The sequence below is a fragment of the Mustela nigripes genome, chromosome 7, assembly GCF_022355385.1.
Source record: "Mustela nigripes isolate SB6536 chromosome 7, MUSNIG.SB6536, whole genome shotgun sequence".
Lineage (NCBI taxonomy): Eukaryota > Metazoa > Chordata > Mammalia > Carnivora > Mustelidae > Mustela > Mustela nigripes.
Window position 1 is genome coordinate 15,359,158 of NC_081563.1, and position 71,295 is coordinate 15,430,452.

General features: G+C 43.6%; 1 protein-coding gene and 2 long non-coding RNA genes across 4 annotated transcripts; 2 read left to right on the forward strand and 1 right to left on the reverse strand.

Moving 5' to 3' along the window:
• Nucleotides 1-10,148: 10,148 nt before the first annotated feature.
• LOC132021166 (uncharacterized) lies at nt 10,149-11,432 on the forward strand. The gene is made up of 2 exons (XR_009405257.1): nt 10,149-10,588; nt 10,860-11,432. It is a non-coding gene; the product is annotated as an uncharacterized LOC132021166 (long non-coding RNA).
• Nucleotides 11,235-48,672, reverse strand: APOB (apolipoprotein B). The gene is made up of 29 exons (XM_059405208.1): nt 48,582-48,672; nt 48,287-48,325; nt 47,226-47,341; nt 46,091-46,236; nt 43,890-44,043; nt 42,885-43,040; nt 41,253-41,377; nt 40,479-40,564; nt 39,096-39,315; nt 38,100-38,327; nt 37,761-37,878; nt 37,508-37,654; nt 36,611-36,822; nt 36,099-36,336; nt 35,354-35,530; nt 33,816-34,007; nt 32,576-32,743; nt 31,689-31,900; nt 28,735-28,917; nt 27,771-27,892; nt 25,783-25,993; nt 24,817-24,992; nt 24,508-24,695; nt 23,915-24,060; nt 22,595-22,968; nt 14,887-22,068; nt 14,385-14,499; nt 14,093-14,276; nt 11,235-13,149 (listed from the first exon to the last, which is right to left on the reverse strand). The coding sequence occupies exons 1-29, from the start codon at nt 48,655-48,657 to the stop codon at nt 11,524-11,526; spliced, it is 13,317 nt and encodes a 4,438-aa protein (XP_059261191.1). The 5' UTR covers nt 48,658-48,672; the 3' UTR covers nt 11,235-11,523.
• Nucleotides 48,673-49,231: 559 nt separating this feature from the next.
• LOC132022239 (uncharacterized) lies at nt 49,232-52,897 on the forward strand. Of its 2 annotated transcripts, none has more exons than XR_009405559.1 (3): nt 49,232-49,317; nt 49,618-49,797; nt 52,519-52,897. It is a non-coding gene; the product is annotated as an uncharacterized LOC132022239 (long non-coding RNA). The 2 variants fall into 2 exon arrangements; XR_009405558.1 differs by having other exon boundaries at nt 49,252-49,317; nt 49,587-49,797.
• Nucleotides 52,898-71,295: the final 18,398 nt, after the last annotated feature.

Consider the following 71,295-nt stretch of genomic DNA (forward strand, 5'->3'; position numbering starts at 1 on the left):
ATTCATTGTGCGGCTTTCCTTAATTTGGTGTCCCACTGGGCGCCAGCGGGAGGCCACTCAAACATTATGTCAGTGATCTCAAAATTGAACCCCAGGGCTTTCTTCTGCCAGCGGCCTGAGCAGATGTGTGGCACACTTTATTAACTCAAGTACCCACGAGTTGAAAATTTCATTAGTTTGAGGGGAGGGCTAAGTCCCATCCAGAGACCTGGTCTGGACAGATTCTTTGTGTCAACCTGACCCCTAGCAAAACGGATTATTGTTCTAAGTGAGACAAGTGACCTAATGTTCTGCCTGTTACGCACACATGGTCTGTAACCTTTTAAAATATGAGTGTGGGAAAACAGCGCATTCTGCCACATCCCTGACCGCGAATTCCTGACAGGTGGCAGCCAGGCTCTTAGCAACCCACAAGGAGCCTGGAATTATCCAGGGGCCACAGTGGTTCCCTTAGGCCAGGTATGGGCCAGGTCAGGAGGCTGCCGGCTGGGGGAAAAGAGCCCTCGGAGGCAGAGCCTCGGCCTCCAGTGCCACCCTGTGACAGGCCAGAGCACAGCCTTAGCCCCCGGGGGTGAGCTGGGAAGGGCGTAGAAGCAGCCCACCTCCCTGGTTCCCAAAGCATGGGTTCTAGGCTTTGCAGCAGCACTGGGGCGGTGAGGAGTGCGGGGAAGCTTTACCATGGAATCCTGGAGACTCATGCAGAAACGCTGGTTGGTTTGTTATAAAAAGAGAGTTGGCCGAGGCTCCATGAAGAGCCGTGGGTGCAGCCACGCCCCTGCTGAGAACAGTCTGTACAAACCTGCCTGCTCACCCGGGCCCCCTCCTCTCCTGCCGTTCTTGTGACCGCATGTTTCACCTGTTAGGCACACGTGGTCTGCAGCCTTTCAAAACATGGGTGCGGGAGAACAGCATCTTCTGCCACGTCCCTAACTACACATCCCTGTCCTGTGGCAGCTGGGCTCTGTGGGGACAGGGAAGGACACGCTCAGCCAGGTTCCGTGACCTCCTGTGGCCTCCCCAGCATGGCCCCAAGCTGGAGCTTGGGAAGGAGAGAAAGGTGCTCTGACCGTACGTAGCCTTGCGGTGCATTACGGCAGGGGACAAGAGTATGGCTGAATCACCAGGTTGACCAGGGAGGTACCATCTCCATCCAGTGAGCGACTGGAAGAGAAAAGCAGGTATAACCGAGGGACTCAGTAAGACCTGCAGGAGAGAAGAACCTGAGTAAGGCTTTAACAGACCAGAAGAATGGGTAAGGAGGGTCCTGAGTAGTAAGGGGACGAGCAGTGGGTCTTGACTAGAGTTTTGGGGGTGCTAAGAGGTAGCTAAGATTATTCATAACATATTTGTTCTGAACTACGCCTGAACAGTTAGTTCTTGGGCTGAGAGAGATTTCCACTTAGGTCTCCAGCGGGGCCTGTCATGGAGATGAGCCTGTGGAGGATCCCAGCCCCTGTAGCTGCATAGGAACGCCTGGAGACCTAGGGACATGGCCCCCGGGCCTGGCCTTGGCTCTCTCCAGAGTCTCCGTGACATGGCCTCCCAGGGAGCTGAGGAGAGGGCTGTCCTGGCCCCTACCTTCTGACAGACACAAAGCAGAGCTGGTTGTAAAAACTTAATTAAATGAAATATTTTAACAAGAAATTCCAAGAACAGAATGCCCTGCTCGTAAGCAAGCCCTCACAGAAATAAAAGCTGACAGGAAGCGTGTGTTCTGTCTGACAAGAGAAAGTTTCTGCAAGAATCAAGATGGTGCAGATAGTTGCCTGAGCTGGACTAACAGGGGAGCCAGGCTGGTTCCTGAGGTCAGAGCCCAGAAGGAAAAGGGTCACTGTTCTGGGACAGCGTGGATCCCTGACCATCCTTTTTCCAGTCAGCGCACCTTCATCGAGCATCTATCTTGTGGCCAGCGGTGTGCAAACCTGAGTGTCAGCACCCACCAGATGTTTCTGTTTTCCTGTGAGAGAGATATCACAAGATGAAGAACAGGAGTCTTGGGGAGGTGACGTGACTTCCTTGCCATAGGTCAGAGCTGGGACTAGAACTTGGTCCTTCTGATTCCCAGGTCCGGGCTTTTCTTGACCTGACTTGCCCTTTCCACCACAGTGGACTTGCTGGCTGGCCGGAAGCAGGGCCACATCTGGGGCAGGGGGATGCCACTCTTGGGGGAGCACGACCAAATTCTGACCTCGAGGGGGGCTAGGGGTGTTCAGGGAACGTCATCGTACTCTGAGGAGAGGGCCTGCAGACGAGACTGATGCGGGCAGGTGCTGCTGAGGTGCTGTGGCATGCCTAGGCTGGGTCAGGCACAGAGGAAACCTTGAACCTGACAGGGAACAGTGGGCTTCCATTGTCGGCAGACAGATGATCAAAGCAAGGGCTACCGGTCTTGGAAGACTTCCGGGAGGAAGTGGGACTTGAGGAGACCTTGACTATTTCCACAGATGGTCAAGGAGGGGGTTTCAGGCACAGGGAAGGGACTGAAAAAAGCCTAGGGGTGGATGGCAAAGCATGATGGGTAGCCAAGGGGGCATGAGGAGACTTCCCCGGAGGTGAGAGTGGATCAGCTGACTGACTCTCCCAGGAAACCTCACTCTTGTGTATGTGTCAGTGATGACAAGGTGACAGGAAGTATCTCCTGTTCCTGTCAGTCTAGGGCCTCTGTGAAGACAATGCATAAGTAGCTTGCTTGATTTTCCTTGATTGATTATTCCCTGGACTAGAAGTGTTTCAGTAACACTAGAACAAATCCTTCTTGCTATGCAGGTGGACACTGTGTACAGTGTCCCAGTGGCCTCAGTAGGACCTGGCCCGGCGCCAAACTGACTGAAGCACACTCGGTAAAAAACCCAAAATCTGCAGTGAAGATTCATTTTAGGTACAATGGTTCACAGGCTAAGGGGAAACTGCGTTATAAGACCATTTCCCACTTGGTTCTCGTATGTTGTAAATTTCGAATATTCTTTGATTTAGCAAAGAGAATGCCCCAATTTTATTAAACCTAGTAAATGTGTATGGAACCTGAGGCAAGGCTGTGACTGCCTCAGCCACCAGTTTACAACCCAAGTAACTCTTAGATTAGAAAATTGCCTGCCTAACTGAACGTAATAATGGAAGAAAAAAGAAAGACAATTGCCTGCAAATTCTATCCCCTACCCTATCCTACCTATTTCCTTCCTTTAGGCCCAGAAAGGGCACAGGCAAAGAATGTGCTATCAGGAACCTGAATCATTCCCTTCTTTGAAGTCCTGTCAAGCAACTCACTCAACACTGCCAAGTGCTGTTTGTTGACTGACTCACCATCTCACTGAAGTGGTACTTCAAGGCTTTCCTCTCACAAAAACATTTGAATGGTTGGAGGAAAAGCTGAGAATCCAGAGGACCCATCTCCTAGAACAAAACCGAAGACTTCAGTAATTTGCCCTGAGCAAGGCTCTCATCTTGTCCTCTTAGGAGAAGGTAAGTATATGGGGATGTCTCTTTGCCAATCTACCTTGTTCCAGGAAAGTTGTGTGCAGAGTTTTAGATCAATAGATTCTTTCAAACACATGGTAAGATGAGTCATTGCTCTGTTTTATTTGTAAAAGATTAAAAAGTATTTTAAAGTTGGCTGCATGCAGTTGGGAGTCTGAGGCCTAAAAGGAAGGCAACATGATTCCTACTAAGAAGACTGCTTGCTTTTTCTTAAATGAAAATAGGTCAATGGGCCTGTTGGTTATAAAACATGAGAACCCACCCCCTCCCTAGCTATGATCACGGAAGAGACAAATTGCTCCTCGTGCCACAGGGGCACGAGTCTTCCTCTGTTGGGTGGGGCAGACAGGGTTTGGGGACCTGGGGAAAGTTAAATGGGAGACACACAGAGAGACAGACCTAGACAGACAGGAGTGGAGAGCTCACAGGACATTCATGCATTAGGGAGCCTCGGGAAGGCATGTGGGATGGCGCTCAACTGCTGTATTCAGATGTCAAAAAGGGAAGATCTTGAAGGCTGGATTTTGTGGGCATATCCAGGCAGCCAACACTTGGTTGCAGAGTGAGTTTTAGGCTTGCATTCTGGATAGGTAGGTTTTGCTTAAGGTAGGACACACTGTGGTCGTATTCAGCCCACAGGCTGTCAGTATTGGGAAGAACAGAAGGATAGAGACTCTGAGAGGACCCTAAGGACAGGTCTCTAATTCACAGAAGCAGTCAGGCCAGGGACAGAGATGGAGCAGGAGCCAGGCCTCCTGACAGCCATGAAGGAGATTCTGAGGAGAGACAACAGCAGATTCTGCCAAGTGCTCCACTGACTGGATGGAGGACCAGGAGGTCTTAGGGGGATGGGGGCAGTTCCTGGGATGGGAGCAGTTGTAGAGGAAACAACAGGGGAGTTTTGCCTCCCTGCCATGCTGAGGAGTTCCTGGCCACTCATCTCCTGGGAGGATGTGGACAGTCTTCTTTCAAAGGACAGAAGTCAGCCTCACGGCTCCTCAGCTTCTTCCTCCGACCATTCAAATGTCTTTGTGAGAGGAAAGCCTTGAAGTACCACTTCAGTGAAATGGTGAGTCAGTCAACAAACAGCACGTGCCAGTGTTGAGTGAGTTGTTTGACAGGACTTCATAGAAGGGAATGATTGTTTTAGCAAAATCAATGAATCCCCAAGAAGGGCTGGACCCCTCATCTCCCCAGCCCTAAGATGAAACATAGAGGAAAACTGACAAGGCCCTAGGGGAAGCCCATGGCACATGGCCTGGTTGACTTCAGGGTTAGGTCTGGGGCAGCAACATGAGTCGGTAAGGAATAGCAGACCAATGCAAGCACAAGTCCTGGGTATGCTCCGGAGATGATCGGAGAAGACTTTGAAGACTAAGAGACATTGTTTCCTGGGCCTTGAAGAATCTCCCTAGTGAGGATAAAAGAGAGCCAGTCGTGGAGACTCTCCACATGCTGGAGGACCCAGACTAACTGAGTGCACCTGGAGTGCATTACTGTAGAGCTCCCATTTTGCAGATGAAGAAACTGAAGGTCAGAGAGGTAAAGTGACTCTCCCAGGCCCCTATAACTAGTCTACCTTTCTCCCTCCCTGTCCCCATGGTTCCCCAGGGCTCCAGGATCCCTGTTAGTCATCTTCATCTGGGCCCCTCCCACACTGAGGGCCTCCCCCAGCACTACCCTGAATGCCTAGGAGAGTGACTGGCCCAGAGAAGGAGCTTAATAAGTAGCTACTAGGAGCACCGGGGTGGCTCAGTGGGCTTAAAGCCTCTGCCTTCAGCTCAGGTCATGATCCCGGGGTCCTGGGATCGAGCCCCACATTGGGCTCTCTGCTCAGCAGGGAGCCTGCTTCCTCCTCTCTCTCTGCCTGCCTCTCTGCCTACTTGTGATCTCTGTCTGTCAAATAAATAAATAAAATCTTTTTTTTTTCAGTTTTTAAAAAAATTTTCAATTTATTTATTTTCAGAAAAACAGTATTCATTATTTAAAAAAAAATAAGTAGCTACTAAAGACATGAGATGATTTCCTCTTGAAAAGAGGGCTTGTCCACCCAAAAATCCCAGGGTGATGCCCTGAAGGGGAAAAGGAAACACAAAATAAATTAAGTGCTTCATATGTGCTGGACACTTAAAGGCTTGTCTTTTCGGTCTTCTGTTTTACATAAATAATCAACAACATAGTTAAAGTAATTAGTAACATATTAAACACTCCCAAACTCATCAGTCCCCACAAGAATAAGAACATGGCGTAATTCACATCTACTGCACCGTCCTTGGGATGGCTAATTGCAGGTGTCAGCTTGACTGGGCCCAGGGACGCCCAGATATCTGGTGAAGCCTTCATTTTGGTTTTGTCTATGAGGGTGTTTCCAGAAAAGATCAGCACTGGAAGCAGCAGACTAAGTAAAGTAGATGGCCCTCCCCAGGAAAAACGTTCACCTTCCAATCTGTTGAGGTCTGAATAAAACAAGGAAGGGTAAATTTGCTCCTTTTGCTTGAGCTGGGACATCTGTCTTCTCCCTTCTGCCCCTTGGACATCAGTGTTCCTGGTTCTCAGGCTTTGGGCTTGGACCCCGCTGGACAAAGCCAGCTTTCCTGGTTTTCCAGCTCGCAGAGAGCAGATTCTGGATAGTCTTATCCTCTTTTTCTTAGCCAATTCCTATACTAAATCTCTCATATCTTACTGGTTCCATTTTCCTGGAATACTCTGACTAATATACCCATCCTTACCCCTGCCCGTCTCCACCAGATATAACCTATCCTGACTCTTGAGTTTATCATTCCCTGTCTTTAAAACTATAATTCTAAAACGAGAAAACAAATTGTTTGGTTTTAGTTGATTTTAACTTTATAAAAAGGGTATTATGCTGCACTTCATCTTACGTTTTCACTGCATCCTTTATTTGTGAAATCCCTTGACATAGTTGTGTATAATCGTAACTGTGTATCATTCATTTTTACTTCTGTGAATATGACAATTTATCCACTCTTCATATGCCAAGCACTTGATATATATTCTATCTTTTAATTTAATTTATTTATTTGAGAGCGAGAGAGCAAGGGGAGGAAGGGCAGAGGCAGAGGGAGAAGCAGACTCCCCGCTGAACAGGGAATCTTATGTGGGGCTCCATCCCAGGAGATCATGACCTGAATACAGTCATAACTGAATGAGCCACCCAGGCGCCCCTACATTCTCTCATTTAATCTTCATTACAACCCTATGAATAAGAGGCAACCACTTTCTACTACTGCTCGGAGTGGCTCAACCTATTCTTTCACAACTCCCATTTTAAAGATGAAACTGGAAAAACCAAGTCACTTTCCTGACGTTACAGAACCCACCCACAGTGAAGCCTGAACTTTCCTGACATTACAGAACCCACCCACAGTGAAGCCTGAACTTTCCTGATGTTACAGAACCCACCCACAGTTAAGCCTTCATCTTCTTACTGTGAATGAGTTTCCATGATCTTCTAGTACCTCCTGCAATTCCAGAAGTGCTCTAATGACCACGGGCCCCACCAAGCTAGCTCAGACCCGCTCTAAGGCTCCTGGAGCTTTTCTGGTGCCCCCTGATCTATAGGGACCCACATGACATCCTGAGCCTGACCTTCCCTGCCTGCAGAGAAGGGGCGGCATGCACTTGGGGAACCAGGTGGAGTTGATGGAGCTGGATTGTTCACCGATTACCCTTCCCTCAGGCCACTTTCTAGAGTCAACTCCAAACCCTTCCACTCAGTGTAGCTTAGAACTCACACTGCATAGCCACAGCCCTATACATGGCTTAAACACGAGGGTGAGGACACCAATCTACTGCTCATGGACCAGGCCACCTCCCAGGCCTGAGTTTCACCTGAAACTGAATGGTGCCATTTGAGGTGTAAAATTGACACAGAGGTCAGGGCTTAGCACATGGTGTCCCAGGCATCACTGACCCACATCACTGACCGCTCAGACCTGAACAGGGCATGAGGCAGTCTGTGCGGGAGGAGAAGGCAGGGCCCTTTCCTCACAGAAACATGTGCACCGACCCCACTAACTTTTATGAGGAACTGGAATGTTATTTGCTGGTGACCACCCAACCATCGCACCAACAAATGGAGTGCTCCGAAGGGAGTTGCAGCTGACCTCTTAATGTGAAACAGCAAGACAGGGAGATGAGCTAAGAGGTAGGGGCTGTTTCTGCACATTTATCTCTGGTTATTAGACACTTTTAGAGGGAACATCTGCTTGGCCATTCCAGCTCCCATACTGCAGGCCCTGTTCGAGGGCCAGCTTGGCCTCTTCTTTGACTGAATGGGGACTAAGTCATAAATTAGAGCCAGAACGGGGACCTAGAATAAGAAGTCGGGTGGGGGGTGCTTTGCTCATCTCATGGGTGAAAGGTCACTGGGCTCCTCACCTAACCAGCCTTGCTCTAAATGCACCTGGGGGTGCCCACTCCCAGTGAACTTATTAATTATAAGGTTTATTGTGGGGACAACACCCCTACTCTAGGCAAGAGCCAGAAGTAAAACTAAAGCACACAGCTTGATCATGCTTCCTTCCAAGGTTCCAAGGACCTGGCCTGGGTTCCATTATTTCACTTCTTCTTTGGTTTGAAACATTGGCCATTTGTTTTACAGAAAGAAGATCTGTGATTATAGTAGGATTTTCCATGTCACCTCACGATATGTTTTTAAAAGATGTATATGTTGGCTCACTCTCAAGATCATACCTAATTAATTGTACAAGAAAAAAAAAAACCTCTTTGTTTTCTTGTTAAGTTTCTAAGGATACTTATAAGTCATAAAATTAATGCAGTATTAGTTAAAATTCTCCTTTGTCTCTATTCCTTTGAATATTGTCTCTCTAGCACATATCTCCAGCTTGATAGCTTGCTTGTAATTTCTGCTTAGGCATACCGCTACAACTTGAAACCTACCATAGTCCCTTTCCAGCTGTGATAGTCTGTGAGTCCATGCCTTACACTAATAATCTGCCCCCAGCACATTCCTTCTGTTTCCATGATGCCCCATAGGTCTTCAAGCTATTCAGGTTCAAAATTTTATAACTGTCCTGTTTCACTCATTGTTCTGCTTTGCTCTTCTGGTGTCTCCTGCACCCTCTGCAATTCTTGGTGCTGGTGATTTATCAAGGCAACTTCCTTTCCAACAGCTTCTGCACTATCCCTCTGTTCTAAATAATCAGCCCCTTAGTTCTGTCAAAAATGCCTTCACGAAGCTTCTTATGTCCTATCCCTCCTCAACATTCCTAGCAATCATGACTTGGCTAAGGCACTTAGCATCTTTTATTTGGATGCTGACGCAGCTTTGTATCCATATTCATCCAATTACAATTTATTCTTCGTGAGTTGCCATAGCAGTTTTCTTAGATCACAACTTCTATCACCCTTCCTGTTCCAAAACTTTCATTGGGTGCTCTTCTCCAGCAACGAAGGTACCACCTTACACCCTGGTTTTTGAGATCTCTGCAAACCTGCCAAACCTGCCTTTGCAATCCTGTCTCCCTTTGCGTTTCCTGTGCTCTGGCGACTAGAAGAGCCAGTGTCTCTCACACACACACCCATCTTCTTTTCTGCATGTTTTCCTTCATCTAGAATGCAGTTTCCTCCTTATCACTTGTCATTGCATCTTCAAGATTCATTCCAATTTCTTCAGGAAAATTTCTTGATTCTCATTCTTTCCTGTTATAAGCCCTCATAGTACTTTCTTTATGCCCATCACAAGATAACACATTCTACCTTTGATAGGCAAATGGGAAGGTACCTATGAACTGCATCGTATGGACCTTGGTTTCCTCTACAGAGCCTTTGTGCTTAGCATATGGAAACATTTTAATGAATGCTCATTGAACTGGATAGGTCTCCCTGCTTCTATTTCCTATCCTTGCATTAAAGTCATTTAAATTATCATCTAAAAATCATGGCACTTAAAAAAAAAACGTTAATGATTGTAAAAGTTCTTTCACATGTATTATTCCAATGGATTTTTTTTTTTTTAATGAACAACCCTTCAAAGACAGGCAGGATAGATATTAGCCTCACTTGGTAGTTTAGGAAACAGGCTCACTGAGGGGAAATAAGTAATCCAAATCAATAAGCAAGTAAGGAATGCAGCCAGTAATCGACCCCAGGGAAGTGTCCTGATTGATGGTAGAAGACCAAAGAAGAAATCAAAGTCGAAGTCCTCCCAAGTATCCCTTATCCCAACTTGATTGAGCATACTGAAGGTTTTCTAAGTCATCCAGGAGCACCATGTGAAGGGACAGGTGGGCACTGTGGGATTACGCGATCATTTCGGATTTGGTTCTATTTCTTCTTCTTGTTATGCCCGAGATGTAGGTATCATTACATGAACATCAGAAAACTTGGACTCCCCCTCCCCCTCTAAATCAAGCTGCAATTCCAGGCCTCCTTTCAATTTGGCACTTAGTACGCTTTTGCTACTCAGAGCTCATCAGGGGAACTCTTCTAGGGTGATGCCTAGAAGCACTCATGTGATGCCCTGGGACCTGGGGCTAATTTTCCTCCATCTATCACATTTGGAATTAACCCCTCATTTACCCACTCTTTCACTCAGCTCTCTGTCCATTCATCCATCCATCTGTCTGTCCATCCATCTATTAATTCATTATCCAATTCATTATCTGGTATCTTCAGGACCAAATCCATACACGACCATGTAATCCACTTCCCTAGGACTATTTTTGGCTCTTTAGTTCTAAAGAATCCTGCTAAGATACCAATAGGCTAATATGTTTTTCTTTTCCAGGTAATGCTTGTGTATTTTAACAGGGATTTAACAGAGATTCACCAAGGGAATGTGAAAGCTTTAGGAAATAATGAAGTTTGAAGGAATTTTGGGATAAAAAGAGTCATTTCCAAACAGACCTCATTTAGGAATCAGAAGGGGTGGTAATCTCCAATTTCTTTTTCTCCAGAGGCCTCATCCAGCTTTTGTTGTTCAATGCCATTGAAAGGAAAGACAGAGCTCACCTTCCCCAAGATACTGGTGATGGTTGTGCTGCACAGGTTCTCTGCAGCCTTCCCTTGCTAGAGCTCAGCTTGGATGCTCTGACCGGAGGTTGCCAAGGTTTAAAACTAAGAGTTTGAGGTGAGTGGATGTGGCAGGAGACATTCTTAAGTTTTGATTATACTTGGGTTTGTTAGATACTAAATTTGGGGGAATAAGGAAACTCAAGAACATAAATGTATGCTTGGTCTCAGAAATGTTAGAAATTTATGTCTCCTTGCTTCCTCTTCCACCCTTATTTTCTGTGCCTTGAGTGGATGCTGCTAAGCTGCAGAGAGACATCTGAGGTCCCTATTATCATAAAGCCCTTTGGGCTAGGATTTCCTTACTATCCTTTCTCCATCCCTGGCAGGCTGGTGAAATAAAGAGCCTGTTGTTTGATCTCAGAGCCCAATAGAGTGCCTTGCCTGGTGAGGGCAGACTGGTGGACAAAGAAGACTGTGGCCCATGAAGACAAGTAAGTTGCTCCTTGGAATCATATTACATGAAAGCCTTTAGAAATAGTTCTTCCTTTTCACTTGGCAAATACAATCCTTGATATCAGTTACCTCTTTTTTCTTTTAGGTGACAAAATATTTCCCTCCTCAAATTCTCCCTTTCCTCTTTTATTCTATTACTCTAAACTCTGCATGTATTCTTCTAGAAGTTTTGAAATACCAGATATTAGAACCAATACCCTCATTTTGTTATTTTTCAAGATGAATGAGTCAAATTGCGTGCTAGTATATGCAATAAAGAATTCATTTATTTGTTCTCCCTCCCCCACGTTTCACAAAATAACTCAGATCCTGATTTTTTTTTTAACTGGCAAAAGAAATGTTATTTCCCAGACTTGAGAGACCTTCAGAGATCTGATACCAGCTTCCGTGCAGATCCAGTTCATATGGGCTTCTGTTTATAGTGAGCTGCTTGCCATAAGGTTGGCTCAGTGTGTGGTTATATCAATAAGTACAGTTTGAATTTCCCCCTACTATATGAAAGTTTAATTGAAACAATTAATTAATTGCTATAAACAATTAGAAGGTAATAGTAAATTCTCCTGGAGAAACCGTGATGTAGGGGATCATGTTATTGACTGTGGTCAATTGTATCTCTTTCAGTAATTCAGTGATATATGTTAGAAACATGTGGTATTTTTGAATGAACAGGTCAATCAATCTTTTGGACTCAGTAATGAATTTTTCATTATATTCAGAGAGTTGTTCTGAAAAATCTTGTAGTTTATATCTGAACTGCTGATGGTAATCAGAAATGATTTCCTTCATTGCAGTGGCCCAGCTTTTAATTTTTTCCTGAGCCCTGGTAGAAAGCTCTGCAATCTTCTCTTTCCCTTTTCCATCTGCATCGGTAAGGATGCTAAGGTATTCCTGGATATCTTTCTGCCACTGCTCAACATGATTTGAGATTTCGGAAGACAACATAGCAGTGCTGACAATGTAAGTGGAGTGCAAGTCCTTAAGGACACCCACTAGGTTCTCGAGGAAGCAGATGATCTTTTCTTCAAGTTCATAAAACCTCGTTGTCCAGCTGAACACACTTCCATCAACAGATTCTTTGTAAAGATCCTTTATGTACTGACGGTACTGCTGTAACTGTTCAGAAGCTTCCTGAAGCCTGTATTCAAGTTCATTAAACTTGCCAAGGTAAAGGGACAGGAGTTCAGAAACATATGTGATAGACTCATTGAAAATTATGTTGATCTTGTCTTGAATAAAATCAATGAGATAAGCAAATTCTGTACCCTTTAAGTATGGAATAACTTCTTCTATGTCTTTGAAAGTGTCTTGTAACTGGTTTTGAAGATCACTTAGCATCTCTGTAGTCTTGAGAGACTGAAGTTTATTAAATATATCCTGTAGCTTATCTGATAAATATTCCAATAGACTCCCAAACTCTGAGATTAAATTTTTTAGTTTAACATTCTTTGACTCAAAAGGAATTTTAATTTCTAGGTCCTTGATTAATTCAGATTTCTCCATCAGGTCTTGGAAATAAGAAAACAGTATTTCTGACCCACTGTGGATTTTTGAATATATCTTGGACAGCACCTGCCCTACTTTCTTCATGACCACAGTGCAGACTTCATCTATAGTATATGTCCCAGCTTTTCCTGGGAGCTGGAATTTGGTGGACTTCAGGAAATCAACCAACAAGTCAATCTGATGACTGACTAAGACTTTGTATTTCTGAGTAACTACTATTAATCTGTCAAACATGTCATTCTGGAGTCCCTGGAGATCAGCTTGGTCTCCCTGAGCCAATGACAGTTTCTGGTACAAATCCTGGGCCTTGTCCTTCCACTGCTGGTAGGTTCTAGTGGTGTCTCTGGCTATCCTCTGGAGCTCTATTTCTGCCTCATCAATCTGCCTCATGGCACCTTGATAGGCCCACTCAGCGCTATTCTGCAGACTTCTTCTCAGTTTTAAAGAAGCATCTCCCAGATCGAGTCCTGTGTGCTCCTGGTGGTACTTGTTAGCATAGTTATAAAGAGCCCTCGTGGCCTTGGGCACATTGTCTTTGAGAGAGCTTAGTAGTTCAGATGCTGCTTCTTCTTCCCAGCGGACCTTGATCTGACGGTTCTCACCAGATTCCTGGTACCTCCATTCAGTTTTGAATATGTCAAGTTTTTTATCTAGAGAGGACTAAAATTAAGAAAAAAAAAAAAGAAGATGAAAAGAACATGTTTTCCATTATCCTGATACATAATATACTACACTAAAACTTCATTAGCAGTTAAAAGTAAAGATCAGAGGATCTTTCATACTCTGAAGGGGATTTATCTTTCATATGTCAGTTCATGTGTTTGTGTTATGGTTAAACAAATTCACTGTTGTTAATTCCTCTTTATCATGTAACCCAGGAAAGATAAAATTATGCATGGCATTTACACAGTAACGCTTAACATTAAGGCCTTCTTAAGGACTGAAGATTAGAAGAGGGGGAGAGCGTTGGGGAGGGGGAGGAGGAGGAGGAGAAAGTGGAAAAAGACACAGGAGAAGACTACTTCAGAGAAAGGAGAAGTAGCAAAAAGGAAAAAGTCCAGAGCCCATCTAGCAGAGTTCTAGGATACTAGTATGAGGAGCCATTCATTCTCCAAACCTATGACAAACTCTTGCACTAGAACTTTATGGCTTCTTCGTTTCTACTAATGGCAACTTTGATTTGGCCCCAGTAGAACGTGTAAAGTACATGAGAGAAATTTGGCATATCTCAGCTAACGCTTCTATTGTGGGAAAAATTTCTGAAGCCTCAGATACTCTGGAAACCACTATGGAAAAACTGTACTCAGGAGAGTTTGCTCATGATTTAGATGATGAGGCATAACCCTTGTCACTCTAAATTTGCCACAAAGTAATAAAATAATAGTGGAAATAGGATGTCATATGTGCCCATCATAACTAAAATCAACAAAATCATAGTAGTACATTCTGGAGAGTAGTTTCTCAGAGAAAAAGTTCAGCCTGCTCATTGCTTGTTTTCCCGTACTTTGGAAAAGCCTTGAGAGAATACTTGTAATGAATTGAATTGATCTTCCCAAATTCTCTACCCATTCTCAGGGTATGTAACCCATTAGATGGGACTCACCCGAGGGCGATAGTACAAGTTCCATTTTAAGGTACTGTTATTTTCTTCCAAGTCCAAGGCTACAGTGCCTATGGCTGGGGAGGTCACAGAGGAGGAGAGGCTGTTCTTGCTTAGCTGGTGGTGCAGATGGACATCAGTGAATGCTGGGCTGGTGATGTCAAGGTGAATCTCTTTTTTCCAGTCCCTGAAAGTAGAAAAGCAGATGAGCCATCATGAAAGGGGCACGGATTTGGGAAGAAAAAAATATCACAGTGATTTGAAAAGAGGTGAGATTTCCATAAAAGTTCCATACTGAAGTCCTTGATATTTGCTATCTTCTTTATATTCTGCACTGATGTCACGATGTGCAAATGTTCCTTTCGTCCTACAGATGAACGTGCCATCTTCAAATTTGTGTGTTCCCACAACTGTAGAGGAGAAAAGCTATATTTCATTAGACTAAGAATTTCAAGACATAAGCATTTTCATTGTGAAAACCAGGAGAATTCCATCTCAACTACATGCTTTACATGTTTGAAACATGCAGTCCATATTTAACAACGATAAACAGAAGCAGACATTTTTAGTCCTAAGGTCATCACAGAAAAAAAAAATACACTTTCTTGGAATCTATTTCTCTTGAATATCATAGGTTTTCTATTGAATGGTTTTTACATGTGGGGTATATACCCTTCTCCTTCTCTCTTTTTAAAATTTTGCTGTGGAAGTAATTTTGCTTCCAGTCTTACAAAAATATCTAATTATTCATTCACAACTCTCATTGCAAATATAGAGCATATAGGAGAGGATCTTACCATTTAGATCATATTCCAGGAATTGAATGGTTGAACTGCATGTAGCATTCAGGAATGTTTCAACATATTCTCCTTTGTTTTTCAAACCAGCACTCCAATTACCACTATACATGGGAGAGGCCACTCCAAAATGTGCAGTCAGTCCTCCAAAGAAGGGAATGAAAATTCCAGCAGGTACAGAGAACGTAAGGGTAGGTATCTCAATAGTCTGCTCAGGTATGGTAATGGCTGGCAACTCAACGTCTGCAATTTTTCTGGCCACCTCATTTAGATACCCAACAGCACTGTGAGCTGAAAAACTTTTTGGAAAGGTGAATTGGGACACAGTTAACTGAGATGCAGGCATAGTTATCTCAAAAAAGGGAACTGAAGAGTCTTCTGGTTCAGAATACTTTGTTAACACATCAACTTGGGGGAATTTTACTTTGGGTAGTGTTGGTATATAGAGGGAAAATGGCAAAGTGCTTAGCTTCTTATAGATTTTTATTTCACTGAAATCAAACGTGTAGGATGGAACCTGAAGATCTGTAAATGGGACTTGGAATGTAGGTATGACAAAACTTGAATTTAGATCACTTATTTTCAGTCTGGGGATAATATATTTATCAGCTAATTCTTGCAAAGGGAAAGAGAAATGATAGCCATTGGGGTTTTTGGTATACACAAGGGCAGCTGAAGCATGAAGATCCTGTTTCGTATCAATGCTGGTGGTGACATCCAACTTTAGGAGGTCCCATAAGCTCTTATCATAAACTGGAAGGACAATATCTTTGAGGAACCATGGGGACACTTTTAAGGAACTTGCAATATCAAGGCGTGCCTCTTCTTGGCCATTGGAAATTTGTATGTTGTTCTGGAAGAACTGAGAATGAACCTGGACCTCACTTTTCCAGCTGATCTTCTGGTTCTCAGTGTTAGCATGCAGGGACACCTCCTGGCCAAGGTAATTGATTTCAAGGAGGGAATGGGGCTGACTTTCATGGACCTGAATGAAGGCTGATATTTTCCATGGGGAGAGTACCAGGGTGGCTTTGCTTGTATGCTCTCCAGATGATAAAATGAAGCCTCCTAGCTGTAAATAGTTTTTTGTGTTGTGTTCCCAGATGGCATAGATGCGTTGCAGAGTGGCTTCTCCAGCAAAATTTTCTTTTACTTCAAGGTTCCAGATACCATCAACTTTGGAAGCCCCTTGCAGCTTCACTGAAGACCGAGTACTCTTGGAATTCAAGTAAGTACTGGCTTCGCTGTCAATAGTTCCTGAATATTCTAATGAAAGTACTGAGCCCTTGATATCTCCTTTGGTAGATGATTCAATGTAAAAATAAGAGGTGAGGCTCTCTAAGTTGAGTTTGTGGTTGATTGTTCCTGTAGCAGTAGAATTGAGATCATACATTAATTCAATGGATGAAGAGACAGTAGGCTTCGACTTGGTATTTCCATTAAGTTCTTGCTTGAATTTCATTCTCAAAATAGGAATTTGGACTTCTGCAGATGTTGTCACTGATGCCTCCATGTTTTTCTTGGTCAAACTAAAAGTACTGTCATGATTTCCTTCCATAAATTTATTACTCAGAGACAAAGCTGTGGCTAGCTTCAAGCCTCTTTTCCTCGTCAAACTTGAGGTGCCCTCTAATTTGTACTGCAGAGCATCAGTGACAGAAGAAGAGGAAGTTAGGAAATAAGCAACAATATCTGACTGGTTATACAGTCCAACATTGGTATTCAGCGTGATGAGGACTGACTTAAAGGAAAAGTCATAGGTAATATTGCCCATGGCTGGAATGAAAATATCATTTGGGGTACTCAGTACCTGGAAATCTTTTGCATAAAAAGGAATTGGGATGATGTGCTCATCTTTGTTTTTCTTATACTGAGCCTTTACATTTAAATCAAATGATTGCTTTGTTGTCTTCAAGAAATCCTTCAAGCCCGTTTTTTCCCAAAGGGAGAAATCTTTCACCTGGGGAGTTGTGAGTGTTGTGTAAGGTAGAGTCATTTCAGGAATCGTCAAAGGAATGTTGAGGAAATCCAGGTTGGCTTCTCCATTTATTCCTATGTGGGCCTCAATGCTGTTCTCATTGTTTCCAGCAGAGAAATTCTGATGGTACTTATACTGATTGAACCTGGCACTTGCTTGCCAACTTGCTTGTTGGGTGCTGGGACTCAAAAACAATGCGTAATTATTCAAGAAGTCTACCTTCCCTATCAATTTTAATGGAAAACTAACTTTCAAATTCCCTTCATTGTTCGTGGATGCAGTAATCTCAAATGGCTGTGCTGCAAAGAAAAGAGAATTTTTCAAATTTCCAATAACTTTTCCATTTAAATGAGCATCATGGTTGCCAGTTATCTCTGCCTTCCTTTCTCCAAGCAGTGCTGTGCCTTTAGCAGCCAGAACACTGCGCCCCACATGCTGGGATTCAACCTGTGACTGGATTTCAAATTTAGCAAAGTCGAAGAAGCCAGATTCAAAAACCAAGTTTTGGCTTAATCTTAGGTGTTTGCTATTGATCTTATTAGATAATCCAAAGGAAGCACTGGGTCCTTCCATAGTAAAGCCAGCTTGTGATTCATGGGACCCTTCATCTGAGAATGTGTGGCATGCCCATTTCCATGACCCTAGGCCAGAAGAATTCCATGCTACTTGTCCAGCTCCCAACAGGGTCTTGATTTCATTACGCAGCTCAGCCTGGCTAGAAAAGTCCAGCTTGGGGACGTTCAATTTGTGAAAGTATTTTGTGTTGCTGTCCAAAGTAAGCTGATTGTTTATCCCGACAAGCACACCATGACTAAGCTCCAGCGTATTTTTTTCTGTGTGTAAGCCTGCCACCGTATTTGATTTTCCCTCAATCCTATTCCCAAAAAACAGCACTTCACTCTCATGCTCTGTTTTCAGGTACTTGCTGGAGAACCTCATGGATTGCTTCATAATCAGTGGATTAATCTCAGGGTCTGAAAGCTGTGCGTTGGCTTGAAAATCGAAATTGAGGACTTCTAATTTGGACTCTCCTTTGGCAGTGACAGAAGCTGCGATCTCTGCCCTGTTCCCTGAAATCGTTACATTCTGAACATCAGCATTTGCATCTAATGTGAAAAGGGGAGACTGGATTTTCAAAAGGCCATGAAGCTTGCCAAAAGTAGGGACTTCAACTGTGGGTGAGATGCTGGGAAGCTGGAATTCTGGTATGTGAAGGTCAGGAACTTGATAATCTTTAAAATCGAGATTTGGGATTATGAGTTCTGGAATTGTGATTTCTGGCAGATGGAAGTCTGGCAGAGTGATACTAGCAAGAATAGTGTCCACCCCTATCAGGTCCCTCAGGTCCACTTCTGGAACTGGCCACTGCAGCTCCCCATGCAGCATTTGGTCAATCGTTCTGATGATTTTTGCTTTTATTTCTACCAAGTCAATTGTAAAGGAAGGCACATGAAAGGTATTAAGGACAGTAAATTCTGGCGTGGCAAACTTGGATGGCACCTCTATATCTTTCAACCTTTTGAAGTTGATCTGAATTGATGGAACCTTCAGATCTGTCAGGGGGACTATGAAGTCCGGAGTCTGAAACGTAGCTTCCTGAAGAGCACGGAGACTGACTTCAAAGGCAGGCATGGTTCCGAAAGTGGTCTGGATTTCTGGAATAGTGAATCCTCGTTCTACCAAGGCTTTCAGGTTCTCAGCCCAGTCTTGGATAGAGTACTGTTCTGCAAAGTCAGTGAGGTTCTTAGCGGCGAGACTCCACCAGTCAGAAATAAAAGTGACAAGCGTGCTGTAAGCCTGGCTGATCAGGGACAGGTACCGTTGAACTTCCTGCTGAATGTCCATTTGATACAACCGGTCTCGTGTATCTTCTAGGGTTTCTCGGAATTTTTCTTTCATGTAGATTAAAGATGTTGAACTTAAAGCTTCCTGCAACTGATCAAAGAATATGTTTATTTGGGTGCCCTTGAGGTGTTCCAGATGGACTGAAACCTTGGCCTTGATGTCTTCTACAAACAGTGTCAGTGCTTTAGCTTTCTGTGGAAGTTCCAGGGCCTGGATTTCACCATTGAGTCTCTGGGTCACCTCATGGATTTTGTTATTGGTTTCATTTACAAACTGGTGGTAATCAAATGACCTTAATCTCTTTACCAACAAGTCAAGGGATCTGTTTACTTGTTCAATGATTTTTTTAAAAGACAATGCTTTAAGTTGTTTGATAGCATTATCAATAAATGTAACCAATTTCTCAAAGTGATCTTTTATCTTAACTTGTTGTAGGACACTGCTTAGCTTCTGAACAGTCTCTGTCAACTTATATTGGTGGGCCAACTGTACCGATTTATCCATTAAAATCTGGATGTGTTTGTCTACTTCATACATCTTAATTAACTCATGGGACATGGTTCCAAGTGCACTGATTTTCTCAGCTACTTCAAAATCTTTCATAAGATTTATAATATAGTATTTCACATGCTCAATAATTTCCTGTATTCTTTGAAATGGAATTATAGTTCTCAACCAATGTAAAAGAACTCTGACATCAGTAGCCTGAACCTGCTGTTTTAACTGTTCAGCAAGGTGCTGGAGGTCTAGATTCTCAATCTGTGTCTTGATCTGTTTTAATTTCTCTTGTATCTGGATTTTGATTTTGTACTTTGCATCCACATTTTGAATCCAAAATGCAGTACTACTTCCAATTCTGCTAAAGTCAGTCTTTTCAATAAACAAACACACATCATGGATTGTTTTTACTAAATTTACATGGATATGATAATGTTCATCAAGAATTTTCAGATTTTCAATGATTTGATCAATAATCTTAGCAATAGCGGTTTTAAAATCATCTAAATCATAATTATCATTAATATACTGATCAAATTGTATCACATATGTTTTTAGTTGAGACAGTTTGTCATTAAGGCTGATTTTGGTATTGTCTAATGTGATTTGTAGATCATTTTCTGTAATTTTATAATTCTCCACGAGAGCAGTTAGTTTCTCCTTGGCACTCGAAATTTGTCTCTCCCAATTGAGTGCATTCAAATAACCATTGACTTGTTGTGGGAGCTCATCCAAGGCTGTTCTGTATTTCCTCACAAACTGATCAACATCAATGAGTTTCAGTTCTCTCTGTATGGTTTCCAGTGCGGTTATAATCACCATTCGTTTCTCCTCGAAATATTCTGGCAGGGTTTCAAAGAATGGGAGGTTGATAGTGTGGACATCTTGATTCTTATCATATTTTACGGAAGCAACAACACGGAATTCTTGGGGCTGGTCAACAGCATCCCTCAACCCTAAAGTGTCAATTATGTTGGTGTGCTCACTGAACAAAAATGGCACTTTAATGGGGTAGTCTAGCAGGGTGAGGTCAGCCAGGGCTTGTCCTTGAAGCTCCACACCAACTTTGTCTTTATTATTGTAAGCATCGAAGTCCTGGCTGTATCCATTTTCATTCAGCCGGGTCTTGAGCTTCCAGGTGCCGGTCTGCTCAGCCGGAGTAAGCAGGGCGCTGACTTTGTGATCAAGAGCAGTAGTGATGCTGCTCTTCAACGGGAGATGGTGGCTTGTGGATCCTTTGTAATCATGAGAGAAAGTCAGGGACAGAGGTTCTGCTTTCAGCAGGAATTTGCTATACAGCTGCCCACTGTGCTCTCCCCAGAGACTCAGTTTCCCATTGCCATTTGTGTGTGCATCAATGGTCATTGTAAATGGGGCCATGGCAGAGTGAACAGCGTTGCTGAAGTGGAGTGAATCTGAGTTGTAGTTTGTACTGATGTCGATGGTCGAAGCCAGCCCAGCCATGTTTGTGTTGACCCGATGGCTGAACTCCGTACCCTGCACTTTAGCTACGGTGTCTGTTTTATAACTTGCTGATAAGTCACCGTAAGAAATGGTGTAGATGTGTTTTATTTCGTTGTTTTGGTAGAGTCCTTTTATGTTCCCACCCACGTTCAGCTTCAGGGGTTCTAGCCGTAACTTCCCACTGTTGGTCAGATCCAGGGCATTGAATTTCAGGTCATTGTTTAAAGTAGTTACGAGAGAATAGGGCTGTAGCTGTACATTAACATTTTGCTTATAAAACTTGTCAGAGCTGTAAATGTTGTCAAGTTTTGAAGAGAAGTCCAGCGATAACCCTGCAATATTCAGGCTGTTTGTGTAGTCAAGCTTCATCTCCGCGTAAGATCCCATCATGTCATTTGAAAGCTTCAGGCCCTCCCGGCTAATTTTGAAATTGAAGACATTTTTGCTGTCGACGCCCAAGATCATGGCCTGATAAGCACTTCCCAGCGACACCTCTGTGAGGGCAGCTTTTCCATCCAGACTGAATTTTGCATTGTGTTCCCTGAAGCGGCCGTTCGCTGTTAATTTCATAGATGCCCCGGAGAGGCCAAGCGCGGCATTCAGCTCATTCTGCAGCACCAGCGGGCTATACTTCAAGTTGGTAGTTGCACTGGTGGACAGTCCATCCTGGGCAATCCTTAGCGTTGCTTTGTGAGCACCACTGTTAATTTTGTCCGTGCCCAAAATATCAGCATTTAATTCAAGGCCATGGGAATTTAGTGATCCAGAAAGCAGGGTGAAGAACCTCAATGACTTGTAATCGGCCTGATACTCAGAACGTAGCAATGCATTTTGCCTGGAGAAGGTCATGTCCACTTTGTTAGAAGTGGCAAAGTCCTCGTGCTTCCCATTGGTGTCTGATTTCAGAGTCAGCTCATAGTTCTCATATCTTAGGAAAGCAGTATTTTTAATGACGCCATCTTGCAGATCCGAGGTGGAGGTTAACGAGACAACACCATCCTCATAACTTCCTGTCATCTGGTTGGTACCCTGGAGGTAGGAGGAGTTAAACCTCAGGTTGGACTCTCCACTTAACTGGCCAGTGTTAGAATCCCTCTGGTAAGTCAAGCCATATGTGCCTTTAGCATAGAACGAAGAGACTCTCAACTGCCCATCAATCTTGGCTTCCCTGACATACAAATGATGTTTCTTTTTTGAGTCCAAATGTACTGAAGCAGACATCTGAGGTCCCCAGGCACTAGAAGCTTCAAATGTTAGCAAACTTTTTGAGGCTGGATTATTTCTAATTTTTTCCACGTGACTGAATTTCATCGTTGAATCCAATAATCTGTGGCGTAGATACCCATCACATGATAATGTGAATGAATTCCTGCGGTCGTAGGTTGTTTCTCCAGACCCTGACATAAAAATTAAAGTTCGTTAAATCAAATAATAAATTTCCATAGCAATTTCTATGTTGAAAGTCTTTCAGTAATAAAGTACCTCCCCTTCAAAAAAAAATAAAGTCCCCTTAATCTGAGTTAGTCATGCAAGTCTCCTCCATCCATAACACAAGCATAAAATCTGACAGCCAAAGGCTTCCCTAACCACCACAGATCTTGTTGGGTTCCCTTATCAAGTGCTTCTCTGTGCCTTGTACTTTTCCACTATATTTTTCATAGTATCTCCTATGCTAAATTTTCATTATCAGTTTAGCTGCCTTCTTACTCTGTTGATGCCCCAGTAGAATGCTTGGTACATATTATACGTTTAATTAATATTTCTATTAGTTGAGTGAATGAATGAATGAATGAATGAATAGGATTCTAAATAGAAGGGAAATATCTGTAAGAAAGCCCAAGTCTTTTCCTTCCCAGAGGAGACTATCCTGTCAGAGCGTGCAATGAATTCACCCTGTGTATCCTCTACCCGACCATGGCTCACCTTGCACACTGTAGGACAGCAAGTCAATCACAGAGTCAGCCTTCATGTGGTACCGAGCCTGAAGGCTCAAGTGGTTGGTGCTGGTGTTGCCACCAGTGTAGGAGGCAGACCAGTTGTACAAATTGCTGTAGATATTTGTAGAGAGGTCTAGAACACCCAGAAGAGGCACTCGCAGTTGATACAACTTGGGAATGGTAAAAGTGGGCACTTGGAATTCCCGAGATGGCAGGTGGAATCCTACGGACTTGAAGTTGAGGTCTGGTGTCCGAATAGTCTCTAACATCTTTAGATCTTTCGAGGATTTTCCACCAAAAGGCAAAGGAATCTCAATTATCATACTGTTCTTGTTCAATGTGTATTTGACACGGCCATCACTAAAATGAAAGAAAGACAACATCCCCACAGTCAGACATCAACAACTCAGAGTTCCCTGCTCTCTGACAGAGGCAGTGGCACATGTGCCCTATACCCCAACCCACACTGCCTTTTCCTCATGTTGCTCCCTGTGTCCAGAACCCTGCTTTTTACCTCCAACCATCAAAGACTCAAATCAATTAAAAAACCTTCCAAGAGCCAGTCCCTTAAATCTATCTCAAAGAACATGTTGCAATTCTGCTTACATAATTAACCTGTTCAGTTGTCAAGGTTTACATGTTCTTCCCGGGAGGAAGGATGATACTTTATCTGGTTTCTAGCTCCTCACTGCACTTAGTGTAGCATCTTACACACACGTGACATTTGATACTTCCTATTTGCCAAACTGAAATGAGACAACTGGGTGTGTGAAAAGAGTGTGGTGTAGGGGCAGTAATCTTGGGCTATAGTTTTAGCTTCCATGGAGTGGTGATGCTATGTGTCTATGCCTCTCTGAATCTCAGTGATGTTATCTGTATAGAGAGGATAATAGTACCCATCTCACAGAGCTGGCCTCACATACCTAAAAGCCCTTTGAAATTTTTTCAATACTATGCACATACAGTGGACTATTATAATAGTTCATTTATAACAGAGGAAAACTAGATGGCTTTCAAATTCAGTCTGCGGTGCATAAAACCTCTTTGTGGGAATGTTCCAGAATCCCCCAATCACTTTCTTAGGTTCTTTCTGACTGGATTGGTGTTCACATTCAGATCCCATGACCCATAAAGCAAAAATGCCATCATGCTTATGTGAGAGTTATTAATCTCCTTAAGATGCTTCAATTATTTCTCTTAAAAAGGTAAATTTAAAAAGAGTCTAAGTTATGCTAAGTAAAACCTTCCATTTACTTTCCATGGTTCAAGAAATTTTTCATTTTTCTTTTTCTTTTTTTTTTTTTACCTTTTCAAGAAGAGGTTTTCTGGGATGTGGAACTCAGGCAATCCCATTTTCTGGAGGTACAATTCTTTTAGTCCACTGAGTTGATCTTGCCAGTTCTGGACATAAGGAAGATGATTAGATGCCTTCTGAATCCATGTGTTTGTTGCCTACAAAATAAAAGAAGCCTTTAGAGCAAAGGGTATGGAGGGACCTCAAAGTATAATTAACATCAGGTGATAATCTATATTTGACAGATCAATCATTAAGCAGAATAATGCATTGAAAGTTATAAAGAAATCACAGAAAATTATGAATTTGGGGTGTTCATCATCGATCGTTTCCTGGATTTTATAAAAAGAATATATAACATAGGCAAACTCCTAGCCAAGGTCTTGAAGCTTCCTTTGAAGGTTAGTAATATTCATTAGGTATTTATCACATATGGCCTGTGTAACTGGGTAACTAACCATGCATTCATATTTGTTTGCTCCCCAGGAATTCCCTGGGGTAGGAAGCATATCCATCTTTGGATACTCTTCTTCACCTAACTCAGAGTTAAGTATGTAATTAGTTCTTTTAACCATGTATTTATCAGCTGACTGATTTGTACTTACAACTATTAATTTGGAACCCATGTGCCGGAAAGTCATGTCTGTTTGAGGAACTCTGTGATCCAAGAGACTATTGGCATACATATGCAAGCTTTTAGGATAATCAGAGACATCCACAGGGAAATTAGAAGCTGCTTTTTTGGTATCCACGTTGGTGCCTGTGTTCCATTCAAATTCAATCTTCTCTTCGTCTGAAAGTGCACATGTGAGACATCATTTGTAGTACCAGGTCAGTCCTAACCCATGCTTCTCAGAAATACTCTCCCGTCCACGGTGCTCTCGGAAGTACTCACGGAAAGAGGAGGTACATACCATAACGCCAGACCAGCTTCTTGGAAATTGTTGAGCCGTAAGCTGTGGCGGACGAGTCCATGAGGAGGAGTAGTTTTGTGGGAGACCACTGGGTAAGGATTTCACTTCTGACTTCGGCTTGCAGACGGGGCACGGAAATAACACCTTTGATTTTGCCTTCTTCCTTTTTGTTGTAGCTATTGAAAAGAAAATGATTTGATATCAATGACTATCCATTCCAAGGGGATACATAGGATTAAACAAAAGTGTCGTTTGTGGCCACAAAAATGAGATACATGAACGGCTCCGAAAATGAGCTCATTAACGTCTGAAGCTGACTTTGGCACAAATGCGGGACTTTTCCAAGGAGGTGTGGGAGAAAGGAATGATTTTCAGAAATTGTCTGAATCCCACTGTACGATTTACTAGCTCTCTGGCTTTGGCCAAATTATTTAGCCCCTCTGAGTTCCCATTTTCTTATCTATAAAACATGGAGACTCATATGTAGGTTGTAGTTTATTATAAGAACTGAGATGATTCCTTCAGAGAACCCAGCACAGTGCCTGATGAGTAGTAAGTGCCCAGTGAATAGTAGGAAGGTCCAACTAGACATGTGCAGACGGTCGGAGTATTGAGGGCTCTCTATCTGCCCCTCGGACCACAGACTGGGGATGCCCCTGGTTTGGTCATCACTTTTTAAAAAAAGGTTTAAAAAGACTTATTTATTTATTTGAGAGAGAGAGAGAGAGAGAGCGAGCATAAGCAGGGGGAGCAGCAGACAGAGGTAGAGGGAGAAGCCGGCTCCCTGCTGATCAGGGTGCCCGACGTGGGGCTTGATCCCAGGACCCTGGGACCATGACCTGAGTTGAAGGCAGATGCTTAACCAACTGAGCCACCCATGTGCCCCTGGTTTGGTCAGTCTTACAGCTAAAAAGGAAGAGCTACAAGGGCCTGCTGTTCAGGTCAGATCATCCAAGCCTTCCATACCTCATGCGGCCAGTGAGAGTAACCTCAGTAATTTTCTTGTTCTGAAGGTCCAAAGTGAGCTTGTAAGATTTTTTTTCCACAGTAGATTCATCACTAACTCTGAGGACTGTACCAAGGTCAACGTCAAAATCGGGAATTTGGATCTCACTGGACAACGTCATCCTTTGCCGGTTATATTTGAACGTCATAGTAGCCTCGGTCAGCTTTGCACCTAGCAAGGGTATATGAGAGAATCAAGACATGTGTATTCAGAAGCTATGTTTAGGAAGGAAGGAGAGGAAAAGGCAGAGAAATTCTAAGTAATCATTCAATGTGCTCAAATGAGGACACAGTTTAGGAGTTTACCTTCAATTCCTAACTATACATTTGTTCAGTCTGCAAATATTTATTGATTGCCTGTCGTATGCTTGGCCCTGCTCTTGGTATTGGGGAGCATAGAGCTCACCTTGTCCTCATAGAGCTCACATTCTAGTGGGGGGTGCACAGGCAATAATCATCTTACTTATGTCAGATGATACTAGATTTCATGAAGAAAAGTAAAAATTAGGAAGACAATAAAGAGAGGGATAGAGAGGTGCTATTTCCTATGTGGTGGTGAGAGTTCTCTCTGATGCAGCAAGGTGTGGGCAGAGACCCGAATGAAGAATAGGTCTGAGCCATACCATGTTCAGGAGGGAGAGCATTCCAGGCAATGGGACCTGGAATGAAAAGATCTGACATGGGGCACACCTGGCAAAGTCAGGGAACAACAAAGCCTCGAGGTCCTTCTATGTCAGACAGAGAGGACATCTCTATGTGACTCTCTACCTGTGACACCCTTCTTGGTTCCTAGCCATGCCAGTCCTGGCTTCCCCTCTCCCCAAATTCTCCTTCCTTTGTCACAAGATTCCTAGGTTTTCAATTCACAGGATTGCCCATTTTATACCTTTGGAAAGTTGTTACGTGACCATTTTTTTCCCCAGCATGTACCTCATTTCTTGTGGGTTTTGTTTTTCTCATTTAATTTTGCGACATACTATCCCTACATTAAAAAAACCTTCCAAGGTGAGCATCTAAGTTTGCCATGTCCCCTAAAAGCTACTTCTCCACCAGTCATTTTGTATCTAGGTACACAGCAACTCCACTCTTAGTTCCTTGGGCCAAAAAACTTCATCATGATTCCATCTTCTCTCTTACTTTCAACACCCACCTTGTCAGCAAATCCCAAGAAACCCCAACTTCAAAATATGTCCAGAATCCAACTATTAGAACTCTTCTGCTTCTGCTCTAATCCTAAGTGCCCATATCTCTGGCCTGGATCACCGCAACAGCCCACTGCAATGTCCCTGTCCCCCGTAACGTCTTTCCCCACTATGAACATAGATCAAATCATGGAAACTCTCCAGTGACTTCCTATTTCACTCACAGTAAAAGCCAATATCCTTGCCACGACCTACAAACACGTCCTTCCTGTACTGCCCCCTATCTCTGTGACCTCACTTTCTACCATTTTCCTCCCTGATCTCTCCTCTTCAGTCATACCAGCTTCCCTCCTTCTCCTCAAACTTGGCAGCCATACACCTGCCTCAGGGCCTTTGCACCTATGAGCCCCTCAGACTGTAACACTTTCTACATGGCTCATACCCTTATCTCCTTCAAGTCCCTTTTTAACATTCTTTTACCAGTGACCCTTTCCCTTATCATGTCAAATGGCACTGTCTTCCCCCACGCCCTCCTCTTCCCTGTCACTCTAGACATTCCCTAGATCCCTTTAACTATTTTTCTCCCCAGCACCAATCTGGCATTCTGAAGAGTTACGTGTTTGGCTGTCGGCTGTAAATGGTATGCGGACAGAGACTTGATCACCACTTTCATTGCTCTAGCCTCTGCTCTTACAAGGGCCTGACCACAGTAAATATTTGTTAAATTCAGTAAATTAATCAGTGCTCCTTGTGAGTCCTGGATCTGAGACCGAGGCAGAGCTCGAGGAGCCCTTTCCAGATACTTGCCTTCTGTCTGAGTTACAAAGGTCAGTGTGTCCACCGGGGCGCCAGCCTCTCTCTGCAGTTCGTAGGTTACGCTGGCCAAATACTGCTCAACTTCTCCCGTGGGCTTCAGTTCCAGTTCAAATCTAAAGACATCCCAGGGCATGTGCACAATGTTAGAGCTTTCGGTGATGATGTTAACCGCCCCCAAATAACTCCTCCTCCATGGCAATCCACGTATGGCCCTTATTTTAATGTCATCTCTTGTCCCTCACTCAGGAGGACCTTTCTGATCACTTTCCATCCCTCCAAGAACCCAAGGCAGGGGGAGATTCCAGGGGGTTTGGACACACAGAGCAGGAGCTGACTTGTTGTGTCAGCAAAGCTGACAAGAAGCAGTGGGAGCAGAGAGAGTTGAAGACAAGGAGCCCTCAAGCACGGCTGGCGCTTCAAACACTTCAGTGGGCTCCCAGGGGAAATCCAGCTAATGGGTGTGGAGGCTCAGAAACCTGGACACTGAATTAGGAGCAAAGTGGAATCTGTGTTCTGATTCCACTCCCTAATGCATAAGGGAGAAAAGGGAGACACCATCTATAAAGAGATGATTTCAAAGGAGTACACTGGTACAATTGTACATGTACAAGGGCTTTAGCTCCCTGGAGGGAGTGAGCCAGAATCATCTTGGTTGTTTATTTTCTGAGCTAGGACCTCTTTTAGGCTCATGATTTACCTTCCAGCTGCCTCTACCCCCACCCGCCCCACCTCATCTATGAAGAAACTCAGTCCTACTCAAAGTTTAGGGAGGAATAGGAGTGCCTTTCAGGTGTGCTGGACAGAGGACCGCTATTTTAAGTAATTAAAGGATGGTGCAGCCCCCCAAGACTGGTGGCACAGGCCTCTTACAACACACAGATTTCCCTTCACCCCACCAAGTGGCCATAATGTGGAAGGGGAGCAGATGCAGGGTGGGACACTGAGCGACTCTGACCTGGTGTCCCTGGTCAGCGGATGGTAGGAGGCCAGTTCTAGGGAGGTGACGGTGGAGTAAGTGCCTGAGGTACAGTAGTCCAGGCCAAGAAAGAGAGGCTTGCAAGCTGACCAGGACCGCCTGTTCTCGTTGAGAGGTGGAACCACTTCTGTCTTGTCAGTAGAGACGAAATACAATGTGTTACTGGGGAAGAAAGAAGAAACCTGTGTTACCTTCACGTTACCAGTGGACGTGAACACCACTGATGGCCGTACGTAGGTCGCAGTGCCAACATGTGCCCCCTTAACGTGCTCTCCGTCTCCCCTCTGTCGGCACCCACCTCAGGTTATCTCATTCACTCAGAAACAACGAACAGCACAAACATCAACAAGGCAACAAACACAGGGACTCTTGGGTTTCAGGCATTGCCCTGAGGTGTTCGCTTTTGTTAGCTGGGATCCCCACAATGGCAGGCATTAGGAGGCTCTTTATTTTACAGAGCAAACAGAGACTCAGATGTTGAATAAGGATCCCTGGGCCCTGAACTCAGGTGTGCCCCTTCCTTCCGTTAGTGAAGGGAAGCCCAAGGGTAACTCTTACTGTATTGGCTTATTTCTACTTCTTTCCCACACGGAACAAGTCTAAGTCACCTCTCCCTTTGCAAGTCTCCCCCACCGCACACCTCCCCCACTGCACACCTCCCCCACCGCACACCTCCCCCACCGCACACCTCCTTCACCCCGCCCCCCCATTGCACACCTCTCCCCGCGCACATCTCTCCCATCACGCACACCTCTCCATTGCACACCTTCCCCATGACACGTTTGCACATGTGAACGCATGCACACGCACCCTTTTCTTTCCCTGCTTCCCCCTCGTCTCCCTCACAGTCAAGAAACGGGTCGGCCTCATGGTCTTCACTCTTTCAACACGCCTCTCACGAACTGTGATTTGACACCACACCATCACGCCCCTGCCTCTGTCAGCATCTCCAATCACCTTCTTGCTCCTAACTCCAGAGGACCTTCTTAGGCTTTATCTTCCTTGATTTCCCAGGAGCATTAGGGAGACCTGCTCACTTATGGCCAGATTAAGACTTTAGAGTCCCTGACCTCTGAACAGATGATAGAATTCTCCTCTCAAGAATGGACTTAAAAAGATTAGTAAGTCCAACAAAGTTCAACAATGTGCTGATTTCATCCAAGGATGCTTTTTTTTTTTTTTTTTTTTTGGAAATATCATGTTCTTCTTTCAGTATTATTTCCTCATTTTAAGGGTACCCAAAAAGCTAGCCTTGCTGGTGGGCTGGAACTCTGTCAGCGTTAGCTGCCTATGGGGTAATCCTGGCGGTCTCTCCTGGGTCTCTCTTGGGCTGCTGAGACCCTTTACAACTTCGGCCCTTCTTCCACCTCCCTGAACACTACTCCTCACGCTTTCCTGCTTCTCCTCTGCTGCTTCACACATTCACATTTTCTACACGTCTGTCCTAGTCCATCGCGTCTGACCCTACACCAGTTGCTGTTTGACCTCAACAACCTCCTTCTGCAGGTGATGCCCAAATTGGTATTTGTAGCTCCAGCCTGTTTACCGAGCTCAGACCCATTGGTCCCACTCCCAGCTGGATATTAGAACTGGTGGTCTCACAGGACTTCAAATGAGGCACATCCCAAACTGAGTTTGTTAACTTCCTCCAAACCTCTCCCTGTCTCAGCGAGAGGCACCCCCACTGCTCTTCCTCTTCTTCCTCATCTTGCAACTGGTCAATCACCAAGTGCTCATGTTTCCACCACGGAAGAGTTTCTGGAGTAGGTTTGCTCCTTCCGACACCATCCCTGGCCCTAGTCTGGTTCAGGTCACGAGCATCTCTCAACCACATTTGGATGTGACAGACTCCAACCAGTCTCCCCATCCCCACCCATGTTTCTTATCCATCCATGCCCCACTTTGGAGTCAGAGCGTGTCCTCTAAAACATCAGCCTTTCTTTATCTATGCTCCCACCTTTAAAGTCCTCTGCCTTCAGAAGAGTCCACCATCCTTCAGGTGGCTCAGAAGGTGGACCCTGGCCAGCCTCTGCCACTTCCCTCCATGACCCCTGTGAGCTTTGCCACACTGAGTTTTGACTTTCTTGCAGCTCCTGAACTGTTCTTTTTCCTTCAAGCCATTCTCTTGGCCTGGGAACACTCATTTCTTTCTGCTTAGTCTGCAGAACTCTGACAGCCTTCAGGTAGCAGTTCAAGCATGGCCTTCTTCAGAAAGCTTTCCCCGAGTGCCACAGACTAGGTCTTACAGAACTTCATGTCCTCCAGTGTTTCCTCTCAGCGTGCATTTGATACTTCTATGTCCTTCCCATGAACTAAGTGCCAGAGGTCAGGTATATCTCATTCCATGTGTAAGCACTAGAAGGTCAGGTGTATTTCATTCCACATGCTTCATGCATTAGGCACTTAAATACTATTTTTACTCTTCTGGAATCAACAAATTAATGAGTCCAAGATATAGAAACTAAGATAAATCAGTGTTTAAGGATATCATTGAAATGGAGCTCTCCATATATGCTGCTTCCCATAATCATGAGATTAGGACTCTCATGCTTTATCCACTGAGCTAGCTACCACAGATTAGTATGTTCCCTGGTATTTTTCCTGTGAAAAAAAGGTTCATTTCCCAAGGATGATTTCTCTAGAGTTTATGTTTCTTCATTCTCAAAACAAACACAAAAACAACAAAAAAACATAATCTATTAAGTGATGAATCAGTGAGTCCTAAATGTCAATTTGGCGAAACCTGGACAGTCGAGGAAATTGGTATTATTTGGTGAGTCTAACCTACGTTAAAACTAGGTAAGTCACTACCTTCTCTCCCCCAACACCCCCAAGATCACGGGGCCCTGAATTATCTCAGGCAGTCAAGTCCTACCGACCCAGTTTCCACTCTCCCTCTCACACTGGCTAGTCCCCTCTGGCGGATGGATTACCTGCCACTGAGCAGCTTGACTGGCCTCGTTGGAGAAGGAACGATGAACTTCAGCTGCCCAGCTTTCAAGGCAACTTGCATCTCCAGGCCTGTCTCATGGAAGAAGTTGGTGTTCATTTGGATCCCGGTCCTTGAAAAGTCTGGGATGACGATGCCCATGTTTGTCACAAACTCCACAGACACAGAGGGCTTTGTCACCAGCCCCATCTGCAACTGTAAATCAGAAAATGACCTGTTCAGCTTCATTAAATACCCATGTCCCTGTGCAGTCAGATCAACCACCCTTCCCCATCCCTGGGCACACATGTCTGGACCACTCACGCCTCAGGAAACATTACTGTGATTTCTTTGGAGGAAGAAAAGCCATGTTGTCAGTTCCCCAGAGCCACACTACACTGATACCAGCACCAGGAAGTGCCTGAGCTGCTTAAAGTTAACGGAATAGGATGAAAAGAGGACAGGAATCAGATTTTCTTGAGAATAGCTTGTTCCTTACTGCTAGGAGCTAGCCAGGTGGAGCCTCCTAGTGGAATGCTAAAGTTTTTTTTATAAAAATGAGGAAGGGGGAGATGAGTCATGAGAAACTGTGGACTCTGAGAAACAATCTGAGGGTTTTGAAGGGGCAGGGGGGTGGGAGGTCGGGGTACCAGGTGGTGGGTATTATGGAGGGCACGTATTGCATGGAGCACCAGGTGTGGTGCATAGACAATGAATTCTGGAACACTGAAAAGAAGTTTAAAAAATAAATAAAAATTTTTGAAAAATGAATAAGGTGATGACAGGGATGATGTACTTCAACTTGAACTACACACATTTTAAAATCATACAAGAAACCCGCCGTGGAGGAAATGAACAACCTGAGGAATGAAAAAGTGAACAGGGTCTTACATTGGCTATTTCTAGCTTCATTCCGGCCTTGATTCCAGGAGTGATGACCCCAGAGGAGGAGACTTGCAGTTGTAATCCAAGTCCAGTGGGCAGTTCAAAGGCGTTGTCCATGAAGAGGTAGTGAAGAAACAAGTCATTCACTGAGCCCTTCCTGATGGCCTCTCTAATCTGTAGATCCAAGATGGCAACGACAAGTAAGCCTCATCCAAGTGGGATTTGTGAAAGGCAGTCTCCCACATCTCAGACAGTAACTGTTCTTCTTTATCCAGAAAGGAACAGACTAGCATATTTTGATTAGCTGAGGATTTGATCAAATGCATGATTACTGGTTTCAACAGAATGGGATGTAAGAAATTGCCCTTCCCAGATACCATGTCATTTTGAACTAGTGGTTCAGAGTCACTTAAGAATAGGGCTGGGCCTCAGAGCTTTCTGAGCTTTAAGTAGCCTTGGATGGCAAGGATTAATTCTGGTTATTTGGAGTCTACATGGAAATGAGGGCTTACTGAAGTATAATCTATTATGATAAAACAACTCTTTTAAAAGAATGATTTATTTTAGAGTGGGGGAGGGACAGAGAGAGAGAGACAAGCACACACACTGCTGAACACAGAGCCTGACTCAGGGCTTCATCCTAGGACCCTGAGATCTTGACCCGAAGTGAAACCGAGAGTGGGCTGCTTAACCAACTGAGCCATCCACATACCCCAAAACCATTTTTTTTAAATTGACAAGCTACTGAGATGATGAACATATTAGTATGATTTTTTTTTAAAAAACATTTTTAGAAAATAACTTGAAATCTGGTTTCTTAAAGCCAACATTATTATTTATCAAATACCAGGAGATATATTTACACATTTTTCTCCCTTATGCATAAATTAATAATGATGGAAACTATAACTCATATTTAGATAGTGGATAACAGTTTTTCAAATACTATACAAATGATTTCATAATCATTTGATATAGAGAACTTGTAGCATAGATATAGAGAAACACATATGAACAAATGGATGCCCTCAAAAGATACACCTAATATTATCAAAGGCCTAATTTCTAAATGTTACCAATTCTTTGCAATCCAAGAATCTTCCTTTCTGAAATTCAAAGCAAACTGCTTCCCTGAAGGAAGTATAAGCACCTTCTCTGGTTTGTGGGACAGGATCTTAGGGGTCTGGGAGATCTACAAAGGGCATGGGCTAATCTCATTGCTTGTGATGGCGCCTGGCCTACTTACCATCTGGGGGATACCAGGAAGAGTGTGAACACCATCTAGCAGCAGCTTTCCCAGGAGCTGGATATCATGGAGCCTGACAAAGCCAAGCTCCTCTCCCAAGATGCGGAGGTAGGCTCTGGCTTCTGGGAATTCTTTGGATTTCAAATCTTTGATCAGTTTCTTGACATTGAGCATAATTCCATTGACCATGTCCTGGGATTTTAACAATAAAATGTCTAATGAGATGTCAGCATCGTCACACACCTTTAGAGTCCTCCTGTGGGGCCATCTACTGCAGCCGTGGTGGGTTAGACATAAATACACAGGTGGGGATATAGGGAAGCCACCGAAATCACTCCTGCCTTTTATTGAAAGATAGATAGCTTTACCAAATTGAGATGAAAAAAAAAAAAAGAAACTGAGGTCTTATCAGGGATAGGAGGTGTCTCCATGCTGTTGGAAACTTGAATGCAGACATAATAAGAGGGACCTCTGTTCTCCAGGATCCCAGGATTGCTAGGGCTCACCAAGAATAGAAGATATCTCCTGATTACCCCTTTTTCCTCTGATGAGAGATGAATACCAGGGGTTTCTTGAGAAAATATAGCTGCTATATAAATTGGCCAAAACCTTGAAAAACACCTTATCCTAGATAAGTTCTTCTTAGAGATTAGAAGAACACCATAGACTGATGCTTATACATGAGGGAAAAAAAATAAAAAGAACGACTGACAGACTCCAACAGAGCAAAGGGCCCCAGCCTCACGGGGACATGAGTAAATTAGAAAGTGGAGGTTTGGGCCATCTGTTGGCATCTAGGAGTAAATTATTGCCCTGCTTTTCAAACTGAAATGTACATACAGGTCACCTAGGGAGTGTCATTAAGATGCAGGTTCTGATGCAGTAGATCTCAATGGGGTCTCAGAACCTGCGTTTCTAACAAACCGTGATGTGAGCCAATGACTGAATCAGACTTGGAGTAGCAAAAAACTAAAGAATGAGAAACTCCAGATTATACTATCTATTTTCTACTCCTTAAGTGGGGGCTTATGTTAGCTTCAAAGTAGATTTTGCTCTCGCTATACGAGTAAGAGCCGAAGAAAGCGGTTAATAAGGAAAATAAGAATTCAAAAATTAAAATAATATCTGCTTATTGAACAATCAGTACCAGTCATGCACTCTGCTTAGCATTTTACATACTTTATTTCATTTAGTCTTTAAATAACCCAGTGAGGTATGAATTATTAGCACTCTGGGGATGTAGAAACAGACAGAGTATCAAGCAGTTTTCTCAGGTGTGCACAGTTTGAAAACAGTAAGGTCAGAATTCAAATCCATGCCCCAGAATTTCCACAGGTAATCATCTAATAAGTCTGGCTCCTGGGCACATTGAATCTCTAGGAGGCTTATAACTGCAGAGGACCCTAGTCTTTACTTCCACGGGACTGGTTAATAATAGCCACAATTGTCATTTCAGTTAGATAGCTCCTTGACGACTTCTAGGCTAGGAGGAAAATGTTTTGCATTGAGATCCAAAGCTTTTCTTAATGAAAACATACCTGCTCACGTTTATCATCTTTGGTATAGCCGAAGTGGTCAACTAAGACCTTGGAGACATGATCAGGAACTTGGTTATCAACCCAGTACAAAGCCTTGTTGACACTGTCTGGGAAAAATCCTTGCTTTCCAAAAAGAGCTTCCAATGTTGGCTCAAAACCTTTCCCTTCCAAACCAATCTGAGAAAGAAAATCAGGCAAGAAAATGCCATCAGGTTGCTTTGTTCCATGTCAGCCTCCAATCCCTCTTTAATGTCCATTTAATTAAACAAGTATTTAATGGATACTATGCAGTAGGAGCTGAACTCGGCAACCACAGGAGTTGTCTTCTTTAAATCTTACAAGAATCTTGAAAGGCAGAACTTGTTACTTGTCCTTTTTCCAGAAAAGGCTAAGGTCAGAGAGGATAAGCAATTAAACAAGAGATTCAGATTGGGAATGAATTTGGGGTTTGAACCAGATCAGTCTGATTGCACAGCCCATGTGTTTTGTTGGCTTTGGATCTAAGGGCTTCCCTAAGACATCAACATTTCCCTTAATACTACAGCATCATGCTTCAGGTGACCTTTAGCTAGAAGGCAGGAGGGCGAGGGAGGAGGGAAAGAAGGTGGCCTCAAACTGATGGTAGGAATGAGCTGCTTGATCTTAGCTCCTCCCAGGCTGGCTCATGCCCCACCTTGACTTTCTATTTATGGAGTTGTACCGAACTAGAGAAAGAATGGGAGCTTCTTCTAAGTCTCACACATACCTCAAAGAGATCTCCTGGAGCAAATCCAAAGACAGTGAGGGTTGTTTTCAGCATGCTTTCTTTAGGAAGGTAATTATTTGGATCAAATATGAGATTTCCCTCAATTTTGGCTGAGACAGGGTCAAGTGATGGCAAGGAAACAGACTTGGAAAGCTGATAGTTCCGGGAAAATTTTGAGAAGTCCATGATGGTTGGGAGTTGAGATCCTTTCAGAGCTTCTTCCACTGACTTTTTCAAGCTAGATGGAAACAGGGAGCATATTTTTAGCTTACTCACCATGTTACAAATCCATGTCTCTCTCACCCCAAGGAAATATGGATTGCCGAATGCTACCAAACGATCTGGATTTCATTTGCCCAAGAGCTTGGCTCAGGACTGCTGCATTTTTGTGTGCATGTTGTCCAGAAGAAAGAACACTCCATAAAGGGCAGGCAGTGGGCTTTAGGAATGAGGGGGATGGGAAATTACTCTTTGCCCTTTGTGGCAGATGTGGGAAAGTTACTGTTACTTACTTTTTGATATACAGTTCTTCTGAGTTTAGGATGTTGGCAATGTGGGAAGCCACAAAGTTCTTCACTTGCTCATTCTGTTCCCGTGGAAGAAGCTGGATGATTTGGTTAATATCTGACTGGGAAGGGCCCCTCATCAGCATGAGATAGGCAGCTAGTCGCTTATCCCCTGGAGAGGCATCATTGAGGAAAACTTGAAGAAGGACTTCCCGGACCTGTATCCAAAAAAGGAGACTGTTACCACTGTCCTTTGGTCAGAACACAGAACATGCCTGGCAAACACCAGTGTGGTCTGCTGGTGGTTTACTACATAGAAGTCAAATTTCTTTCTGATAGCTTTTCAAATGCTGGTATGGTATCTTCTCACCAGTGTCCCTCAGAACAACCAGCTCAAGGAAGGGTCTCAGATTAAATGCACGTTACATCCAACTGCATTAACATACTCAAGTTGGGACTTGAGGAAGATCTGCTACTATAAGTGAAAACAAATCTGTTTAACTGTAAGTTATTTCAATGCAGGAATGTAGGTGGGAAGGGAAAGTGAGAGTTTGGAGTGAATAAATAAGGCGTTTTCCAAAGCTCTTATTTATTTCCAAATAAATAAGCGTTTTGCACCCAATTTGGGAAGATGGTGGAAATTAAGCATGTTCATGTTTTCCTAAGGTGAGAGTGATGGTTGATCTGGAAGGGGGACAGCATGTAACTAAAATCTCATATTCTGAGGCTAGAGTAGGACTGTGGTCTCTTATTTCTGTCTTGTCCACATACTGCTAGGCAGTCAAGAGGCTTGTTGAAATTGGCAATTAGAAAGCAGTAGAATGATGAGATTTAGAATCTCTTTCCAAGTCCTTGTTAATCTGACTAAAGTTTTTACACTCGGACTTCCTCTGTGGACTTCACCTCATCATTAAGCTCCATTTTCCGCAAGGCCTGGATGGCAGCCTTCTGAATCAGCAGGGATGGCTCGGTACTTTTGATACACTTCAGGACTGAAGACCTGAGTCTTGGGGTTACTGTCTCCATGGTTCTGCCAATATTTCCAATGACCTGTATTGAAAAGAAACAAGGGAAAGTCAGGTGCAGAAGGAGAAGTAGGGGGTGTTCATGAAATTGCTTCTGAAACAATGCATGTCCTACAAAAGGCTGAAAGTACCCTCAGAATCAAGTAGGTGTGATCTTGGTTCCCAGTGCAGTCATCACGAATCTGTTCCAACAGGTAATCAGCAACATCAAGTAGGTCCTGAGTCACCAAGGGGTTAGCCTTATGATAGCTGCAGAATGAGAGTTAGGACTTAGCAAGCACAGCCAAGTTTATTTAAGATACAAACTTGTGTGTGAATATTTCTTATTTCAAGTCTTTGCTCTCAACATAGCTAGTGGAAAAAACAAGAGTACGCAAGAGAGTCTGAAAGTGGAAGGTGGGGTATAATCTTAGTACAGAGATGTGGGGGTCTTCCTCAGCTCCCACTAGGAGAAGCAGTGTGAAACTCACTTGTTGACTGTGTGACTCAGAGCATATAGAGTGGCCCGGCTCTGCTGCTCCTTTGCTGTGCTGAAGATCTCCTGCAGTCTCTCTGCTGAGGGCTCTGGCATCAGGGCTATCAGGTAAGTCACTGCATCTATCAGGAGGGGGTTGGCCTTTTCACTTCTCAGCCACTGGAGGATGTGAGTATAACACTGGGGCTGTCCACACTGAATCAAGGCTTGTAAGGTGATGGGGCTGAGAAGGAAAGAACAGAGAAGGTTACAGAGATCACCTTCAGGCAGCTCCAATATCCTTGGCCCATGATTTCTGAGATTCGCTCTCCAAATCTGACCATCTCCCAAAATCCAACACAGATCCCAGGAAGCAGGAAGCCTTCTCTACAAGCACTGTCCACTGGAGAAGCACCACGGAGGAAAGGCTCAAGAAGGACCCCAGAGGGACCCCAGAGCCCAAAGAGGATGGTTATCACTGCCTTTCATTCAGAACATAGACCGTGCCAGACAAGCACTGGCATGGCCTCATTTCGGTCCTTAGTCCTTCCTCTGGTCTTCCCAACAGTTAGAACCAGTGCCTTAAAGTATGGAGAAATCACAGTATCACTTTGTTTGCCTAGTTCTCTCTCCACTAGTGTAGGCTTCCGGAGGGCACAGACTTCTTTTCCTCCCCAACTTTCCAAGGTACTCACAATAGAATGAGGAACTAGAAGTTACCCATCAAAAGGTGGGAAACATTGCTCTCCCATTTTGACACAGAAATGCCTATCTGCCTTGAATGCAGCATGGGAGTGTGTGTGTGTGTGTGTGTGTGTGTCCGTCCCATAGAACTCTAAGCACATTAGCTGATATTTCTCTATCCAGCAAACATTAATTGATTAATTAATAGTGGAATTATTGGATTGATATTTCAGTGGCCTCTGAGATTTTCTGCTTGGCCAAGGTTTGAAAGTTTAGCCCCCTACCACAGGTCATACAAAATATATGGCTACCACCATTAAAGAAATACCTGGACACCTCGATCAGCTTTGGCAAGACGGATGTGAAGGCCTCCTTGTTGAGACTTCTCAGTTCAGTAATGAGTTTCCTGAAGAGGTTAGCTCTCTGGGCATTCTGCTCGGAGACATGCAATGTCTGCAGCTCCTGGATAGTCTTCACAATGGCCTCAGCCTGCTGTGGGGGTGGTGTGGACTTGGTGCGCTCAAAGGCAAGACCCACCACTTCAGTGCCTGGAAAGGGGGGGGGGTGTCAAAGGGGTTCTTGCTTACCTCTACATTTCAACTGATTCCTGGTCTACTGAAAATTGGAAATTAGGGAGGTACAGCAAAGAGGAAAAGAAAACTATCCTATACTCAATACTTGTTATGTATCTGGCTCTGTGCTTGGTGTTCGACTTCAGTGTTTTTACTGACTCATCACACTGTCCTATGGGTTCATTATTATTCTTCAATTTAAAGATAAGGGAACTGAGACCCAGAGATGAGCAACTCTCCTTGCCTAAGACCTCTCTGAGTATAAGGGGCAGAGCTGCAACTGAATCCAGGCTTATCTGAATTTGATCAGATTACCTCTCTGCTGGAAGGAACTAGACAAGACTGTAGCAGCCACTGACATGACTATGGCTGAGGCTAGACCCATTGATGCTTACCTGCCCTTTTTTCCAATGGGATCTATAAGAAGCTGATGGGGGAAAACGCTTCTGTGTCTCTTTCATCACCCTGCCCTGACCTATGCCAGGATGGGAGTTAATGTGGAAAATGTGGGGTTCATGGGGGAAATGTGATGCAATGGAAAGAGCCCTGGCTTCAATTAGACCCGAGGGCTGATTCTGCACTACCAATATTTGGAGACCTTGGATATATCACAAGCCTCTCCAAGTTTCATTTCACCCTCTGTAGAATGGGTATAAAAACACACACGGCTACCACCTGACATCACAGGTTGCATATGAGGGAACAATGAGGGAATGCACAAGACTGATTTAAATATAAGACAAATGCAGGGTTAGGGTTAGACTAGAGATTGCTACGGTTTTTTTCCTGCTCTAAAGACTAATTCCTGACTCCGAAGGGCCTCTCCCACTTGCCCCACCTCATCCAGGTCCCAGGCTTATTTCAGAGTGTAGGAGGTTGTCAGACCTACCAAAGGTAGACTTAGGAGGCCAATTTCCTTTTTATGAAAACCGAGGTAGCTTTGGGATACTTCTCCTTTTCGTTTATTGCGTTGGCACTTAACATTTTGAAGGGGATATGCTTTCTCACTAGAGGAGCCCATACCCAGAACGTCAAACCCCACTGGACTCACCGGTCAGCAGGCATCTCCTAGCCATAATACATGCTATGTTTTGGGCAGATTTCCAGGTCCTGGCAACAATATACATATAAAATCTTACCTTCCTCAAAGAAGCGGCTGTTGATCTTAGGTGTATCTTCAAGTTTCAAAGTTTGTGTAACTTGTGCATTCATCCCATACTGACTCCTGGTAACAAAGGAAGCACATCATGTCATGGATAGCCAGTTCCCTAGAGAGTACTATTCTTTTCATGTTGAATGTTTCCCTCTCTACTTCTACCCAAATCCTGCCTACCTTTCAAACCATTGAATCCAGCCTCTTGACCTCCTTCCCTGCCAATGAACACCCTCCACCTCCTCCTGGTCATGCTACCTGCCCTTCCATTAGAGGGACATCTGTAACTTACCCCTTTCACTACTCTGGAGTCCCCAGAGGGTAGGGACTAACACTGTGCCTTGAAACTCCTGTGTCTCTCCCTCAGAACAATGCCAAGAATAGAGCAATTAATCAGTAAACACTAGTTGATGTCTCAGGTTTCAAAATGGATTGGGATATACCAGTCTCTGGTCCCAATCCCAAATCTTTGATAAAGCCTTTTTAACCAGGGCAGCCTGCAATGATCCTTGGTTTTTCCTGATCCATAACCCTTAGAGTCTGGGTCTAAGATATCTTTTGTTGGTCTCAAACTGTTTTGTATACCTAAGATTTTCTTGCTTAATTATCTGTTAGCTTGAAAAGAGAGATGGGGTTGGGCTCTGCTTTGTACCTCCTCACAGTCTCCTCCAAACACAGCCTTGCTCGGAACAGGGTACTGAGAAGCACTCGTCTCCCGTCAACCCATAAATAATGAATCAGGGTGCAGAAGGTGACCTACTTGGAGGATAAAGGCAGGAACAGGTGTTGCTCCCTGCAGATGGCTTCCGACACATGCTTCTTCTTGGGGTCCAAAGTGTACTGGCAGGACTGGTTACTGCTAATCAGAGTTGAGAAGGGGTGGAGCTGTAAATGAGATTAGAAAAAACGTGTTTATCAGCCTCTGGGGATTGAACCTGATTCTTCTGCCATGGGCATTTAACTTCAAGGAAGATGGGAGATGGGAGTTCTGCCCCACTAGATAAACTCAGTTAAAGAAGGAAACTTGGTACTTGGCATGTAGACAAAGGGATGCAATAACTCAGTATACCCAAAGCGGAGTCAAGCTGTAGACTCTTCTTATTCCACCCCAATGAACATCTCATCCTGCACAAAGTATATCTAACCAGGTATTATACACCTACCCACCCACCACACATTAACACTTCACACTGCTTCTTAAGTTTTCTTTGCCTAGAAGCCTGTCCTTATGTCTTAGGTCTCTCACATCCTTTGTATCTTACAGGTTCATGCTCCACATCCCCCATAAATCTTTGAGGCTAGACTGATGGATACCCGCCCACCATTCCCTCTAAGCAGATCTACCACCAAATTTTCCCATTGAACTATGTAAATAGTGCTTTCTCCTTCCTGGTCAGGGTTAGGATTGCTTGTCTGCACTGGTCAGTTTATAACTTTATCTAGTATGCGATTTATTGTCCTTTTTGGCATGCGTAGGAACCTCGTTCCTGGATTAGACTGTAAGTACAAAGGAAAGGCCCATGGTTCATTTGCTACTGTCTCTGACCTTCAGTTCTGCCCAGAGTGGGGCTAAGCATACAGCCAGTTCTCAGAAAAGACACACAAGCCAGTGCCTTGGCTTCTTCTTAATATGACCCTTGTGGCTGTCAGACATCATATATTCAGCCTCAAGGACAATGACCAGGAACATTGCCAAGCATGGCAGTGATTGCTCATGTCCTTCCTGTTTATTGAGATAAGCTGTGATTTATGTCCCAGAAGATTACAAGGCACTGGGTAAGCTCTGGTAATATGGTGCTTAGTGATCCCTGTTGAGGTGACAGGAGAGAAGGCTAATACTAAGAGGCTGGCCTAGGCAGGGGGCAGAGAGGCCAGGCATTGAGCAGGGTCATACATGGGACGAAAGGATAGGACACTGGAATGCTCTTGGTAATGTCACTTCATAGGAGTGAGGGAGAGGAGGGCAGAAAACAGGTCCTGGGACTTCCTCAGAGGTTGGATGCCTGGAGCTGGGGACATCCAGTCCTCTTGTAGGAAACAGCAGTAGATGGCTTTGCTATCCTCCATTAAGCTCTAGAACCTTTTCAGGGATGGACAGTCATTACTCTCCAGGGATGGTGGATGGTTCGGTGTCAGTAACAGAAAGACAGCAAGAAGGTCAGAGCTCTGGACTGGGAAGTCAGGAACCTGACTCTGGTCTTGGTTCAATTAATAACAGGTCACGTGGCCTTGGGCAGTCCTTTCCTGTCCTCAGTTTCCTGCTATAGTCTAGACGAAAATGAGTCTGGGTTGATTCTTCCCTAAAATTCTTACCAGCTCTCTAACATTCCAGAATTTTAAGACTCAAGAGGACAGTGTTCATTGCAAGGAGCGACGTGGATGTGAAACTTACCATGCCTTTGATCAAAGCAAGTGGGCTAACTCCTGTGCTAACGGCCTTGAAGTGATCACACTTCTCCAGGTTCCTTTCAATGGATATTTCTGTTGCCACATTTGCCTTCTTTGTTTTAACAGTTAAGTCACTGGAACAGTTTCCATACACAGTATCCTATGGGAGTAGAAGATACAACAGGTGTATTCAATGTGGGAAAAACAGCTCTGGATGCTTTAGAGGGGCTAGGAAAGGAGCCTGGGAGAAAAGGCAGGAGCACCATGGATTGGGAAAGGATTTTCTTCCTCCTAGGCTGACAGTGGGCATTGCTGCTACTCCAGAGCTAGACTGAGAAAGCCATGAAGGGTGGTTCTGGTTCTGAGGCACATTCGCCTGGCCACCTAGTTCCCAGCAGACTCTGACTACATTCTGTGCTCTCAGAGGATTTTCTCTATTGCTTCCTTACAGCAAGGATTCCAGTCTGCCTGGTGCTCAGTGTGTCTTGGTTCTCTCCACAGATCCCGAGCATATTACGAAAGGTCTCTGCAGGACACATCTATGTCTTCTCCAAGTGGAGCAGAGTATAGAACTTAGAACATAGTAAGGGCTCAAAAATGTTCATGGGATTCAACTAAATTGAATTCTCTCTTGGATCAAAACTTCAAATTCTTGAGAGAGGCTAGCAACAGATTCCATTATTTTCTGGGTTTAAAATACACAGAGCTTTACTGTGTTATATCTTGTGGGGACACAAAAAATCAAACAGAAGAGTATGGTGGTCAGGACTCCTCAAATACTGCTTTAAAATTAGGCTCTTTTCTCTATCTGCTCAGAAGGGAATCCATCAGTGAGCCCAGGGGACAGGAAGAGCCCTGGGTACCAGCACTTCTCACCAGTACAGGGCCTCCTGGGCGTAGCTAGTCATGTGGCTAAGTCAATAATCCACTTTATATACAGAGTGGGACCCAGCTCAAATTTGTGAAGATGAGTTCAAAGGGCATGGTTATCAATTTTCTGCATTCTCACCAGAAACAACTCTTGTTTATCAGCTTCTGTCTCCAGGGGAACCAGGAGGGCAGAGATGATGCCTCTCTTGATGTTCAGGATATGTATAGACTCTTCCTTCTCTGGGTAAAGTAAAACTTGCTTCCCTTCAGGAATGGCCAGCCTGAGCTCGTGCCTGTTTCAGAGACAGTGAGGTCACAGACGTGTCCTTTTTCCGCTGTAAGCCTGTTGGATGTAAGCTAGGTAGCTTTGCATCTCCTTTTACTTACTGTTTTTTTTCCCCCATCTTTTCTTTATAAGTGTACATTTTTCAAAAAAGTGTACAAATATGTGTATGTTTTTTGTATTCTTTGACTTCTTTACCTGCTTTTCTTGCCTTATGCATCCTCACTCTGTTTTCTACCCACACCAGTCTCTGCTGTCATGTTCCTTACAGAATAACTCACTGGGTTTTCCACTTCTCTCTCCACACTCAGACACTCCTATCTAGAGGTGTGGGGTGGAAACATTCACGCATAAAGATTTTTTCATTGCTTCTTTTACATAGACGACACAATGTTTTCACATTTCCCCCCATCTTTCTTTTCTCAATTATATGCCACAGAAATCCTTTGACTCCATTGGTACAGGTCTGACAGATTTTTTTTTTTTTTTAAGCTATAGAACTTTCTCATTTTATGGTTATATATAATTGATTCAGACATTCCCTCTATTTGATGGGATTCACTTTCTTTCTGGATTTTTCCCTCCCACATGAACAACACTGAAATAAACATGCTTATGCATATTATCTTCACACATTACTGCTCTTCTCTTCATGGGCGAGAGTCCCAGCCTTTTGAAATTGCTATGTCAGAGGTAGTAAGTTTTTAATTATAACAGATATTGACTATTGGCTCTCATTTCCACCAGCAATGTTCACTTCTCCTCAGAGGTCACCAGCAACAGGCCCTTGGTTGCTTTATATTTTGGTAATCGTATGGGCATAATGTGATAAATATATTGCTGTTACGTTAATTACACTTCCTGACTAACAGTGAATTTGAACCTCTTTTCATACATTTGTTGGGTCATCACTCTTTAATAAGCCTTGAGACCATGTCTGAAGCCCATATCAACTATGGTCTTAGGGACTTCCCTTCGGGGACTTCCTTTTGGAAATTCAGGGCTGCACCTGCTCTGGGTAGGTCATAAGCAGGAGAAGGAGACCAGGCACATCTTCCATAGCTCAACATCTTTGCAGAAAGTTCCAGATACTGCAGTGTAGGCTTGGGAAGCCGGTAATAGTCAAGAGCAGGAGTCCCTTTAGTTTGGAGAAGGTAAAACCCAAAAGGAAACTACTAGTCCCTCCTGTCACTGATCCCTGTGCTGCAGACATATTCAGGTCTTGGATAAAATATTGGCAACAGACAGAAGCATGAAGGCTTACTCGGCAGAGAAAGGACTGGCTTTCATGTCTAATGTTTAACAAATCGAAAAGATGGGTGGGGAGTTTCTGATGCCCCCAGACCAAAAAACCTATAACTGTCTGTATTTGCACACACTTAGGACACTACCAACTGTGATCTGGACTCGAGGCAGGGGTGATGTTCACAATATTTACAACAGGAGCGATACAGACATAGATCAATCAGAAGACAGGCTAGCTGCAAACACCAGGGTGGCCTGGTCACTATGCTTGGGCAGAACTACAGTCTTGGGCAGGGCAGGGCAGTGAGGGGCGGGGGGTACTTGGCATTCTCTGCACTTGCTGAGGCTGAGCCTTGCTGCCCCCTGTGGAATAGACCCTGCACCACACCAAGTCCTGCTGGACCTTCCCTGAAGACCACGGGGCTACGGGTCTTGTTTAATTCTTTAAACAAGAATTCACCTGTTTAAACAAACCATCTCACCTTTATTGTCTCAAGGAGATTTAAAGCATGGGAGTTTTTAGAAACACATTTAAATGATAATTAGGGGCACTTCGCTAGGGGAGGGTAAATAATGTTTACCTCTTGCTGATTCTTGGGACAACTTAGCAATTCCCTGATCCACAGTGAATACAGAATGAAATGTTTGTCCTCACACACAGGCCTCACATAAAACACAAGCATTCATCCCTCCCTGGATACACACACACACACACACATGTGCACACACACACACGAATGCACACACACACATATCCACAACACATCCAGCAAATCTCAGAGCTCAGAAGTTCAGACAGGCCCCTGCCTTACCTGGACATGGCAGCAGCAAAATCCTCCGAGTTCTCAGTCTTCTGCAGTGAGGGCCTGCCCTTAGGGTTGAAGCCAGACCCTTCCTTCAGGGTGCACTGGCTTGTCCTGAGGATAAAGCTGCAGAGTTGGGGGACCTCCAGCTCAACCTGAGAAGGGTAGTAAGCAGCATCAAGAACATGAGACCATTCACAGCCCAGGGCTTACTCTCTAATCAGGACACAGAGGAAAATACTGTTGGGGACCCCTGGTTAGAGGGAATACAGTCTAAGAGCTAGAGGAAGAACAAAGAAGCAGAAAGAAAGCCATCATTGGTTTCAACGGCAAATGTTTCCTTAATGTCATCAAAAAAACCAAGCAACCTAACTGTTCATATCTCTTGGGGCCTATTCAGAACTTCATGTACTGCCAGAGTACATGAGATCTGTAAGGGTTATTTGGCACTGTTCAAGAACTTTCTGCAGTGATTGAAATGTTCTGATAGGAGAGCTGCTGGCCATGGGCACTTGAAATGTGGCTGGTATAACTAAGAAGTTTAAGTTTTACTCAATTTAAACAGCCATATGTGGCCAATGGCCACCTTATAAGACAACACAGACTATGGGGCCCTAGAAAGAAGAGGTCTGTTTTCCAACTTGACTTCTCTTTCCCACATGGCCCCTAATAGTGACCCTTAGATCCATTCCATGTGAACACAGACATGAATACAATCATTTCAGCGATAGATATAAGTTTTGAAAACAAACTACATGTTCACATTTTTCTTTTTTTTTTTTTTTTTTTTCTGTTTGTCTTAAGCAAAGATTGTTTCGCTCCGAGTCTAAAAACTGTACTCTAGAATGCTTTCCTGAGATGCCCCTCTCCTTTGGCTTACCCCCTGGGCTTCTCTCTTCATGTTAAATTTACCATGCTGCAATGCTAATATTCTAGATCACGTATTCCAGTTCCATCTTAGAAGCTAATGGAATAATAAATCTGGTTGGCAAAATTTTTTTGCAGCAGAAAACTCAGCAGAGTGGCTGACTTTCAAACCCAGAGACAGTCCCTCACTTTGTGATTAACGGCAGTCCTAGCGTGAGCGGGTCTGCTAGGACAGGAGCCCTGGGTTCCTCCAGTGGCTCTTCCTGTCTCCTCATACCTTGCAATTGATCCTGGTGGCACTCCTTGAATCAGCGGCCGTGGGGACACCGGTGGAACTCTCAGCCTCATAGCTGTATACGTACTTCCTGAGGTGCTTGAAGCGAGTTGCACCTTCTAACATGGGGAGAAATAGGTCAGCAACATAGTAGATAATTCCCCCCAAGAGTAGTCTACTGGGAAAAGAGAGGTCGTGGCAAAGATCGTAAAAAATGGTAATTAAACTCAAATTATTTTTAATTGACTTTGCATTATTTTGAATTTCCCTTTACAGATTTAACTTCCCCACTATGTTTTGTTGAGGATACTGCTTAAATTTGCCAGTAGTTTCTGAATGTATTATCTGAGGGGAGTGTTAAACAATGGGGCTGAGAAAGTCTGTAAGAGAGACTGGGGAATTAAGAATCAGCAACATAAAGCAAATAGCTCTAATGCCTTTTCAGCTTGAAAATTCCTGAGGCAAAGTTCATTAAGTCTCAGGGATCTCTGACGGTCTTAAGGATTCTGGAGTTTTCCACTGTGAGAGGAATTGGCTGAACAATTTGAGGAAAAGAGCATTTGGGGCACGAACACCAGGGCAGTGATGCCAGGTGGCCACAAGATGGCAGTGCTGTCCCATCAGAGGCCAGCCTCTCGCTCGGCCGAGGGCGCTGGGTACCACCTGGAGGCCAGCTCCTTTGATCCCTGGAGGTCAGGTAAATAGGAAGGAGTGGGGGTCTGGATTTCTCCACAAAGGTTAAAGTCAGCATTTCCTCACCCTCAGGTGCTTCGAATCAATGATTAGCCACTGATAAACAGACGGTGATGGGGACTCGGTAGAGTGCCCCCGGGCCCAGAGAGTGACAGTCCCTGCCCCAGGCCAAGCGCTTGGGACAGAGTAGAAATGCAGGCAGAAGGAGTTGAGATCCCTTGGAGGAGGGCAGAGTCCCACGGAACTGGCTTCTTGGGGCTCAGAGCCGTGCACACCCATCACAGCATCCCAGCATCTTAGCGAGCTGAGGTGCAGAAGGAGGGGCTGGGGGCTGGGGGCGCCCTTCCCCGCCCAGTGGGGAAAAGCCTTACTTGGGCAGCTGGGGCTGGCGTTTTCCAGCACCTCGTCCTCTGTAAGAAAAGGAGAAAGACAGCGCTGGGTTTTCTCCCCTCTTCCAGGGGGCCCCGGGTCTCCCGGGCAGGGGGCCCGCTGGCGTCGTTGGAGAGAAGCAGGTTCTGGAGAACCCTCTCCCCGGCCTGCGCTGTCCCCGCCCCCCAACTGCGTTGTACGTGGACGAGCCACCGCCGGTCCGGGTCCCCGGCCCCCCCAACCCCTCTTCCCGGGACCCAGGCCCCCGCGGCCCCCAGGCCGGGCCGCCCCACTCACGCGCCCCGGCGCCGGCGACCGCCAGCAGCAGCAGCAGCAGCAGCCCCGGCAGCAGCGCGGGCCTCGGACGGCCCATGGCGACGGGGCGGGCGGCTCCCTCGCTGCGCCTCGTGTCGCCTGGCTGGCCGGCTGGCTCCTCAGGGACGGGCACCCGCAGGCCGCCGCCCCGCACTGAGGAGGGAATGCGCGGCCGGCGCCCGCGCCCCATTTATACCAGGTCGCCCGCCCAGGCCGCAGCGCCCCGGCGAATTGCAACAGGTCCAAAGGGCAGCCAGCCGGGCCTGTTTGCTTTTGCACACCAGTCTCCGCAGCCTCTGAGCGCCAGCAGGGGCCGGCCAGGGGCTGAGGCCAGGCGCAGCGGGCAGCCCCTCTGCGCTCCTCTCCTCGGGCCTGTTTAGAACGGGGCCCTGGGAGGTGGGGTTGGGGGAACTTGGACCCTGCCCCGCCGCCCACCCAGCAGTGCCTTCGGGAGATGACCAGGCACCCGGACAAAACCCACCCCAGCTCCCTGCTCTGACTTTGTAGCCATTTCCAGAACTAGTCCTCAATGGCCTCTTGGTTGAGACATTTTCCTTTCTGTCCCGTTTTCGCCAAAACAGTGACTTTGTTTTCACCAAAACTTTGGACTTCGTGGTGGCCGGGTGCCCCTACTCTTGATAGGTACCTGTGGCTGTGGGTCACCTGCCTGGGGTTCAGCCCACCAGGAGGGAGCAGAGGGAAAGGGGCAGGAGGCCTGGTGAGTGACTGACCCAGTGTCCTGAGGGACCTAGTCCCAGTCCCAGCAAGAGTCCAAGGGTCCAAATCTTCAAGAAATCCCACTGAGGTGCCCCCTCCATCTTCTTGGGAAACTGGGTAGAGGGGGGTTTTCCCCTGCATGCACCAGCTCCTGGGTTTCCTCCAGGGATGGGGAGGCCAGCGGGGAGAAACCGAGTGGCGGATGAAGACAGCATGTTCCTTGGAAACACCCCAGAGCCTCCTCCACAAATCCTTCCCTTCTTCCTCCAGGAGACATTTAACAAGGTGCCTCCTTTCGCAGCTGTAGGGAATCCACACAGCATGGATATTTCAGCTGCGCGCGGACTTTATCCACCCAGGAGCCGAGCTCAGGTATGACAGAAGGGATGAACCGACACGGGAGACTGGCCTGTCCACAAGGCACCTCCAGTCCACTTGGTGAACAGATGCAGAGACGGGAAACTGCCGGAGGGCCCTGAAGGTAGGCTGTGAGGAGCGCTAAACTGGGTGGGGAGTAAGGGCTGGAGGAGTGCAGCGCAGGGGCTGGGGCAAGGACCCGGAGCCAGGGACTACCAGATACACGATCGCCTGTTGCATGAGCCAGTGCTTACTAGTCACAAGTAGGTGCCTCTGTATCCAGATGGAATAAACGACCTGTGAAAGGTTGCAGTCTTCTGGTGGTGAGAAGGGTAGTTCCAGAAGGGTTCCTAAACAAACAAACAAACAAAAAACGAAAGAAAGGTTCCTTCCGTGCTCTCAGGGGAGATGCACACTACAACATAGGCCTTGTTCCTGGCACTTGTTTCCACATTTCTCCTTATAGGTGTATAGTGGTCTTTAGCCAGGAACTCCTTGGGCCTCGGAACTCCCTGCTGTGACCAGCGGGTTTTGCATTCACGCTGTATTAAAGGTGTTATTAGGCTGATGGTACCTGAGCCACTGAATTGTGGAAGGTCTGGAAGAAGTATCCGCCCCCCACATCATTTCTCTGAGCATTTTATTAGAATGATTTTATGACTGACTTTCCATCGGAGGAGCTGATGTTCGTATTTTTGGAAACGCATGTTCACTTTAAAGAGAATGGGTGAGATTTCATTTCTTTTGATGGCTGCATAGTATTCCATTGTGTATATATACCACATCTTCTTGATCCATTCATCTGTTGATGGACATCTAGGTTCTTTCCATAGTTTGGCTATTGTGGACATTGCTGCTATAAACATTCGGGTGCATGTGTCCCTTTGGATCACTACATTTGTATCTTTAGGGTAAATACCCAATAGTGCAATTGCTGATTCACAGACCTGTACCCCTGGGGATAAAAATATATGTTTATAAAAAATAAAAAATTAAAAAAAAAAAAAGAAATACATTTTTTAAAATAACATATTTTTTGGCAAATAAAAAAAAAAAAAGAGAATGGGTGAAAAATTTAGGTAGGAAGAACCAAATGGAAATGATGAATGAGGTCTCATCTCAGTACCATTGTCTGTGTCAGCAGAGAACATAATTGTTGTGATTGGGGAATCAAAAATGAATCTGATAACTTGGATGTTGGGAAAATTTGTGGGGTGTTTGGATGCTTCTGAGCTGTCACCCTCTCTAAAGGAGAAAACCCAAGACAAGCAAATATGGGGGTTAGCTTCTGTTTCCCTCATTTTCTCTAGAGAGTCACCCTGTGCTGGACTCCATCCTCTGACGGGGCCCAGGACACAAGCACCATGGAGCAAACGTTGAATCGTTGAGTTGACCTGAGTATGTCCACAGAAATACTGTGAGGATTAATATATGGACTTTTCTTAAATTATGACTCTACTTAGACCCTTTGTCAAAAGCTATTGGAAAACATTAGCATTGTTTGTGACCACAGGCATCCCCTTCATCTTTTTCCTTTGAGTAAAACATTTCTCAGTTCCCTCTCCTCAGCAAGTTCTAAGTTTCAAAGGATATCAACTAGTTTCCATAGAGACATTAAATAGAATTAAGATTCAGGAAATCTTATGGTATAAGCTACTCATTGAGCAGAAAACATACTGGTCCAGAGAGGTCAGCTGATGTAAAGGAAACCAGTGTGAGTATTAGACTCAGGAAGACCAGAGATTGAGTCCTGGCTTTCTTGGGAAGTTTATAACCTTGAGCAAGTGACTCTACCCTCCTAAGCCTCTGTGTAGTCATCCCTAAAATAGGATTAAAATTATCTACCTTCCTCCTAGCTATTTTTGTGAAAATTAAATGAAACAGTTATGTAAGTAATTGCACTGATAGCATGATATCTGGCCAAAAAAAAAATAAAAAATAAAAATAAAGAGAGAGAGAAAGAGAGAGAGAAGAAAGAAAAGTAACTTACTATGTGTGTATCAGAGCGGAAGTATCTTTGTAGCATACCTACTGAACTAGTTAACCCTGCTGTGTAAGAAGCAGAGATTAATAGAACAAAAATAGGAAATCTGGGTTGAGGAAAAGCCAAAGCAGAACAGGGCATGCAGGAGGGTTAGGCATAGCTGTCCTCTTGTCTCTTTCTTTTTTTATTATGTTCCGTTAGTCAGCGTATAGCACATCATTAGTTTTTGACGTAGTGTTTGACAACTCATTAGTTACATATACCGCCCAGTGCTCATCACAACACATGTCCTCCTTAATACCCATCACCTGGGTACCCCATCCCCCCACTCCCCTCCCCTCTGTAACCCTCACTTTGCTTCCCGGAGTCCAGAGTATCTGTTTGTCTCTTGATGATTCCTTACATTTCTGCGTATTTGAAATCTCTGCCCTTTCTGAGGCACATGGGGGCCTTCCCACAGCAGGCGGACTAGTGACTCTAGCAGAGATGCATTCTGGTGTCACCAAGATTAATCCCAGAGAGTAGCGGCGATTTCGTGGCTCCTAGATGCAAAGTCCCATTGGGTGAACCATCAGTCTGAGGAAACATAGAGTCCCGGGTCCCCCTTAGGAAGCCACCTGACCAGTTTTCAAGGAATTAGATAATGTTGAATAGTCCAGCTGCAGCCTCTAGAAGTGAAACTCTGCATTGGGTTCACCTGTTGGTTACCAGAAGCAAACTGTGGGGGTTAGTAAAGGCCCCCCAGAAGCCTGATATTTTGAGTTCCGAGCTGTTCACATCCTGATACAGATGTTCAGTACATAATTTGCTGCATACTATTGGATGATTCTGTGGCATTCATTTATACCCCATTGCTTCCAGGATATTTACGAACAGTGACCATGATGCCAAATAAATCTTCTCACCGACATAATACAAGGAAATGCAATCTGATACAAATTATTCCCAGCTATGCTGTTCAAAAAACGCCTCTGACAAATAGGGACCAGTACAGACAAGGACTAATTAGCCTATCTCTTCTCTGCCTATGACTACATCGTATTTGCAAATGGTCCCCAGAAGCTGGAAAGAAGACCTCAATAATTGTAGCTGGGGGGGGGGGCGCCTGGGTGGCTCAGTGGGTTAAAGCCTCTGCCTTCAGCTCAGGTCATGATCCCAGGGTCCTGGGATCCAGCCCGCACCGGGCTCTCTGCTCAGCGGGGAGCCTGCTTCCTCCTCTCTCTGACTGCCTCTCTGCCTACTTGTGATCTCTGTCTGTCAAATAAATAAATAAAATCTTAAAAAAAAAAAAAAAAGAATTGTAGCTGGAACCATGCAGGCCCAGTGTGGTCTGTACATGTGTGCGTGCACACACCATGCACGCACACACACACCATGCACATACACATACACAAATAAGAATGTCAAGAAAAAAATGGGGCCTGCATTTAGGTGGAGAGCATAGGTGGAAGATAGTGGGTAGGACATTGTCAACCAAATGAAGGCATGACGGTTGGGTGATTAACTCCAGTGAGGAAGCAAAAGAAAAATTTTCTGACTCCCTCATTCTGCTATCCAAGAGATAAAGTCAGAATGCAGAGCAGCAGCTCTTACAAGTGGTGGTGGGGGGGAACCTCAGAAATCAGTACTGTTGTCTGGGCAGTGAGGTTCTGTGCCTGTGAAGTAGCACTTCCTAGATTACGCCCATCTCATCCATTTACCTTCTGGGGCAGGCTGCAGCCCCACCTACTTCAAGGAACCTTTCTCCTGGGCCAGCCCAGCTGCACCTCAACGCTTCTGACTCCGTTCTCTTCTCAGTTTCATTTTAGAACAACGGGTCATAAAGAGCCTTCATACAAACCTTCTACTATTGCCCTGAACTTCTATTTTCTCTGGTCATATGATTTAATGTTTCATGTGTTTCCATATTACGTTGCCAGTCAGAGACATAAGTGAGGAGGGCAAGAAGTGTGTGTGGTTTTCACTTTTGTATCGCTGGTCCCTCTTGCTCACCAACACCTTGTATTAGGCTGGGCAGACAGTAGCGAGGATGTACTTCCTGTGATTATGATGTGAGATGGTAGGTGTGAGACAGGTACTTTTTTATACGTGCGCTTCATTTTTACTCCTGGGTACTGTCTGCGTGAGTCTATATCTTTTTTAAAGATTATTTATTTATTTATTAATTTGACAGACAGAGATTACAAGTAGGCAGAGAGGCAGGGAGAGAGAGAGGAGGAAGCAGGCTCTCTGCTGAGCCAGTGCGGGGCTGGATCCCAGGACCCTGAGATCATGATTTGAGCCGAAGGCAGAGGCTTTAACCCACTGAGCCACCCAGGCACCCCTATATCTTTTTATTTATTATATTTAAATTTTGTTAATTAACATACGGTGTATCGTTAGTTTCAGAGGTCTTGTTCAGTTACCCATCCCTTGCAGGTAACACCCAGTGCTCACCCCAACGCTGCCCTCCACAGTGCCTGTCACCCAGTTACCCCGACCTCTCACCCACTTCCCCCCCAGCAGCTCTCAGTCTTAATTTAGAATGCGTGGTGGTGCATTTGCATCTGTATGAGAGAGAGTTGCTGCTAGGAACCACGATTATGGGACCGTCTCCAAAAGTCTGAGTGTCTGTCCCTCTCCTGTGTAATGAGTAGACAGGACTAGGTGACCTCTTATGCCCTCCACAGCTCTGACTAATTTGATTCTCTGAAGACGGTGCAACTTAAAAAAAGAATTTATAAGTCGCCCTGGGCTCCAGCCTCATGGTGGTTAGGGGTTGGAAAGGATTTGGAGTCATTGAGAAGGACGGGTTTTCTGGGAGGCCACCTGCCTCCATGAAGACTTGCATTCTTGCATCTAAGAAATAGAACACTCCACTCGTTTTAAGTGGATTTCCTGGTAAGAAGAAGACATGCCTTCCTGGGGTTACTGGCAAAGTCTCAGGAAGTTCATTCTCATGTTTAACTTTGGTCTTTGTCTTTGCCTTGACTTCAGATAAACTTTCTTAGGTATACACCTTCTTTAGCTTTTCTTTGAAAGACTTTTTGATAACTTTTGTCACTTACTCTTTGCTAACTTTTTCTTCCCTTAAGTTTCCTTTATTTTCTCACAGGGTAAGGACTGGAATACACTACCCTCAAAAGGCTGAGACCTTTTGTGCAGATGGTCGACTGATGGCTGGTTGGCTAGCAAGACTCGCCATCCCCACACCACCTCTGATTCTCAAGTATTCAGGGAGGCTGTAAGCACTCTGTAAGTGCTCTGAGAGCTTCCAGATGAAGACAGGAGCATGGATACGCATCACAGCTGATAGTCAGTGTATATAAAGTGCCCAGTGTGGGGTCTCTGCAGACTTCACAGGTCCAATGTGGGGTTCAGAGGTCCTGACTTGAGCTGCATATTGGATGATGGGCAGGATTTGGGTAATGGGACCGGGGGCATCACCAAAATAGAAGGTTGCAGGAAGCTGGGACTATGAGAGTCAGGCAGCTGAGTCCATGGAAAAGGCTGGGGAGAAAGTGAGCTGGGCAGCGGGAGGGAGGAGAGTTTGTTGTGACCCAACCAGGGACTGAGCTTTCTGGCTAGTTCAATCGTTGATCTAATGGAGACTTACTATACAAAACACACAGTGTATATTTGGCATTAAGTATAGTGCATATGCCACAACACTAGGCTGTGTAGAAGGTCACAAGTATTGGGCACAGTTCTCCTTTGCAGAGCCATAAAGGGAAACAGAGGAGCAGGGATTTATAGAGGATTCGACACAGAGATCTTAAAAGACTGGCTCTAGATGTATAGGGAAACTGAGGCCTGGGCAGCCTGTGGTCGTGGTTGTAGTGTCCAAGACAAGGGCAGAGTCAGGACAAAAACTTGGTTCTCCTCGATTATAATCTAGATCATTCATTCTACTCTAATTGCATTAAATCTATATTGATTACAAAAAAATTGCTTGGACACTATTTTATGAAGATGACTCCTTGACATCGACTTGTATCCTTGTAATCTACTGCTCATTGAAATTTTTGTGGATTCATATTCAGAATAAATATTGTTATGTGACTAATTAAATAGAATCAGAGATTCGGGGTCTCAAAGAGCCATTAAGGTCATTGGATCCTATTTGTCTCCCAATATAAGTGTCCCATCAGTCTGAGAATTCCTGGGCACCTGTTAGCAGACCACCTAACTGGTATACTTTCTGTGACATTAGATAATGCTTCAGTCAGTGTAGCAATTCAGAGTCCCTAAAAAGGAAGCTTCCCAGCCGGCTTGTTTACAGATCGACAAATGGTCCTGTGCATGGACAGCAATGTTTTGTGGCCATATCTGACATCTCTCTCTCTTTTTCTTCAAAAGATTTTATTTACTGACTTTAGAAAGAGCGAGGGTGAGAGAGAGTTGGGGGGGAGGAGCAGAGGGAGATGGACAAGCAGACTTAGACTCTGAGATCATGACCTGCGTTGAAATCAAGTGTGGGACGTTTAACGGACTCAGCCACCCAGGCGCCCCATTACGCCCCTTCTATTTCTGCCCGCCGTCTAGGTCACAGACCATCCACTGCAGGGAAAGCTGAGAAAGGTGCCAATCTGGGAATGGAAGTTTCTCTGCCAGGTTTTACTGATATTCTGAAGTCAAAACCAAGAAATTACCAGATAGTCTGATGGTTTCACCTTACCTCCTTCCTCCCTATTAACATAGGGTGTGGCAGTGGAGGCATCAAGCCAGCCCCACAACCTGGGCTACTTTGATTTCTTGGTCTCTGAAACAGAAAGTGGGTAGAAATGTGTGCCATTTAGTATCTGGGGTCCCTTGTCGTTCTTTTTTTTTTTTTTTTTTTTAAGTGGGGGCACTCAGCCTTAATACATTCACTTTGAAAAATATTGGCCACCTTCAGTGTTCTGAGATCTGCCCTTGAAAGGGACTTCTTTAATAGCTTTATTAATACACACTCATTTAAAGTCTATAGCTCAATCATTTTTAGTATATTCACAGAATTGTACAACATTTACCACAATAATTTTTAGGCATTTTTATCACCTCAAAAAGAAATTCTGAACCAGTTAACCAACACCCCCTAAATTCTGCATTCCCCAGCCCTGGGCAATCATAGGTCTATTTCCTCCTGTCTCTATAGCTTTACCAATTCTGGACATTTCATATAAATGGGAGCATACAATGTATGGTCTTTTGTGACTGGTGTCTTCTCACTTGACATAAGGTTTCCAAGGGTCATCCATATTGTAGCATTTCGTTCCTTTTTATCACCAAACAATATTTTATTGCGTGACTATGCCACAGTTAATTTATCCATTCATCAGTTGATGGATGTGTGCTATATCTACTTAGTGGCTGTTATGAATAATGCTGCTATGAACATTTGTATATCAGTTTTTTGTTTTTTTTTTATTTGAAAGAGAGAGAGATCACAAGTAGACAGAGAGGCACTTTGCAGAGACAGAGGGGGAAGCAGGCTCCCTGCTGAGCAGAGAGCCCGATGCGGGGCTCGATCCCAGGACACTGAGATGGTGACCTGAGCCGAAGGCAGCGGCTTAATCCACTGAGCCACCCAGGCGCCCCTTGTGTATCAGTTTTGCATGACATATTTTTTCATTTCCCTCGGGTAAGAGTGGAATTACTGGGTCATATGGAAACTCTATGATTAATCATTTGAGGAACAGCCACACTTCAGACTTTTCCAAGCTGGTTGCACCATTTTACATCCTAACCACTGTTATATGAACGTTCCAATTTCTCTGTGTCCTTGCCAACACTTATTTTTATGTATCTCTTTGCTTACAGTCATCCTTTTGGGTGTAAAGAGGTAGTTTTATTGTGGTTTCAACTGGTATTTCCATGACAATCAATGATCTTGGGCCTTTTTTCATGTTCTTTTGGGAAATTTGAGAAAGGTCCTTTAGAGGAATGTCTATTCAAATCCTTAAGGTTTTGAACCTTTTGTTTGTTTGTTTTAGTATTTTAAAAATAATTATTTATTTATTATGTTCAGTTAGCCAACATAGAATACATCATTAGTTTTTGATGCAGTATTCAACAATTCATGAATTGCATATAATAGCCAGTGCTCATCCCATTGGGTACCCTCCTTAATAGCCATCACCCAGTGATTCCATCCCCCAACTCCCTCCCCTATGTAGCTCTCAATTTGTTTCCTGGAGTCCAGAGTCTCTCATAGCTTTGAACTTTTTAATTGAGTGTTCTTGACTTTTGTTATTAAGTTCCATGGGTTCTTTATATATTCTGAATATGAGTGTCTTATCAGATAGAGGATTTGCAAATATTTTCTCTCATTCTGTGGATTCCTTCCACTTTTTTGATGGTGTTTTTCAAAGTACAAGAGTTTTAAATTCTGGTGAAGTCTAATTATTTTTTTATTTTTTTTTGCTTGTCTTTTGGCATCATACCTAAAATATATCATTTAAAACTAGGTCAAGAAAATGAATTTTTTTCTCCTTAAAGGTTTTCTCCTAAAAGCTTTATAGTTTCAGGTTTTGTATTTATGTCTATGACCCATTTAGAGCTATTATTGTGTATAGAAGATTACTTTTGAGCCTCATTTTTAGAAATGTCCAAGTTCTGTAAGCCTATGGATGGCCCTGAGTAACCTCTCCTTCCTCCCGCTACTAAGAGCGTGACCTGTCCCCCACAAGGATGACATCAGTCCTATTGCTCAAGGAGCAGGATCAGTCCCTTATCAGGGTGCTGCTCCTCCCTGGTGCTTTCCAAGCAGTGACCAGTCACCTGGGACTGAGAGTCACAATCCCTGAGGGACAGGTCCTGAGCCCTTGCCATTTCAGAAAGAAAAAATATATTTTTGGTGTCTCAAGCTGAATTCTAAAGCTTCTGGTATAGTCCAAAATGCCATAATGCTGTGAGAGCCATTCTCTCTTTTTCTCCAGAAAGGACTCAGAGATTAGGGAAATGAAGTTTTTTATTTTGTTTTATACCCAAAACAGTTTAACATGTTTTATAAGGAAACATACAAAACTAGTAAAAAAATAAATAAATAAAATAAATGAACTGACATCAAAAACCTTAAAATGTTTACTTTGGGGGTGAGGAGAAGAAGAACAGAAGTGGAGTGTGGGGGTAGGAGTTAGAGTGGGGAATATACAAACCAGTAAACCAACAGACCAATGATAGCAGTGTGCCGGCCACTGAGAAGGAAGAAAGGCCATCTCTCTGTTCCAAGCGCAACGGAACAACAGTCGTATCATTACGAATAGTTTTAAAAACCTAATATATATATTTTAAAGATTTATTTATTTATTTGAGAGTGAATGAGTGAGTGAGAGAGAGTATGAGCAGGGGAAGGGGCAGAGGGAAAAGCAGGTCCCCTGCTGAGCCTGGAGCCTGACATAGGCTCCAACCCGGACTCCAGGATTGACCTGAGTCAAAGGCAGATGCTTAACCAACTGAGCCATCAGGTGCCCCAAAACCCTATTTATCAAACACCAGAAATGTACCAGTCCTTGTGGTAGTTAACTCATAAATGGTCTCATTTAATATTCAATAGAAAAAATCCGCCGGTGGATATTTTAACCACCAGCCTTACAAATAAGGAAACCGGAGTTAAATTCCACATAACTCACCAGATTCTACTATCTACATTGTGCAAGCACAGATACCTACAAGGGCCAATTACGAATGTGTTAGAGGATCAAATAAGCAGCATAAGGTTGTATCTCAGTGACTCTGTTCATACACAAGTTGCCAACTATCTGGGGAGTAAGCTAGTGTCTTACTAAGAAGAGCTGTAATTCCACATTGTTTTGGTATTCATTATTTCTTTTAATTCTTCTAATAACCCGCTGTATTTTATGTTCTATATCACAGGGAAGGCATCTAAGGATCTCTGGAGTTAAAGATTTTCCAGGATCGCCTAGCTTATAACCGGCTGAGCTAAAACTTGAACTCAAGTGTTGTGACTCCATATCCCAAGTAGTTTGTACTCTTGAATCTCAATGAGAAGATTAGGAAATCCTGAACTCTTTATGGCACTTCTTAGAGAGTTAAGGCATGGGGTTTTTAGATTCAGCTGGCTTCCAGAGAGGACACTCAGGGAAGCAACATAAAAATGTCCTAGCACTCACAACCAGAGAAGGAGATGGGGCCGAGTGGCATCATCAAGGTTGGTCTTTGATAACATTCAGATTTCTGATGCCATGTGCTTGGGAGGGACGTCCAGACATGTTGGAACACTGGTGGTTGCTGCTCTTTGGATGAGATCTTCATGTAAATGCTGTTGATTGCAATGTCCCCTTCTTCTTGCCTTCATGCATTTTCCCCAAATAGGTACTCAAGAAGCTGGCTCAGATACCTTAGTTCTTTTTCTAGACTTGTTCTGTACATAATAGTCTTTGCATGGCTCATCCTACTGGATTCACCCTCTAAGATGTGAGACACTGCATCATACCCAGAAAACATCTCTGAGGATGACTCAGTATGAAATGATATGTCTGTTCTCTCCTTCCAGACCAGGTCTTGGGACCGGAGTCCCTTCATGCAGCACTCGCTGATAACATTCTCTATCACTGGCTGACCCATGAGTATAGCTAAAGGTCATCTTTGTAAATTACTTTGGACAAGTCCAATATAAAATGGTAAATTGAGGCAATTAATTCAAATCAATCTATTCCACTTGACTCTTACACTTTTTTTACCTGAACATTTTAGTTGAAAATGGGGATGGATGTCTGAATTATCCAGATAATTACTTTGTTCTCACTTCATTAATAACAGTCCTGTGTCTCCTTGTTAGAGGGTCGATGAATTATTTACTCCCTTACTGCTCAGAGAAGCTAGAACCTTCCTGAAGTAGGCGGGGTATGGAGAGTCACATAGCTAGAGTAGCTTCTGAGTTCTTTCCTCTGATGACTGGACTCCCATCTATTGATCTCTTCAGCTGGCTCCTGGGCTTCACCCCATCACACTCCCCTGCCTTACCGTTCTTCCACAGGTGGAGAAGGGGTAGCTCCTGTGTGTGACTCCTCCGCCATGCCCTGACCTCACTTGGGTCCCTTTCAGTGTGCTCACTCCCTTGCCCTGGTCACCTGGTCTCAGCTCTCATCACCACTTTATTAAGGTTGTCTGTCCTATTCCTTTTCCTTCACATTTTCTTTATCATATCCACCATTTTGGTACTCCATTTTCTCTGAATTAATTATTGTTTTGAGTGGCTTTATGGACTGTGATGCTGGTACATGTGGAATATACCACAAGCGCTTCCCCAGTAGCCTGAGTATTAGTTTTCCTAGGACTTCAATAACAAAGTTCCCCAGACTGCATGGCTTAAGCCACAGAAATGTATTTTCTCATAACTCTAGAGGCTAGGAGTCCAAGATCAAGGTGCTGGCAGGGTTGGTTTCTTTTGAAGCCTTTCTCCTTGGCTGCCTTCTCTTCTGTGTGTCCTCACACAGTCTTCCCTCTGTGTCTGTTTCCTAATCTCCTCTTCTTATAAAGACACCACTCATATTGGACTAGGGCTCAGCCTAATGACTTCGTTTCCCTACGTTACCTCCTTAAAGGCTCTTTCTCCAATATGGTCATGCTCTGAGGTACTGAAGGTTGGGACTTCAACGTACATCTTAGTCAGCTTGGACTGCCATAACAAAATACTGGGTGCTTAAACAATGCAAATTTGTTGCCTTGCAGTCTGGATGCTGGAAGTCTGAGATCAGGATGAGTTCTGGTGAGAACTCTCTTCCTGGCTTTCAGGAAGCCTTGTCCTCACATGGCGGGGAGAGTAGGGGTGAGGTGGGAGAGGAGAGGGAGATAAAGAGGAGAGAGAAGTGCTGCAAATATTGTCACATTGGAGATAAGGGTCTCAACGTATGAATTTTGGGGCAACACAATTCAGTCCACAGCAATATGTGAATTTTGGGGGTAGTGGTGGACACCCTTTCATCCATACTAGTCTGAACGGGGACCAAAAACAGAAGTACATGTTCTCCCTATTGTGGGCTGTGATATAGATGCATACTTTCTGTGTTTCCTGAGAAGGGTGTTTTTGCTTTCATTTTGTTTTGTTTTTGTTTTGTTTTTTCCTGAGAAGGAGATCCTGTTAGCTGATTACCTGACTATGGAGTATGATCCAAATGGTCTTGTATCTACCTCATAGAGCTAAATATGGCTTCCTTAGTGCCCAAGTGCTTCTTGAGATAGGTTTTGGCCATGGTGCTTGCTGCAGTGGAAGGATATTATTGGAAAGTGCATCTAGGGCATACTGTTGGGCAGCATTTCTACTGCTCTCTGGGGCCATACAGCCATGAATCCTGAGGGATTTGTTCCAAGAGTAAGGCAAATCCAGAAAACAACTGCCCTGGGACATTAAGACAGCCTGTCAACAATAGCAAAATAACCAAAGAAGAAGAATGATAAAGCTTGTTGACTTTTGCTTTCCAGGGGCTAATTTTATTCTAGTAGAGTAAACTCATCTCTGGAGATTAAACCCATCTCTGGACAGGCTCCCAGAGAGCAATGGACTCCCTTCTATGTCTACGCCAGCAACACACTTAGCTCCAGAGACAATGCAGCCAGTGACCTTCGGCTAATCTGGAAGGGCAGATTAATGCTTAATACTCTGGATGCTTTCGGTAGGAAACAGAGAAATAAAGGTGTCTCTGGCAAGAAAAGATTAAGTGCAAAAATTATAAATTAAAAAAGGATCATTTATGTGAAATATAGGCTTCTTCAAAAAAATGCTGGAAGAAATATTTCCGGCTATTTAGGAGATTTAAAAAGTGACAATTTTGATATCAATCAGCCTATGAAGAAAAGTATGATAATACTTTATTTCATAAAAATGATATCAAAATAAGGCAAAAATAGCATTATATTGCTTGGCTGAGTAGTTTGACTGAACCCAACCATAGTTTGATTCCATTATAGTTGGAGAATTTATGCTGTGTGATTTTAATTATTTTAAATTTGTTGCAGTTTATTTATGACCCAGAATATGGTCTATATTGTTGAATATTTCATGATTACTTGAAGAAAAAAAACTATCTCACTGAGTTCGGTGTAGTTTTCTAGAAATGTCAATTAGATGATATTGGTTGATGGTGCTGTTCTTTTACATCTTTGGTTATTTTGTGTGTTGGTTCTATGAATTGCTGACAGTGGGATGTTGAAGTACTTGACTATAAATGAAGCTGGGGCTCAAAAAACAAAAAGACTAGGCTTCCTCCTATGAATCAGCCAATCAATTAATCAATTAGTAAAATAAGATATAAGTCCAGTTAAGAGACGTAGATGTTTTCATTATGTATGAAATTAGTGTGTATAGGCTGCTGATGATATGCTGGAAGATTTGTAACTTCCCTTTCTAAAGATTTATGTATGTTTGGTTAATTCATCTGGTTAGCTAAACTTGGTTCAAGGTAACCTATGGACTAAGGAGGAAGACAGAATTTCCACATGTTGGACGGTCTCCTGAGGAACTTATTCTTTTTTATTTTTAAGGAACTTTTACTGTTGTTGTAGAGTAAGCTGATCACGGGCAGACTCAGAAACCCACCATTTTTTTTCAGAGCTGGATACCAGAGCTTCCTTTCCTCATGTATCTTTTCTTTTTAGGAAGTGCACCAGCAGAGGGGTTAAGAACAAACACTCCAGAAGCCCAAAGCCTGGGTTTTCCTAGTTGTCTCTTACTGGCTATGTGACACGGGGCAATATTTAGTCTCTTGTCCCTTCTGCTTTCCTATCTGTAAAAAGGGAATCATAATAGATGTTCCTGCCTGATAAGGTTTTGTGATTATTAAATGGGTTAACGCAGATAAAGTACTTGGCTTAGCTGTGGTGCATGACAAATAGTCTGTAAGTATTCGTTATTATCCATTCTGTCAATACATCCTTTCAATTTAGCTCCCTTCCTTCTTCCAATGTCTGTGATCTGATGGACACACATAGGTCTACCTCCGACATTTTCCCAAGGTGAATTAAAAGGGCTTCTTTTCTGCTAGTTTACACTCTTAGAGAGGAAGTAGGACCTGTAAGAACAGCCAAACTATAAGACCTACTGTAATTGCCTTAAGAGGGGTGCATCCACTGCTGGGGTCACAGGAGGTGGGGGAGGGAGGTTAACTGCTATGAGGAAAGCCCCAATCCTATGAGGAATTTTGCAAATAGTTCTTTTGGATTTCAGCTAAATGGCCAGTTGACATTATTTTTGGTGATACTTGTGTTGTATTAAATATGTCCATGATATTTTCTTTACTAGGTTGATTTTTTTTTTGAAGTAGAAACACTAACTTCTCAGTTTTATAAATATCTGTTTGAGCTTCTGTCTGGTGTCTTTATGTTTTCAGTGGAGTTTCTGCAGAAATCTGGAAACTCTGAAATTATTTTTCAGGGAAGCTGTCCTTTCTTTTCATATTTATGAGAAACAACTCTTTTCCTGTTTATAAAATTATCATATGTATTATTATAGAGTTTCAATGCAATTAAAGTCTTCACGATTGGCCTGAAAGGTGGGTTGCCTTAGAACCTCCTGGACACCATGGGCAGGAATAGATAGGGCTGCCTACAGCTCTAGTATCCAGTCAGGGATGGAAAGTAAATCCTCACAGATAAGTCCTTTGGAGAATAATCTTATGTTAAAGAATTTAGAATTGGAATTTATGATTTTACGGGTTTTTTTCTTTTGTAAAATAATGTAGAATCACAAAGGTTAAGAAGAGAGAAAATAAGATACCATAGAATTTTGGATTATTTAGTCATTCCCTAGACTTTGGAGTGAGATAAGAAGATCCTTAGAAACTAAGAGACTTACCTAAAGTAAGTTTTTCTTTCTTTCTTCCTCTTCTTCTTCTTCTTCTTCTTTTTTTTTTTCATGGCTGTGTCTGGGAGAATCACAGCTTTAGGGAGCGTTGGAACAACTGACAGGGTTAGGAGAAAACTAGATGCTTTTGTCTTCAATGATTATTTACTTTTTCATGAAATCGAAACTTGAGGAAGTATTACTCTACATAACAATTCACAAAACCATGAATTCTAATAATGAATTATTTAACATTAGAATATTCTTTAATGGATTTAACTGTGAGAGTTCTAAGGAGGACAGAAATTATGGCACCTTGGAACAGAGGAGAGTGATAACCTTGCTCAGAATTTACTCTTATGTTAAGGGAGACAATGAGTGGACACCAGTTGCTGCAAGTGATCCTCATGGTAATCAAGCATCCAGAAGCATGTATGTTCTCGTGTGTATCTTATATATACTTTTTGATGCAAGAAGGCATGAATGGTAGAAGAGTTTGTAGACCTATGAGTCACACAAAGTACCTGGAACATAGCAAATGTTCAACAAATTTTTATTGACTGAGAAAACACAGAGGTGGACCCCTCTGCCCAGTTATAGCCAATAAGCTCTTTAGAGCTTTGATGAGACTGTGAGGTGAAATAAATAAACTTTCCGGGAGACTGGAAGGGCTCTGGGAAATCCCCTTGGCATCTGTGCATTCTGCAACCATCTCAACATGATGTGTTTGTTCAGTGAATGAATAAATGAATGGATTTGTTGAACAGATCTCTTCTATCTTCTGCATCTTGAGTTTGGGAAGGAGTTATCTTCTTGATTGGTGGTCAATATTCAGTCACATGTCTTGATTGATAGAGATTCATAACTAACTATTTCTCAACTAGCATTCACAATTGGTCTCCTTTCCAAGTCTCGGTTGTGTGACAAACAAGACAGTTTTTCCTCCAAGGTCGTTTTCATTGTTTCATGGAAAGATCATCTTTTGAATTAAGTAAAGTGTTAACAGGAATGCTTCTGGAGGTGCAGTTGGATTTGGAAAGGACATTGGACACTTTTAGGAAGTAGGCATGCATTTTAAAAGATCAATAAGGAAGGGTGCCTTCCTGCCTCAGTCAGTTAAGCATCTGATTCTTGATTTTGGCTCAGGTCATGATCTCAAGGTGATGACATTGAGCCCCTCATTGGACTCCAAACTCAATGTGGAGTCTGCTTGAGATTCTTTCTCTCTCACTCCTACCACCTCTTGAACCCCTTCCTCCACTTGCTCTTTCTGTCTTTCCCTGTCAAATAAGTAAAAATAAATAAACCTTTTTAAACACCGAAGATCAACAGATAATTTCAATTGCAGAATCATTTGCAGTTCATTTTTTCTAAGTTCTGTTTGTATAACACTTCATTCACAACTCTGAAAAAAATTAAGAATAAGAATAAATTAAGAGTAAATAATAAAATTAAGAATAAAGAAGGAAAAAATCCATATTACCTTAGATGGTTTTTAGTAGCAGTAGATGGTTTTTAGTAGTTTCTACTATCTGTCTGGTCAGACTTGACACGGAGAATATTCTTCCTTTGTGCTATGTGGAATTCCTTCTGGCTGTACATTTAATAAAGTATTGTTCTACCTTGAGCAAAAGCATAGAGTTCACTTTTTAATTCATTCTTATGATTTCAGTAATGAGACATGATTTTCATTCTAGTAATATTCTTTGGAATTTGGGGAAAAAAAGAGTAGTTTAGAATTGGAAATAGAAACACCCTAGTACAATGACTATGGCTTACTTCTTTAGCAAAGGAACCTATCAATTCATACCCATGAAACATAAAGCTGTGAAGGGGAGAATGTATTTCTCATTTCTCAGCTATCTGAAAAGTGTCACTGGACCAACTTTAATCAGATTTCCCATTATCATCTAAATATATATTTGAGATGCAGCATCAAAAACTAAGTGGGTATTTTTACATTATCATGTTAGATTTTTTTCTGGTAATAAAGCTGCCTGATACTATTTTCTATTATTTCAGCAGCCAACCAGAACTTATTTTATACAACTTTTATCCAGCTCTCCAAAATCAATTTTATATAAATGAAGTCATATAGTGTAGTTAACTGTTAACTTTTCCTACTCTTTATTATTCTATCAGTAATGACCCAGTTATGGTAAAGAGAGTTATTGATTTAGAATATTGGAAAAAATAAATAGAGGACAACTTATGCTTTCTTCAGCCCAAGTTTTTCACTTATTGTCAGACCAATGCTTTAAAAAAAGAATGAATTAATTTTGCTAGTATTAATTATCTGTAAGAAACTTATTACTCTAAATAATTAGGTATTTTCCTACAAAGAGAGAGAAGCATCCCAATTTAGGTATGGAATTAACCTTCTTTGAACTCAAGAAAGCTACAGCTGTGAAATTAGGCCATGGTTAATCTTCTGATTAAAACACCTGGATTTAGCTTATACAATTGTTTGAAAGTTATTTAGTAATTTAAAGGACATTTCCTATAAGTAAACTTTCCCCTTATCCTCAGCAATGAAGAAAAAAATAAAAATAAAGAAAAAAAATGTCTCTCCCACAACAAAAGCAAAAAGAAATATCCAGTTTCAAAGAATAAATTTTAGATTTGCTTAGATTCAAATTAAAAGAAATCAGATTATATATACACCATGCCATCAAATAACAGCCAAGTGGGACTCTGGAAACTCAAATTTCTCCATATTTCAACGGCGGCAATCTTAGTGACAGAGTCCACCATGGGGCAGTCCATACTCTTCATATTAATGACAAGAAATAATGGGAATGTCTATATTGCACAACAAATTGATTACCTTTGGCTTACTTGTTTTGAACATGCTTGCATAATTATTGCAGGGATTGGTGACATATGATACACTGTCTACGGAAAATAAGAGTCAGCCCTTAGATTTGGTCAGAGAACTTCTAATTAATCTTCCGAAGGATCCATATGTCCATGGGGACAGTGCTACCCCATTGCTAGAGTCTGATAACTGATCAAACTTAACAAGTAGATGTTGGAACAGTAAACCAGATCGAATCCAACTCCTGTTACTCAAAAGCACCCTCCCTTGCTTTTTGTCCAGGGTTATAGGACTTCTGTTATTAATATAAGAATATATAACAACTACAGGGGCACCTGGGTGGCTCAGTGGGTTAAAGCCTCTGTCTTCAGCTCAGATCATGATCCCAGGGTCCTGGGATTGAACCCCACAGCGGGCTTTCTGCTCAGCGGGCAGCCTGCTTCCCTTTCTCTCTCTGCCTGCCTTTCTGCCTACTTGTGACCTCTATCTGTCAAATAAATAAATAAAATCTTTTTTAAAAAAAGAATATATAACAACTACAGTTGAGAAAACTAATCTTTTAAAAAATTTTGGGGGACCCAGAGCCCTTTGCTGATAAGAGCTAGTATCTTCTTACTGTAAAAACCTAGAAATACCAACAAATTTTTCACATAAATGAAACCCCTGAAACCCATCCACACACCCCCAACAACTCTTTGGTCAAGATACTTAACATGACAACTAGAAGATTAGGTTCATACTTAATTCTCTGTACCTCTAAACTTTCTAGTGCACTGAATGGCCTGGAGTAGATTTTCAGATACTTTGGGAATCAATAATTTACTAGGGGTTGGGGTTGGTGCTCTTAGCCACAGGGAGCTCCAGAGCACCAGTGGAAAACCTCCTAGGAACTCAGTGCTCTTGTGTGTGAGGTTTAGCACTCTCCCACCACTGCCTCTTGTCTATTCAGGAGAGAAGGATCCTGGGAAGACTGGGATGGCTGTGTAGCCGTGTGAGTGCTAGTGTGGGTGATGACCAAATGCAGTGCAAGCCCAATATGACCAACTGGGCAAGTCTTGAATAAGGTCACTGCTGTCAGGATGATCCTGTTTTGGGCTCTTCACTGATGATGTTCGTTATTAGAATATCATTGTCTTCCAATAAATAGTAAACTATTGCTGTGTCACCAAGAAATCTCTAAAATGAGTCAGAGAAGCAGTGCACTGAGGCATAGGTCCAGAACTAATTATCTCGACAGGGAATTTATGCTATAGAAAGAATACAGGAAATGGCTTCAAATTTATTCCATGCTCCAGTTTTAGAATCACAGTCCTTTTCAGGATGAGGAGAGGATTATGACTGCTGTGTGTGTGTGTGTGTGTGATAGGGAGATGCAGAAGGAGGTCCCAAAGCTATCAACTCAAACCATACTTTGAGAGATATTTTGAGGCTAGAATTTCTAAGGCACATGTGACCTGTGACTTGACTTTTTCTGATCCAGAGCCTTTTAGCATTGTCCCAGAAACCCACCAATGCCTTGACAGTCCTCCATAGCAGAGCCACACTAAGCCCTGAAGGCAGGGTGTGTCACTGATAGCTCATCAGTGCAGAGATCAGGTTTCCTTGAAAATGCCGCAGTGGCAAAGGTTCAGTTCAATCACAGCATATCATGAACACAAATGTGGTTAAGTCTGCAACTACACATTGTTGTACTGCCTGTGTCTTACTCTGTTCTGGCTTACAGTTACTCCATGGAGTGACCGGCCAGGCTCAGAGCTACGGGACGATGATCCAAGGGAGAAGAGATCCAGGCTATGCTTGTTGAGAGCTGGTAGGTGGGTTCAACCAGGCAAACAAGGACTCATGAGGGGGAGAATGGCTCTGCAAGGTAGCTCAGGCAGACTCTTTAGAAGGACTGCCGTCTCCCTGACTTGTCTCAGGCTCTGCCCTCTACTCTTTTGTTGTTTCTTTTCTTTTGTTGTTCTGTGAGCCAAATCTTACTCTTTCTCTAGGGTTTGCTTTCATTGGACCTCTTGGAAAGCTCCTCTAATATCTCAGCTCCAGTTCTCTTCTGTGATCTCTTATTACTGAAGAATTATACCCATGTGGCATTTAAATATTCCCAACAGTCTCCAGTTGTTTCTGGTCATTCTCCTTCCCTAGCTGGATCCTTGAGCATAGAATGTCTGTAGATACTGCTCCATGGGGCTGAGCCAGTACAGAAATCAAGAATTATTGGATTGAGTAAGTTAGAAATCCCACTATTGGTTATTTGAGAGGTGACACTGAATCCAAATAATTTTATGAACATTGGCGTGGAGAGGGCATGGAATCTTCTCAGCATTTTGCAAATTTTTTGGAAGTGACCCATACGAAGACATTCTTTTCCCATCACAATACAACAAACACAAATATATGTACTAGAGACAAAAGCAACCTGAAACAAAACTTACCCTTACTATATCTGCAATGCACTCTGATATTTTCTGTTTTGTTCCATTTCGCTAAGAAAAAAAATTGCTGGTCACCACCCATTGAATTGATTTCATGATCTGCCAATGGGTGACCACTTTTTGTTTGCAAAACACAGACTTACCACGTGAGATTGTAGTGAGCTTGAAAAGGAGAGCTACCCTGCTTTGCATTCTTCTCTAAAAATCTTAAAAATAATTCTTTCTTCATCCACAGTTCATATAACATCCAAAGCAAATACTTACAACAATTCTGAAGTGGGTTTAACTGTATTTCACAGCTAATAAGTGGTGAAGTTAAAAGCCATATCCAGACTTAAGATTCCAAATCAAGGGTCATTTCTACTTTATCATGTTACATCCATTATCTGATTTGTGTCTGTCTAGCTTTCCCAACTTAGTTGTAAATACCCAGCGGATCAGAAATGCACCTAACATCTGGCTGGATGCTCAGGAGGTACTCAATGAATACCTGATAAACAGAGGGTATAGAGTTGGTCCAAAGCCATATCTCTTATGACGTATGATTATGGTTCACGTATAATCTCATGGCTGTGATAGTCTACGAGCCATTGGTCGACGAGCCATTGGAAAAGTTTCCCAAGCTTGCAGGGCTTCTTCAATGAACAGATAATAAGTACTAACAGAGGAACACTCTTTGGTTCCTCCCTGTCTTTGAGCTTTTCCCAGAATTCCATAAGAAAGTTCCAGAGAGACATAAAAAGCACCAAAGAAGATCTTTGCTTTTACTCGTTTTCCCAAACAGCTGGTTTTCCAAGGCTATCATCTGTAGACCTGGCTTCTATGAAACCCTGAATCCATGATCAGTGGCAAACTATTGAGAATATGCCCCAATTTCTGCTACCTTGGGCCTCTCCAGCTAAATCCAGTGTCCTTGGGGAAACATATACATCTGTCCTAAGGTATATACTCATGTGTATGAGGAGGTGGGGTGAGAGAGTTTAGACTGAGCGGGCACTGAATCATCATCTGTTGAGTGTATGTATGCATGATTATATGGATGAGGAAACTCGACGTGTAAATATATGCCATCCGTATGTCAGTATCTAGGGTTTTTTATATGCACCTATAGGATGCTCTTTTCCTCAATGTCCCAGGAGGGGGAAATGTGACAATAACACAGTCAGTCCTCTGGGTACTTGGAAAAGAAAAGACAGGTGGGGAGATGAGTTGAGGGGAGAAAAGGGAAGAACTGGAAAGAGGAATGAGGGGGAAGTATGTTGTTGGAACAACAGGAAGAAGGCCCAGCAACACCAGATGTTGACTTCAGTCTTTGTTAGTTCTGGAGTTACCTTTATCTTGCCTGTTACTCTGTATACTTTGTTAGATTCAAAGTACATGTTTCATGTGATGAAAAGTTCCTGTTTACTTATTCTTCCTGAGCCTGTTTAAAAAGGCTGTTTAAGCATCTCAGTAAGTCTCTTACAGCTGATAAAATTCTGAGCTGAGCTGAGAAGTGGGAGAAAGAGGTGTCATCGTAGCTTCCTAAATCCAGTTCCTGGGGAAGAACAGAGAGAGGAAGCCTTCTCTGACATTGAATCAAACAGAACCCTCTGAGCAGGAGGAAGATAGGAGATGTTGCAATGAAA

Bases quoted from the DNA above. Each gene is read 5' to 3' on its own strand.
- APOB (XM_059405208.1), bottom strand. From the start codon at position 48,657: ATGGGCCGTCCGAGGCCCGCGCTGCTGCCGGGGCTGCTGCTGCTGCTG. The intron at 46,237-47,225 runs GTATGAGGAGAC...TACCCTTCTCAG, and splicing joins CCACCAGGATCAATTGCAAG to GTTGAGCTGGAGGTCCCCCA. The intron at 43,041-43,889 runs GTGAGAATGCAG...CTACTCCCATAG, and splicing joins ATAAACAAGAGTTGTTTCTG to GATACTGTGTATGGAAACTG.